This window comes from Convolutriloba macropyga, chromosome 6 (assembly GCF_964194025.1).
Source record: "Convolutriloba macropyga chromosome 6, txConMacr16.3, whole genome shotgun sequence".
Taxonomy (NCBI): domain Eukaryota; kingdom Metazoa; phylum Xenacoelomorpha; order Acoela; family Convolutidae; genus Convolutriloba; species Convolutriloba macropyga.
In genome coordinates, this window is record NC_134473.1 from 1679565 (window position 1) to 1739384 (window position 59820).

The 59820-nt window shown below is 36.1% G+C and overlaps 1 protein-coding gene across 1 annotated transcript; it reads right to left on the reverse strand.

Annotated features, from left to right (window-relative positions):
• Positions 1-19468: 19468 nt before the first annotated feature.
• LOC142340686 (uncharacterized) lies at positions 19469-58193 on the reverse strand. The gene is made up of 4 exons (XM_075391379.1): positions 58055-58193; positions 55149-55219; positions 23323-23478; positions 19469-19890 (listed from the first exon to the last, which is right to left on the reverse strand). The coding sequence occupies exons 1-4, from the start codon at positions 58060-58062 to the stop codon at positions 19583-19585; spliced, it is 543 nt and encodes a 180-aa protein (XP_075247494.1). The 5' UTR covers positions 58063-58193; the 3' UTR covers positions 19469-19582.
• Positions 58194-59820: the final 1627 nt, after the last annotated feature.

Here is a 59820-nt window from a genome sequence, read left to right on the forward strand (position 1 = left end):
CGCTCGAAGATCATTGTGCGCTCGAAGTGGCGCTCGAAGCCGCCTCTGATCAGACGAGTTCCAGACCGAAGTGACCCCTGATCAGACAAGTTCCAGACCATTGTCCAGACGAGTTCCAGACCATTGTCCTGACAAAAATGCGCTCGAAATATTGTCCCAGACTAAAGTGCGCTCGAAATCACCTCTGACCAGAGAATGATTTTGAACATGAACAAATCTCTCAATATGGCTATAATATATTCATTTAATCTATCATTTTATCAATCTTATATTCAACCAACAAAAAAGCCAATCCTGAAAGAATTGTTAATGAAAGTAAATCGAAAAAAAATGATCAAAAAATTTACTGAGTATGCCATTTTGTTTATGCTTTTAACTGAAAAAATGAACTTAGACAGCTCTGCATAAAAACGTCTTTTTCTAATTTGATTCAAAATCTTTTCTTGAGGGGACCGGCATTTGTTATCAGCTGGACCCCTTGGTTCTGATCAAACCCATCAGATTTTCAGATGAATTTCCGATCAGAATGCTGTTTTATTGTTGTCTCTTACCCGAGACAACAAAAGTCAGTAAGAAAACAAAAAAAAACTTGAAATAAGTTTTGCTCGAATTGGTCTCTGGTCAGACTAGTGTGCGCTCGAATCGGCCTCTGATCAGACTAGTGTGCGCTTGAAACTGCCTCTGATCAGACCGTCCCAGACCAAAGTGGCCTCTGATCAGGCAAGTTCCAGACTATTGTCCAGACAAAAGTGCGCTCGAAGCCTTTTCCAGACCATGTAATTCGGGCGCACCGGGAACATGTGCGCGCTCAAAACTCGTCTGATCAGGGGTCACTTTGGTCTGGCCACCTCGACCTGGGAATTCCTAAGACTGTTGGAATTTGTACTGGTGAAGAAATTAAATTTATTACTTTTTCCCAGTCTTATTTATTGAAAAAAAATTTTAGACTGGTGTGAAATGGATTTTTTGCAACTGAAGAGCATTCAAATCACATTTTTGTTGCTTGAAATTGTTTCACATGAGAATTAGGGGGATCAAAAAACTGAAAAATTTCATTTTTTCAATCCTTTTTTAGGGAAAACTTGAGTCCCAAAATGAACTGAAACTGAGTTTGTGCAAAAGGTTGGACTTTTTTGACGTTGGACGCCTCTACCCGGGAACTTGTCAATGAATTCGAGCGCACTTTTTTGAATAATAAAGCGCCGTTAGACTGGAGTAAAAGTCATTTATTGCGTACTTCGATAGCACTGAAATTTTTCAGCGCTATAAAAACTTTGAGCATCCCTCGAGACGAAATTTGAATTTAGATCATAAGCAACTTGAAAGGAAATCTGTGGTTGAGTCTGATCCGAGACATTTCAACCGTACTTCAATCGCAAAAAAGGTTAAGCTTGCTAGAATCTGATCAGAGGTATTTTCGGTATGTAAAGGTATGATCGTGAGATCATTTCATACCTAGATGGCGTTATATGTAGAGTCGAATATAGATTTCATCTCGTTGTTCTTTTTAAAATTCTTTTACAGATTTTCAGTATGATTGACTAAAATTTGTATCTTCTTTTCACAACTGTTCTCGCAAAAAAGAAGGTCTGTGTTAAAGACAAAAAAACTTTCCTATTAGGTTATTTTTATAAAACAATGGTTAAACCAATTTGGGTGCTAATTCGGTTGGGTGCAAATATCTGAGGCAAATTCATGCCCACTTGAATATTATCAGAATCAATTTCGGGTAAATCTATTCTCATCTCTAGTTTTTCTGAGCATTACTCTTGTGCAGAAAAATTTAACGCCCAACGCTGGTCGCAGCTAGATTCGAGCGCGCTGTGTACGCTCCTCATTTTTTTGTAAGAGGCATTTTTTTTGTCTGGATCGGCCTGATCAGAGGCTCTTTTTGATTGGTGGCATTCTGATGAAAGTATTTTTTTTTTACTACGATCTCATGCTTGGTTACGCTGTGAGTAGTAATACATATAGCGCAATTAGGATAGTATGGACATCTCAAGTTCTGCCTGTTATGTTAGCTTTTGTTTTCATAAATGTTGCTTTCTTTTCCAATTTAGTAACAATTAGTTACAGGTTTATCTTGAGTATTTTTTGGTATATTACAACCGAAATTCGGGGCGTTTAATACAAGTAATCTTCTATTGTTTTCACAGGAACTGAATACAGCAGAATTCAAATTAAAAACTAATAATATTAAGTAATATTGCCCTTTTAAACTGTTCAGAATTGTTTCAGGCAAGGGATTTTTTATTTCTGAGTTTTTCCTCTCGTCAGGGTGAAAGTGGCATGATCCGGATATGATCAAAATAAAATTACAGGATTGAAATATCATGATTCAGCACTGATTTACTATGGTACACAACTCCGGGAAATCTCTACACAACAGTCCTAAAGACAAATAATCACAAAAAGCTTGGATCTGTATTTTTTTGACTTCAAGAATGCAGAAAATATCTTTTGTTGTTAGTTTTCAATGGAATCGTATTAGATGGTCCAAGTTGGAAATTACTGTTAGAGTACTCAATGTTTATCACTTTATTACAATTTTGTTTAATACAAACGATGTTCTGAATCAATTTTGCTTCAAATTTTAATATGGCTGTCAATAGCTTTTACGACGAACGCTAGAGCTTAAAAATTGGCGACGTAACGTTGGAAAATCTGAATTGTCCACTTTTTTCACTCTTTTTTGACGTTGGACGCCTCTACCCGGGAACTTGTCAATGAATTCGAGCGCACTTTTTTGAATACTAAAGCGCCGTTAGACTGGAATAAAAGTTATTTATTGCGTACTTCGATAGCACTGAAATTTTTCAGCGCTAAAAAAAACTTTGAGCATCCTTCGAGACGAAATTTGAGCTTAGATCATAAGCAACTTGAAAGGGAATCTGTGAGTGGCTGCCACTGATACCAGAACTGAATTCGTTTATGATTGATGAATAATGCAGAGGTAAGTTTACCCGGATATGACCAGAGGTCAATTCGAATACAATTCGAGAGCAAAAAAAATTCTCAGGATAATTAAAATCTAGTCACAGTTGTACTCATGCGTAAAATTTCGAGATCGATTGAGTCTGATCCGAGACATTTCAACCGTACTTCGGTTGGGTGCAAATATCGGAGGCAAATTAATGCCCACTTGAATATCATCAGGATCAAATTCGGGTAAATCTGAGTCTGCGTTGCATTTGATCATTACTAGGATGACAAGGGCACTTTTTTCTCATCTACAGTTTTTCTGAGCATTACTCTTGTGCAGAAAAATTTAACATCCAACGCTGGTCGCAGCTAGATTCGAGCGCGCTGTGTACTCTCCTCATTTTTTTTGTAAGAGGCGTTTTTTGTCTGGATCGGCCTGATCAGAGGCTCTTTTTGATTGGTGGCATTCTGATGAAAGCCTTTTTTTTACTCTGATCTCATGCTTGGTTACGCTGTGAGTAGTAATACATATAGCGCAATTAGGATGGTATGGACATCTCAAATTCTGCCTGTTAAGTTAGCTTTTGTTTTCATAAATGTTGCTTTCTTTTCCAATTTAGTAACAATTAGTTAAGGGTTTATCTTGAGTATTTTTTGGTATATTACAACCGAAATTCGGGGCATTTAATACAAGTAATCTTCTATTGTTTTCACAGGAACTGAATACAGCAAAATTCAAATTAAAAACTAATAATATTAAGTAATATTGCCCTTTTAAACTGTTCAGAATTGTTTCAGGCAAGGGATTTTTTATTTCTGAGTTTTTCCTTTTGTCAGGGTGAAAGTGGCATGATCCGGATATGATCAAAATAAAATTACAGGATTGAAATATCATGATTCAGCACTGATTTATTATGGTACAGAACTCCGGGAAATCTCTACACCACAGTCCTAAAGACAAGTAATCACAAAAAGCTTGGATCTGTATTTTTTCGACTTCAAGAATGCAGAAAATATCTTTTGTTGTTAGTTTTCAATGGAATCGTATTAGATGGTCAAAGTTGGAAATTACTGTTAGAGTACTCAATTTTTATCACTTTTTATTACAATCTTGTTTAATACAAACGATGTTCTGAATCAATTTTGCTTCAAATTTTAATATAGCTGTCGATAGCTTCTACGACGAACGCTAGCGTGAAAAATCTCATTTCACGTTTCACCTTTTGCCACGTTTGCTGTATCAAATAACTAAAAACAGTTAAACTAGAAAGGATTTAAATAAAGTTTAATTGGTGAATAATTGCAGAAGTTTACACTTCGATTCCATTTGCAGATAGGAAGCCATTAAGCAGTTTTTTTTATTACCCTAATCGTCGTTCAAAAATACAATAAGTCCAGGTTTCTGGTCAAAAGTACTTACGAACAAAATTAGGCGAAAAAAGTAACTGAGTGCTCAAAATCGTAATTGTGGCTTCATTGTGAATGATCATAAAAAAATTAAAACGTTTTTGCAAGATATAATTATTTCATCGATATTTTGAACAGCTAATTTTTACTGTTTAATATGATTGCGGAGAAAACAAATTGATTATAAAAGATTAATCATTCACTTCGACATACCGCGATAAAAAATAACTTTAAATTTGCTCTTTCCTAAATTGGCTAAGTTATATAGTTCTGGTTTTATATGGCTTGAATAAAAGAAACAAATTATCGGTTATCTTCATCTAAGATTTCATATTCGTTCAAATTTTTGTACAAACCGGGCATGACTGTGTTTGAGCAGCTAGCAGCATCAGTTTTACTTGTTTCAAACTTCTGGACAAATGTATGTTCTATTTTGTCTTTTATTCCCACTCAGCTTAACTTCATTCTTCGCGCCTTGAAAAAATTTTTAAAAAAATTGTTTTATAAAACAGGACAGAAGAAGTCTTGAAATTTGATGAACACTCCCTTGAATACTGGGACATCGCCGACTTTTTGTATGATATAACGGAAAAATTGTAAAGAACTAATTTTTACGATTTTTTGGGGTCTGAACTGAAAATATCGCCGATTGTTTTGAAATTTGGAATTAATTATATCGACAATTTTTTTGTATAAAATCCACAGTCTTAGGGCTTTGCATTAAATTGTTTGTGGAGCTGAACATTGAAAATTGTTGCTTCAAGAGATATTTTTTTCAATATGCTTTAAATTTCCACGTGGCTTTCATTTAATATAGAATCAGAATTAGCGACAAGAATGTGTCAATTTTCTTACACAAGAATTCTAAAAAGGCCAACTTTGTTTTGCTTTGCAAAAATGCCTAGTGATTTATGATCTGCTATCCAGTTCGAAGCGTCAAGTCTTGGTCAGTACTGATTCAATGAATTGTCATGCCATGGATCAGTAGGTTATTGAAGCCCTCTTAATGTCAATGTTAGAATTGAACCAATTCTTTTATTTTGGCAAGATTTTGCCAAGACTTGAAAGTTTTAGGTCAACTCGTGGCCAAAACTTGTCAAGATTGCATATGCCTTTAGTCTTGAAATAAGGACAAAAGACGTTATCAACATTAATTTGTCAAGTGATGACGTGTTTTTCATTGGAGAAGGACTGATGGAGGCTAAACTCGTTCCGAGATTATTAAAAAGTTGTGAATTAATTGTCAATTTTTAGACTAAATTCAAATTGTTTGGCATTTTTGTTTTAATTCCCTGCGCGCTTTTTAATTTAACTCTTTTTTGACCATTGTAAACCTCATTAAAAGATGTTTTGAATGTTCTCTGAGATGTTTTGAACGTTCTCATTTTGAATTTTGGCTATTTTTGTGCTTCCGCTATTTTCCTTCAGATAGATATATTCTCTACCAAATTAAATGAATACTTACCAGTTTGTGATAAATGAAACGCCCAGAGGAAAAAACGGGAGATTGGGGGATGATAAAATTAATTTTACGTTATTTTGCTTTGCATGGAGAAGAGGACATCTTTAATAACTGAAAAGAATCAATGGCGAGCAACCAAAGGATTGGACCCGACAACAGACTCCGCCGACTGCCAAAAAACAGACCGATCACAATTGTCGACTAACCAAAATTGGTATATATCGGGAAAATTGATTTTCAATGAGTGAATCGATAACATAATTATTTTTTCAAATAAAACTCGTTTCTTACGTCTGGGGAATTCTATCTTTTAACTATGGCATAAAAAAGACTCCAGAGTTGAAATTAAAAAATGGGAAAAAATAAAGAGAGCAGAAATTACTGATCAAAATTAATGAAATTTTCAGTTTTTTCAATTAAAAAACTTTGTGTGCGACAATAATTAGACATCTTAAAAAGGGGAACAAAAACTGCTTTCGATAACTGGGATCTATTTTTCATTTCCCTCCGTTCTGACGAACAATAAAGTTGTGGCTGATTTCCTGCCTTCTTCAAATAGTTCTTCAAACAAACTTTCTTCAAATAAAAATTGGGATTATATTTCGCAAGAAAATTTCCTTTTTAGTTTAGGTCCAGCAACGTTCTCTAACTTTATAATTTAGGTCCAGTAACGCTAACCATTAACAAAAAACAACTGAATTTGTTGCCGCTACTTTTTTTCTTAATTGCTGGTTTTGCTGTAACGTTCAATGAGAACCATGAGAATTCAAATTGTTTTGATGGCTCTTATAATCCCAGCTGCGCCTACTGAAGAAATGGTCGATATCCAAGACTCAAGAACACCATCTATCAGAATTCTCTAACCAGATTTTATCTGGCATACGATCAAACCCATCAAAACAAAATTTGATTTGCAGCGCAGGCCTGAATTGTACGTCTCTACAGTACCCCCGGGATTCGATGAAAGGAGTTCAGAGAAGATAGTGGAGTCGAAAAACCGGAACCGGTTTTCTATCAGAGGGAAGAAAAATTTTAAATCGCGAGCTCGGTACAATTGGGGATAGAAGATTTGATCGATAAAAATGATGAAACAGCATTGCATAAAAAAATTTAAAATTTACACCTCAAAATTTGGGAATTAATTTAACCATCCCTCACACCTCCCGGATGCAATCTGGCTACTGAAAAAAATTCATTACCTTTTTTCCCAGCATTCCGGCAAAATAATGCTCTATATGAATACATATTGTAGTTTATAGTTACTATCACTTTTGGCAAGCAATCGGACCATTGTGCATTAAACATTTGACGAGATATGAGAAAATTTTAGCCAACATTATAAATTTGAATTCAATCTTGTCAGTGTTATTTTTCAATGAAACTTTCAATTCGAGTATAGATTCAATATTAGCGCTAAAAGCAGTTCCTTTAAAAGAGGGCAGACAAGATAGACCATTGCCCCCCCCCCCCCCCCCTCAAACAATCAATTTTCTTTCAAACATCCACTCGAGCTCCAACCTCTGAATTCTGCAGTCAAATTTAAAGGGGTCTGGCAGGCTTAAAAACAAAAAAAAATAGCCAGATAAGAGGTGGAACTGAGAGCACTTAAGTCCGATGAGACAGCGCCTGCGCTTTTGCAATCAGAAATTGAAATCGTTCTTTTGCCTCAGTGTTTATTGATCATCGTCATATTCCTGTGCCTGTGTTGTTTTTTTTGCTAGATAAAAACTGAGAAGTTAGAAGATGTATGTTGTCTTAGGATGAATATGGGCATGATACTGCCCCCCCTAGGTTACCGCTCTAGTCAATATTGCCATGTGCAAACCTGCACTCATATGCACTCCATTTCTCCTATATTTTACTTGATATATAATTCCACACTAACTTTGCTCAAAAAAGTTTGTTTGAAGTTTTAATCAAATTGTGGTGTCGTTTTTGGGCGTATTTTCTATAAAAGCATTCCTCTTCAAATTTATGGCACTGCTTTTTTTTCCTTTAAGGTTAGACCCTTTACATTTTTAAAAAAAGCGTAACTTTTTCAATCAACTTTGATTCTTCATACTCAAACTAACTCAGATCAAAACCTTGGGAAAAAACTTTTCTCATGAAAATATATTTTAATTTAGGTTTTAAACATGTAACCTTCTTGCCCTAATGAAGTTAGTTGTTTACTCTAATACTCATACCATCACAACACGCAATTGCTGGAGATATCAATGTTTTTTTTATCTATTTTGTCCCCCCCCGCCCACCACCCAGTGTTCTCTATGCCCCCTCTCATAAATTATTTGTTATTAGATAGAATTTTGTATGTATAAAGTAAGCCCGTGTTGGTGTGAAAGTTATTCTACTGCTGCTATAACACTGCTGGGGCGGGGCACCAATAGATCCATTTCTTTCAAAACAGAACATCTTTCTCAAAAGATATGACAAATCGTAATCGTTTGCAACTTGTCGTTTCGTTTGAATGAAAATTGTTCTCCGGGTCTTTTTATCAACTTGGTTCGAGGTTTTTGGGTAAATTTTTCCAATAAATGCGGTGAATGCGGTGAATTCTTGTAAGAAATGCGGTGATTGCGGTGAATGCGGTGAAAATAAATATTCAACCGCATTTCACCTCATTTCTTACAAAAATTCACCGCATCGACTTTTGTGGCAAATTAATGTAAGAAATGCGGTGAAAGCGGTGAATGCGGTGGAAAAAAAATAATTCACCACATTTCACCGCATTTCTTACAAAATTTCACCGCGAAATTCACCGCATTTTTTGTACAAAAATTCACCGCATATGATTTTCCAAAGTTTACTCAATCTGATTTAAAGTCACAAGAAAATTTAACGATGTAAGTGACAGTTGGAGCAGTGGACTCAGCAGCTGAATGCATGCAGGAGGTCAGAGGTTCGAACTCGTGTGGAGAAGAATCTATTTTGTAAGAATACTGAGAACGCGGTGAAAATAAATAATTCACCGCGATTCACCGAATTCACCTCAAAAAAGATGTAAGAAATAAGCGGTGAAAATTTTTTTTCAACGCATTTCACCGCATTTCTTACCAAAATTCACCGCCAAACCTCGACCCGGGAACCAATTTGCTTGTTTTAATTTATTATGTTTTCATTTCATATGCTCAGAGCCTCACTTTACATAATCACAAGAGCAGAACCTGAAGAAATGTTGCTCTAACTGGAATCATTTGCAGAGAAATTCCACATTTGTTAATCCAGATAATACCGATACGAACATATGAATAAGAAAATTAAGATTATCATTATTTATACCTTGTTGGAAATGGCCAGGTTTCCACAAAATGCATTTTTAGCTCTTAAAGCTCTAAAAATTTCAAGAGAAAATTGTATTACAAATCTTTTCGGGCACAGGAGAGACGGAACAATAAGTACTCCAAAGTTTGCGACTGAAAAAAGGATGCTATAATAAATATCAGGAATTGTTTTTACAAAAAAAACAGATGATATAGTAAGCATCATAACATTCTTAGGCCAAAGAAGTGATAGTATTATAAATATCGTCAATCTTTCGGCCAACGAAGAGATGACATAATCAAAAAAAGATGAAAAGACAGTTTATTCTGAAATTTTTTTAGGTATTTCAAAAATCAGGTAATTTCTAGCCAGTGAAATAAAGGCCGTAGAGTTTTTCAGAACCCTCTCATAAATTATATATTAATAGACAAAATGTTTCTATGTATAATGGTAACCCATTCATAGGTTGGTTTGAAAGTTATTTGCCTACTGCTGGGGTTCCAGTAGATCCAATTTTGCTAGAACAGAACTTTTTCAACGTTATTCCAAAACTTTTGCAATACGTCTTTTCATATGAATTGGAATTGTTTCTTCATGTTTTTAGTCTATGATTTGTTTTATTTCATCATGTTTTCACTTCATGTACTCAGAGACTCTCTCTAATGAATTACCAGAGCAGAACATGAAAAAAAATATTGATTTAACTGTAATCATTCTGGGAGGAATTGCACGTTTGTTCGCCAACTCCAGATAAAACAGATTGAGGCAATCGGTACGAACATATGGATAATAAACGCTAGATTGCCATCGTTTATACCTCGCTGGAAATGTCCAGGTTGCCAAAAATGCATTTTTTTGTTCAAAATGTTAATTATAAGCGTTTCGAAGGAAAATGTATTACAAAATTTTTGGGCCACAGAAGAGAAAAAATATAATTGAAAAAAGATGCTATTATAAATGTCACAAAATGTTTAGTAAAAAACAGATGATATAATAAGCATCATAAACTTTTTTGTCTAAAGAAGTGATGACATGGCCAGAATAGATGAGAAGGCAGTTATTTTTGAAAAAAATTAGATATTGGAAAAACCAGGTAATATTCTAACCATTGAAATACAGGCTTTCTCAAAGAGTTTTCATAGCGATTTTCTTGATTCATTGGGAAATATCTGATTTTCTTCATTAACACATTTTCCAATTAATGGAATTGAGTTTTGACTCTGTGTCCGATCGTTTTTCCAACAGGCAGGTTTTCATGCCATGCAAATTCCCGGGTCGAGGTGTCACAGCTGAAAATCGCTAAAAGATGTAAGATTTGCGGTGAATTTGAGTAAAAGTGTAAGATTTGCGTTCAATGCGATGAATGCGGTGAAAAAAACTTTTAAGCGGTGAAATTTTTTTTTTCAGCGCTTAAGCGGTGAAAGAAAATTTTTCACCGCTACGAGCAGGATGCGGTGAAAAAAAATTTTTCACCACTAAAATCGCAAATCTTACAAATATTCACCGCGCTAATTTCAACGCTTATGTTATATTCACAGGAAATATCATTGCAGTAAGTGACCGATGGCGCAGTGGATTACGAAGTTGGTGACACGCATGAGGTAGAGGTTCGAACCCTTGTACGGCAGTTTCTTTTTTGTAAGAATTCCGGTGAATGCGGTGAAAAAAAATTTTTCACCGCAAAATTCATAGCAATTCTTACAAAAATTCACCGCTTTCAGCGCATTGAACGCTAAAAGATGCGGGCGCTCTGCGGTGAAAAAAGTTTTTTTTCACCGCTATTCACCGCTAAACTTACATTATTTTTTTGTCAAAACCTCGACCCGGGTTGCTGCGATCAAAAATGAACGAAAACGATTTTAAAAATTTCAACATTGATTGTTTTGAATGGATAATTGAGAAAAATCTTATTGTAGAAAACTAATGAAAAAAAATTCTCAGAGAGAAAGTTTCAATAAATTCACGTTGGTCAAGTGAAGTGTGAATGTCATAAAACTTCCTATAATTTCACAGAGTTTCCGAAAATGTTTCCCGAGATTCGTTCTGTAGCTGTTTGAAATTAGGTTTCTGAATTTGTAAGGCCTGAACGCTTTCGTCATATGGTCTTCTCAATCCCGATTTCAAGGGTGCGACATGTAGAAATACTCAATCACTGCTTCTTTTAAGATTTTAAGATGCGTGTTAAGGCCAGTCGATGGCTCACATGCAGGCATACTTGAAACACCTGTGTTTCCAATATGAGTGTATAAAAAATAGCTATTACTCGCCTCGTCGCTAGCAAGTATGTAGCCGTTAAACTCGTTTAATGATGACTCTTTTATTAGGTAAAAGTTTTCTTTGGGATGTTGTCCAGATTTTCCGAGGAAACTAAATCGATCCTAAAATCGATCCTTTTTATCCAGGGATTGTGACGTCCGGGTGTTTTTGAATAATAAGTATGACTCTGCATTCTTTTGGCCTGTGGACATTTGCGTTTGTAGCCTTTGTGATGATTTCATACATGAATTGTTAATATGTCTTTTGTGGTCACATGCAGCCTGTGTCTATCTCGTCCAGGAATATTGTTTCTGACGATGTTTTGTCTGTGACTCACTTTCTGGCCTTTAATTGTCCATTTTCGAGGTCTCGTTTGACTGGTCTTGTTTTTCGATTTTTGAGGTTGCGCTTTTTTGTCTCAGCCTGTTTTGTCCGCAGAAGAATGTGCTCAAATTTTTTCATGTTTCTTGTCATTCTTCTGACTTGAACATAAATAAAAATTCCATTTTACGTAAGTACATACCTATATATGCGATGGAGCCTTTTATATTGACCAGAATCTTTGAAAAAATGAAAACTCCGTTCGCCTCTAGTCTAATCTTATTCTGAGAAATAATTCAGGATGTGCATCTCAGCTTCCCGTTTTTATTAAAATTTTTTTGACCAATGACCCGTTGGGTTTTTATCCCCAGACACATGTCACCAAAGAGAGCATGCTGGTATTTTTTTGTTTTCTTACGTTTGCTGAACAAAGATAGAAAAGAAAAAACCTACATACAATTGACTTCCCTACACATTTATTCGACAGTTTTCGGACTAGGGTGCTGTGCTAAATGGTCTCCCCATGTTTGAAGCCAAGTCAATTTCAGTGCGACTGTAATTCCAGTATTGATTCAGAGCTATGTTAATGTCAATGTTTGCACTCTCAGCTTGCTGAGCTTAATATTATGTACATTTTGTGAAGAGAAAACATTTGAATGGGAGTTTTTTTTCATTTTTCTTATTTTAGCACGTTCAAGGTATTTTGCAATCAATCAGAATAGCCCGTTTTTTCCGTTTGTAGTCCCCAGTACATTACGCAAACCACAGTTACAGAACACGTGCCAACAGATAGCAACTTATTATGTAAAAATATTGCGCGTGAGTTTGGAGGGCGAAACTAATATGCACTCACTAAACTGGGTTGGGGGGATCCGAAATGTCAAACGGAAGATTTATTATAAGATTTTATCCATTTTTTCCAATGTCAAACGCCATTAAAAGTTCTTTATCCCTTACCATCAACGATCTTTCTTTTAATTACAAATGTTGTTCGGTATTAGACTCAATTCATCGTGTTTGACATTTTTGTCAATTCTTCTTGATCACTTTTCTTTTTCTGCTAGTTCGTGCAAATTAAATTAATTCCTTTTTTATCAGTTTCGACCCTCACCTGAGTCTCAGAGCTTCTCAGCGCTGAACTAAAGATTTAGACAGTAAAAATTTCATTCAGTTCTGAAACAATATATCTCCACAGTATTTTAAGTTTCTTTATGTGCAGTTTTTCTTCAATAAAACTATATTGAAGTCATAGAGTTTGCCAAGGCTAAATTTATCCTGTATAGTCTGAAAAGTACTCTACTCCAAAAAGAAGTCTGACCAGAATAAAGTCTTACTTTTGTAGCTTTTAACTGGTAATTACTATAGTAGTATACACACTTTTTATGCTTAAGCTGGTTTGTAGGCAATTAGCTCAAAGCCCATTTAGCTCAGTGATTATGACTTGCTACGCAAAGTAAATGTCACAAGCGGAAGTTCGAATCGCCCACAAAGCAAATCTTGTTGGCGGGAGTTAAGCTGAACATATTATTTTTCATGAAGTAAATTTTGCTCAAAAATCAGACAGGCCATGGTAAATAGTGACTCTGATCAGTTTTTCTTTAGACTTAATTGAGAGTTGTTTTCTTTAGACTTAATTAGACGGATTTTCTACAGAACCAAAATATGTATATTTACTAACTGTGGGGGGGGGGGGCGTTGGGAGGCATGAGGAGCAGCGGGAGGCGATTCGGAGCATTGGGAGGCAGGGGGTGGGGCAATGGGAGGCATGGGTGAGGGGGTATTTGGAAGTGTGGGGGTTTGAGCAAATTGCCTTGTTTTTGCTTTTCAGATAGGTTATCTTAAAATAGTAAATAGAATTATTTAGTGGCAATCACCACATTGACAATTAAGAGGTTCAGCTGACTGCCAAAATTGGAGATTTTCAACTCACAACCCGGGCGTAAACAACGGTTGGGCGAAACAAAAACAATTTGGCCAATCATATTTGTCGGATGATTACATATTATTTTGGTACAATTTGAGAAAATTAAATTTCAACCGAAGAAGCGTTTATTTAGTTAGTCTTACTTAAGGCACGTTTCTTTCTTACGCCAGGAGAACTACAATAATTTATTTTTTAATACTGGAAACTCCAGAGTTGAGATGAAAAAGCTGAAAAAATTGAAGAAAATAAAAACGATGATAATAAAAATGAAAACAAAAGATCCAACATCTATGAGCTTTCGTATGCGAAAATATTGCAACCATATTAAATAAAAACTGCGCGAATATGTGCTTGGTAATATTTTTTTAAAATTCTCTTCTATACGTCGGATGAATAAAGCTCCCTCTGTTGATTTCCAGCCTTCAGTATAACATTTAGCAGTTTGTAGCAATACAGAGATCAGATTGAAAAAAAAACAGAATATTTTGGTTAGTTTGAGTTTGCTTATTTAGAATCCGACCAAAAAAAATGATTTATTTTTTCGGTTGCTTAAGTTTCTGATTTCTAACTTTGCCGAGCTCCATTGAAACCATGAAATTCTCACTTATTTTGATGGTTTTTACAATTCAGGTTGGGTCTACTGAAGAAATTGCGTTCGTTGATGAGTCATTGTGTCCATCCCGCTGAAAAAAAAACGCTTAAATCCCTCAATCCCACTGGGAAATTTTCTGAAACCTAGTTAATCCCGCTTAGAAAACTGACTAAATCCCGTCAATCCCAATAGGAAATTTTCAGATTCCGTAAATTGTGAAAAATGTCTAAACCCTCCCAGGTTAGCCACCTTAGACGAAACATTGAAAACTTACTTATACTTATACGCTGCCGCAGAAAACTCACAAAACTTTTTACGGCACCATATAATTATAAAAATAATAATAACAATAATAATAATAATAATAATAATAATAATAATAATAATAATAATAATAATAATAATAATAATAATAATAATAATAATAATAATAATAATAATAATAATAAAAAGAATAATGAATTTCACCAAACTTGGTTTCGCCGAGCTTAGTAAGTCCCTGACGGGGCTTGAATTTGATTTCCCTCAAACACTGTCCATCCATATGGGTATGATTTGTAATTAAAATTCTTCTTAGCTAAATCAAATAGATATTCTTTGACTTCTCGTTTGAATTTAGGAGGACTTGAATATGGGTTATAGTTGGGAAAATCACGCGCCAGTGAGATCGAATTGTTGAAGTTTGTAACTCGGTAGAAAAAATTAGATCAGCAACGCTGGCGATTACATTCGTTTGAGAATAAAAATAATTTCTCTTTGATCGTGTTTTCGGATGACCATTCCTTATTTGCCAAAATTGCTCTGCATCAAATGGAAGTTTTCTGGTCAAATTTCTGTTTAAAACTACGAGATCGAAAAAGACATATTGATATGTGTTTGGAAGTAAATTTACCGATCGAAGACAATCATTGTATTCTTTGTCAGTAAAATGACTGTTTGATTGTATCCATTTTAAACTTTTTCTCTGAAGCCTTTCCATTTGCCTGACGATAGTTTTACTGGCATACCAAACATTTGATCCATAAAACGAGATCGATATCATGTAAGTTTTGACTAGGTTGCACTTGACTGACAATTTTGTTTCACTTGGAATTGTTCTCTTTAGATAAGCAAGCTTCTGATTTGCTTTTTGTAGAACAAAACTTAAGTGATGATCCCATGATAAATTTTCTGGAACATATATGCCCAAGTCTTTGAAGTGTGTTTCCTGTGAGATGGCTTCATTGCTGGGAAGACGCAAAATTTGCTTGTTTTGATTTTTAGGTAATGAAAATTGCACGTTTTTAAACTTATCGAAATTGAAATTGAATGGATTCTCCTTGCTCCAAACAATAGTTTTTCCAATATCTTTTTCCAGCTGTATTTTATTGTCTACAGTGGTGACAATTTTTGTGTCATCCGCGTATAAATAGCACTCATTGACAATTATTTCGGGTAGGTAATTTATATAAACGGAAAAAAGAAACAGTGTAAAAATTGACCCTTGAGGCCCACCGCTGGTGATTGGTCGAAAGTCCGATTTTCCGCAAGATATTACAACTCTCTGCTGTCGATCAGTTAAATATGACGCGAAAAACCTAAGGAAAGCACTGTCAAATCCCATTCGACATAATTTTAAAAGTTTGATATTTTAATTGATGGTATTAAAGGCCTTTGCTATTTCTAGATACACTGTCATTGGCATTTTGTTTGCTTCAAGTAACTCATGCAACCTATTACAGTAGAGAAGTAATTGAGTGATGCTTGAATGATTTTTTCTAAAACCATGTTGCTCTACGCAAAGCTTTTGTTGCAGAAAGATCGAGAACTGTTTATACACCATACGCTCAAATAGCAGTGACAAGGAGCTAAGCATGGCAATCGGTCGGTAGTTCTTGATATCTAATTTGCTACCGCTTTTGAAATGGGGTCGTATAGGCATTTTTTTCCACAAACTGGGAAACTCACATTTGCTAACACAGCAACTGATGATAAACAAAAGTTGATTCGAATTGTACGGTAAACTAGACTTCAAAAACTTTGGGCTGATTCCATCAAAAGAGTTAGCACCACTACGTATGTATTTGATTTCCTCACTCAGAGCCACTTTGCTAAACTGAATGTCATCAAGAAATATTTCTGGACTTTGATTAAGTGGAATAACAACTTCAGAATCGTCTTGAACAAAAACAGAAGCAAAATAATTGTTAAAACATTCTGCAATGCTCTTGTACCCAAAAACTTCTTTTTCCATGTACACCATTTTCTCAGGCAGATTCCCCAAATTTCCCAGTGGGGAATTTTAGTTTACCCAGAAATCTCAATGGGAAAATTGCGTTCCCCACTTTTCTCATCGGGAAAAATCGAGAACTTGCCTATACGTACCTAAATTTTCATATCCCAAAAATTTCCGACTTGAATTTTCCGTTGGGAAATGTTAGAAAAAAAGAGGGAAGAAAATGGGAACTTGCCAAAATTTTCGAGAAAAGTTGCAACGGGTAGAGTGTTGACCCATGTTGTTCCCCATCGATTTATTAGTAGACACACTTGAAGCTATACCTGTACACTCAACGCTTGACATTGCAGGGTCAAGAAATCCTCAAGGATAGTGGAATGGGAGGTGGATTGGAGCGCAATCATCAATTCTATTAGGTGGAAGCTCTAATCCACCCAATAGAATTGATGATTGCGCTCCAATCCACCTCCCATTCCACTATCCTTGAGGTAATGCTAGCGCAGTACAATCGGATCATAGACAACTTTGAGCAGAAGTGGTTCTGATCTTAGATGATTTCGGGTCTAATTGAGTTTAACCATCAAGAGCAAAAAATCTGAATGTCGGGATCCGCAACTTGTTCTGACCAGAAAACAAAATGGGCGCTCATGGGTCAGATCCGAACTGATTCGGTGTAATATCTAAATTAATGTCAGATCTTCAGTTAATCTCAATATCTACTATTGAGGTTCTCGTATATTGGGCGTTGTCGGCGGCATTCTACTTCCTGGGTCGGCGATCCTTATATTCGGTGATCGTTTGTCGGCGTATAAAACCAGGTCAAGGTTTTTGAGTGATTTTTTGTAACAAATGCGATGAAATGCTGTGAATTTTTTTAAAGAACTTGCGAACTTGCAAGATCTTTGCTTGGTTGTCGGAAAACAAGATCTTGGCTTAATTTTTAGGTTAAACCATATCATGGCAAGACGTACAAATTATTTGGCACCCAAATACAAGATACAACAGGAAATCATAAGAATTATAAAGAATTGTCAAGAATTTTCAAGATTAATCAAGTATATTGGAAAAACTGCTCCCGTTTGTTTGTTTTCAAATGGGCCGCTTTTTTCGAGTATCCTGAAAATTTTGAGGTGATGCTCTTTATATACAGTACAAACCTTATACAAGACCACCGCCGTGAAGACCTCCACTAAGGCCCCATAAAAACATGGAGCAAAAAAACTGGTGACATGACACATAAAGGAGTAAACTAAAAAGAAAAAAACATCACACAGTAGATTGGTTAATGGTTGAGAAACCAGGATATTGACAAAGTTTAAATAAATCAAGAAAACGCTGTGTTTTAAGGCGTAGACACACTCGATGTAGTTAGTGTTAACAAACCCTTGCCCAAAAAAACGCAAACAATAACTGAAAAGGTACATTTTTAAAACTTTTACATTGAGAAGTATTTTGATCGAGCCTCTATGTTAGCAATATCTAGCAGTATAACAAAAAACTTGTAGCAATTTTTAAAAATTTCTTTCTCGCTCAAGTTATCAAACCTTGTAACTTCAAACTTGTCTCAAACTTGTCTTTGACCTTTCTCTGTTTTTTTGCCCTGATATGAATGTGCCACACATATACAGTTTGATTATGTGAAAGATTTGATAAGAAAATTTTCTTTTTAGAAAAAACTTATGATACATATTAAAAACGCCCCTTTGATTCTGGATAGCGTATTTTTCCAGTTTTTTCAGTACAACATAGTTACAAAACGATCAAGCAACTGAACATTTTCTTTTTGGCAAAATATCCAACCCAAATCGGGAACTTCGGAAAAGTCTGCAAATGATGTGGCCACAAAAAAAAAACAAATTTCATTGCCTAATTTTGTTTCTGTTCGGTAAAATTCAATGTGGGCACACAAAGGACTCTGGTCCGGCAAAACTTTAGTTGAAGAATTTGTACCCTCTTGTTTAGATTTGAAGGTTGGGTAAAATTTTGGCCTTTCAGTTTGTCGAGAAAAATACGAAGCTAGTAAAAACTATCCGAAATGCGGCATTGAACTGGGACAGCTGCGATTGGCCGCTAAACGGGATTTCCGGGCTTCAGCATGTAAAACCGCGAGCCAGAAAATCATGGAAAAAGTTTAAGTATTATAATGATGTCTGGCTTGAAAATGATTGTAGACCACTTTGAGTGTTATTTGCGCATATACAATAAATTTTTTGCCTATATGATGTTTGACAAAAAAGTGTTGTGGCATAATTTGTTTTTTTTTAATCCGAAGTTTTATGATGGAATTGGGCTAAAATTAAATGTCATCATGCACCAACAGCCAGTATATATGGTTTTCTAGGATACAATGATGGATTTTCTTGGATAAAATGCAGGAACACCGGATGTCTTCTGAAATAAGAATTGGTACGTTTTCATGGAAATTTATTCTTTGTGTTCCTGGCAACCATGAAAATCCAATCGTGGAGTTCTTGGAAATCCTGCGGGAACAATTTCCATGGCCTGCATGGAACTATGTGTAGTTTTTGGATGTGTTTGCCAAGAAAGTTCATCCCGGGATTGAACCATGGAGGACCGTTTCTGAAATTTCTATGATGCAGTGATGGGATTCACTGTGAGCTCAACAGGGTACTGAAATGAAGACATCAATCTTGAAAAGTGAATTAACGGAAGTCACCAAACACAAGTCACTTATTTAGAGTCAGAAGTTTTACAATTAGCAAAATTTGTTAATTTATCTTTTTTTTTGTAATAGCTTCAAAACTGCAACTTTATTATCAGTAATAATCAATAATCCATAAAATCATTGTAGATATAGTGTTTTGAAATTCATCGATCGATTTCTAAGAACAGGATTAGATTCTTCCGGAAAACGTTTGAGCGGAGCTAGTTCCTCATTTCAACGGTATCATCTTATTATCACTCTCCGTGATTTCAACAAAAGGACAAATTTGTTGTTGGGCAAACAGATTGCGGGTACATCCCAAATAGCTGGACCCCTCTCCCTCGAGGAGTTACAGACCCTCAACCCCTCATTATGGTGCAGGTATATTTACACAACTTTTTTTGGTAATTTTGCGTGCATTCATATTTTGGATGGCGTTTTTTACCATTATTGGAGGGAGGGGCGTCTATATGACCACTATACAAGCTTGGGGGAGGAGTGTGATGATATAAGGGGAAAGACACGTCACTTCAGTATAACTTTAACTGTAATCCTAATCAGTTATAGTAATAATAGGAGGATTCGGTTGGATAACCCGAATAATAACGGGGCTGAACATAAGAACCCTCAGTCTTCAAATTTGACCTCTCATCACCCTTGGCTTCTCCAGCACCGGGTGTCTTTTTCTGTGACTTTTTGGGCCGGAAGTTGATGGCCACGATTGCCAGAGCGAGACTCGCGATGCTTAGAAGTGATGCAGTTATCAAAAGAGCAAACAAGATTCTGAACATGAGCAGAATATCGACTGTGAATATTTCTTGTAACATTGCAGCCAAGACTATCGCAGCTGTCAGTCCGAGCAATGCTAAAACATGGAAAATTATAAACGGTTACAATAATAAATATATTCTTATACCCAGGTTGACCACCTTAGACGAAACTTTGAAAACTTACTAAGACTTATAAGCTGCCGTAGAAAACTTACAAAACTTTGTACGGCACCGTATAAGGCCGTAATAAGTTTTCTACGGCACCGTAGCCAATTGATGTAATTACTGATTTTTAAATTCTAAATCCCTAAAATCGACTTTAAATCTATCGCTTATCTAATACAACTCACTTTTTCATCACTTTATGGCACTGGGTATAACTTTTTAAATCTCTGAAAAATTACAAAACTTAGTACGGTGCCGTATAAGGCCGTATCAAGTTTTGTAATTTTTCTAAGGTAAAGTTTTCGACCTTAAATTTGCTCTGCAGGTAGGCCTGATGGTCAAAAAATTTATCTCAAATCAGTTCGAAATAGCAAAACCCTGTTACGTCTCTTCCAAGGCCGTTTTTCAACTTGACTGGAGCCTTTTCCGACAATTTTCCAGCTATTATTTGACCTTAAAAACCTTATTAATCTTGGTACGGCCGTAGTACGGCACCTTATTAATCTTGGTACGGCCTTAGTACGGTACCTTAGAAATCTTAGTACGGCCTTACTACGGCCCGTAGAAAACTTAACAAGATCTTAGTACGGTTTTGATCAAAGACTTATACGGTGCCGTACTACGGCCTTACCAAGTTTTCCAAGTTCGGGCAACCTGGGTAGTAAATTAAACTATGAATGGATAATTCCCCCCCTCTCTCTTCTTCCCTATTGCTATAGCGACTACAAGACCCGCCTGCTATGATGCATGAGACCAAATTAAGATTTTCGTGTCATATGTAAACTTTGTTGCACACTACTGACATTCCTGTATGTATAAGGTAGTCAAGCAGAAAACTTTGTTATATCGAAGAATTTTCTGCCAAATTTTGTCATTAATGAATACAGAACGATTTTTTGTCCTTCACATCAGGTCAACGCCAATCTCATCAGTATGCCAGTTTTGTTTTACTACTTAATTTGAAATTACGTGTGTAGCCGCATTACCAAATAACCAAAAAACTAAAAAAAAGTTAAATTTCTTTCTATGGAATAATCATGTTAATTTACACGATTTTTAGGCAACTTTTCTCGCATATGTTTTTTGAGTGTAATTGCCGTAAAAAGTTAGCCGTTGTTTATAGTGTATTTGCCGTGTGTGTATAATGGGGGGGGGGTTCGTTATTTATTATCTTTGAGTCATATCACAACGGTGAAAGTGGAACGTGTTCTTAGATCAATTGGGGATCTTAGAGAATATTGCGCGATCAAGCTAATAAATTTTTTTTGTCCTGTGAAACAAAAACTATTCTTAGTATGAATTTGGATTTTGCTATCAATTTTCTCGCATTTGTGATCAATTCAAGCAGAATTATTTGAAACCGAGCTATTAAAACCGGAAAGTAATATTTTATGGTGTCTGCGTTTGCAATGCAGTGAAAATCACCCCTGGAGGTTGGTGGCAGAGCAAATCAGCGGTGAATCAGTCTAAGGACATTATGTTTATGGATGGCCTATATTCTGTTGACGACACTGTGTAAACTGGTCAGTCTTGATTTTTGAGTTAAAATTTAGTCATGAAAAATAATAACAACAAGTTTTGTTTTATTTGTGATTCGAACCTCCGCGTGATTAGTTAAAATATTTAAATTGCTTAGCAAGTCTTAACCACAAAGCTAGATGTATATCGCTATTGTATGTAATGACATTATGGTGCTGAAACTTATCTTTATCGCAAGAGTAATTTTCAGATAAAACAGTTTAAATTTTGCTTGGGCGAACTATATGACCTAAATATAATCATTATGAGGGATATGTGAAAATATTGAATTTTAATATACTCTGGAGATGCAGTGTTTCAGAATTGACTTAAGCTTTTAATCTTGAAATGTGCTGTTTCAACGCTTAATTTCCCTCAGACTCGGGTGATACTCGTAATTCGCAAAGTGATGAAAGGATGTAAAAGGATGGGTGAGAAATCCGCAAACCTAAATGCAAGGAATGAGCTGTTAAGAGCAAAAAAATTCTCTCAGTGAAAAAAAAACATTCAAGAAATTCAGCCATTTCACACGCAACTTTCAATTCTTTCAAAATTATGCGCTTGCACCCACCAACACTGAAACCCGTGTCGAGCGACGCTACATACAAAAACATACAAGTCTACCATCCTTTACAAAAAATACCAAGAGAAAAATCAAGACTCTAAAATATGCAAGTCCAAAACTCATAAGATCTGAAAATTTGAGCAATTGAAAGTGGAGTCACAGGTTTACGCAGTCTGTCTATCTACTTTCCTAGGTGCTATACAAATGGTGAAATATTAATCAGTTTGAAACGTTTCTTATTTCTTGTAGATGTGTGTGTGTGTGTGTGTGTGTGTGTGTGTGTGTGTGTTTGTGTGTGTGTGTGTGTGTGTGTGTGTGTGTGTGTGTGTGTGTGTGTGTGTGTGTGTGTGTGGATGCAGGCAATTACATGTTTAAGAATTGCCCTGAATGTGAAAAAGTTATCCACGCTTTCCCTTTTTGTTTCAATCTTCCGAGATCCAGGCGTTTGTGCTCTTAGTTTGCTCGCTCTAATTATACAACTATTTATTTTGTGTCCTCTAACAACCCGGCAATATAGATTGGCCTGACTTTAATGCCCACACTAAATCAGAAATGGCCTTTTGTAAACGTGAAAAAATCGTCGGCATGGTTGGTTTCAGTTAGACACAAACAACCAGAGCCCTTGAAGCGAGTTGTCGGTATGTTTGGTTTCCTAGATTCGTTATGTTTGGTTTAATGGTAGATGGTCGTCGGTATGTCCAGTCTCTTGAAATCGGTACTTCTGGTTTCTTGGATTCGTTGTTATGGCTTTGAACTCGATAAACCGTTCGGAGGTGTGCTTAATAATAATGATAAACGTATGTGAGTATAATTTAATGAACTGAATTCCCATCAATGTTTAATAAGTATGTTAAAAGTTTAACTGGAAAAGCAAACAAAAAATTGGATTTGTTCAATTAGTTTTATAAATGAGCTAAAGAAGAAAATCTATCAATGTTAACTATTTCTTAGAAGCGAATGTCTCCAAGAGTTACGCTGGAGACACTTGTATGGAAAAATTTGTATGTGAAAAAAACTCCAAGTTCTTACCTTTAAAACCGGATTGGTACGATCCAAACCCAACATAATGAACAAAACCGAACATACCGATGATTTCTTAGGTAGAAAATGAACACACCGAACTTTTCATGTGTCTTTTTGTTCAGTGTTCTGAACTAGGGCAGTAAATCACTATTATTTTTACAGAGTATCGTGCTATATCAAAGATCAATATAATCTTTTAAAATGAGACTTTAAAAAACTTTTGGGGCTGAAAAAATTGTATTATTTGTTGAATTACTCTGAAATGAGACACAGACAATTAGGCCAATCATATAACACAAATTGCTCTCTCTACACACTCTGCAACAGAGAGCGACACCAAACAGAATAGTTGAAGTGATGCACCAGAGCATAGCCAGAACGTGCAGGGCACAAACTGCATTGTACCAGCCAGCTAAAACAAATTTCAGAATAAATTTTGATGGTACGCAAAAAGATGACAGATAAAAATAAAAAACATGAATATAGTTTGAATTTCATCAATCATGTACTGTTCATAAACATAAAAAAGCTCAAAATCCAGAATAAAGAAATATGTGAGCCTGGATTATGTGTACCCTAGAAATATGTGAAAATGAAATTGGCACGCCAAACAGGCACAGAAAATTTTGTAAATGTTTCAAATGTATCCTCTATGAAAATAAAACTCCAGGTTGAGGCGTGCGCTCGAGATTGTCCTAATCAGACCATTTCGCAAGCTCACCGGACAATTTTGCTAAATTACTGGGCAAATTCGAGCGCATGAGCTTACTTGAGTCTGATCATTAACTCTCCAGTGAAAAACACCACGTCTTGAATTAACAAATCAGTACTGATTACGTCTTATCTCAAGAGTTAAGACTTTTGAAGACATGTCAATTCTTGCTCAAGACTTGACTCAAGACTTGCCAAGACTTGAGACTTGATTTAGAAAGTCTAAAAATGATATGATCAGACCTCTGTTACCTTACTGTTCCAAGACATGAACTGGATCAGTACTGATTAAAACTTGGTGTGCAGTCCGGGCAGAGGCGTAAGTAGTATCGTATATATACAGGAAGATCGGGGGGGGGAGAGATCCTTTAGAGATCCGTTCGGCAGAGGGGGATCACTGATCCCTTAGGGGAGATCCTTCGAGATCCTTTCGGCAGAGGGGGATCACTAACACCTTAGGGGAGATCTTTTATGTTAAGAAAGTGGTAATTGCGCTACATGTATTTGTCTGGTGGCTTATTGTTGGTATATATACTTCGCGAGTGTGAGGGAAGATCCTTCATGTTAGCGGTATTTTCGCTACATGTATTTGTGTGAATATACTTTGGTTGGGAGTGGTCAATCCTATGAGGTACGATTAGGATTCATTTTGCCAGAATAATATTTGTTGAAAAGGATGGCCAAAACGATAGCAACCATTGATCTAAAAAATATTCATGAAATTTACCTGGAGATAAAGAACAATTATCCAAAATACGGTGAAATTATTCTGTATTTTCTAGCTGCTTGCCAATACCTTGACCCTGATATTGATTTCGAGGCAACATTGAAGCTGAGACCGTATGGAGGTCTAATTGGAATTGATAATTCGTCGCTGGACAACTACTTCAAATCGTCCAAAATACTTCGACTTCATGCAATACTCCACGATGCATCAGGTTTTATAGCAGAGTACAGTCGTAAAGGCCCTGGATATTCCTATGTGTTACCTTGTCCAATTACGAACGAGTATTTGGGTCACATCACGGGATTGGATTTTTGTTTGTTTGTGAAGACGATCAAAAACAATTTGTTCACTTTGTTGGAATGCTAAAACAAGAAATAGTGATATTGGATTTTGAAGGTTTTCGTTACAATAAAACTGGTTTTATAATAAAAGAGTTATCGCTTTGTTCAAATAATTATTCGGACACAATTCTTTGTCTTCCGCCAGTTTCCTACAACTCACTTTCCGCTAGTGACAGGAGATCTCATAAGTGGGTTACTAAATTTTTACATGGTTTGTCTTGGAACAGCGGTACTTATCCCTATTGGTTTCTATCACAAATTTTTCTCGCCATTAAACTTCGGTTTCCGTTAGATAAATTTTATACCAAAGGGAAAGAGAAAACAGAATCACTCCAAACTCTCTTGCAGAAAGAGGTAATAGATTTGGAAACTCTTCTATGTCCAAAAGTTGAAGATATTAAATCGCCAATTGATAATATTACTTGTGCTCTCCACCCTTTCTACCTACCGGAAAAACAAAAGAGGAAACATTGTGCTAAAAGGAAAGCACAGCAGTATTTCTATTGGATCTCTCTGCCATCCAATGAGCCGTCGAGTGGAGAAGGCAGCTCCGTCAGTTCTTCAAGTGAATTTATCTCCAAGTTTGACAGTATGCAGTTACATAACGAATGATAATCAGTTCACATTGACTTTTTTAAAAGAAGAGAAAATAGAATCACGGGGAAAGAATATTCTGCGAAAACAACAGATTCTTTGCATCACTAAAGAAATTGAGACGCTGAAGAAATATCTTTCATTACTTGAATATTTTCAAATGTATCATGTCGTTACAACAGAAAATGAGAAAACTGATACTAACCCCTTTACCTACGCCCAAGTGGCCAGCACCAGTTCAAGTACCTCTGGACGATGACAATCTCCCTGATGAAATTAAAATGTTGGTCAGTGAAGGCAACGTAGAGTCTATTTTCTTCTATGGAAGTGGTTACGGAATGCAGGCAAACTATAAAGTGACTTACAAAAAAGACGACAAAGACTCTAGATATACTACTTATGAATTCTTTTGGATTGAAAGAGAGACTAACAAAAATGCAATTTAAAATAAAAAACAGAGTTTTTATTCATTTTTGCAAATAACTTATTTTCAAATGAGTGTTAAAGAAGACCAGATAGACTCCGCTAATGTAGGGGGTTTGAATGCTTTAGTTTTTGATGAGGAAAATCATGAGAGGCGTTCGTGGAAGTTTTTTATTTCTCGGCTACCACGTTCCGAAGTCGTCTATTTTACTCAAATTTTGATAATACTTTTTCTTATTGTAGTGTCTTTAACCAAGCTTGTGTTTTCCCAACTTGATTGTGAGGAATAAAAATTTGGTCTTCATTGCTTTCGTGCACAGTTGGCTACGCTCTTCCAAATCCAAAGCTATGAACAAAATAATATCCACTAGCGGTAGGCTTTTTATGGCTGTTTGTGGTCCGTCGTGTTCTGGAAAAACAGAACTTATATTCCAAATGTTATTGAGAAACACTTTCTATCCAACCTTTAGTTCTATTTACTTTTTCTATCAACACGAGCAGCCAAAGTTCAGCACAATAGAGCGTAAAGTGAACATTTTTTTCACTAAGTTTTCTGGATTCGAATTCATTTCTCAGCTGGAAAATTGTCTGCTTGTGTTTGACGATTCGTGTGAAGAATTTTTCAATGACAAAGAATTTTCAAAACTTGCAACTGCGGGACGCCATAGAAATATTAGTGTGATTTATGTTAAGCATAACTTATTTCAACAGAGTAAATGGTCGCGAACGATTGATCTGAACACAACCCATATCATTTTGTTCAAATCACCTAGAGACATACAGCAGATCACCTATGTCGGAAAACAGTTGAACAATACAAATTTTTTGAAGGAAAGCTATGAACTTGCAACAAAACAACCTTTTGGACACTTACTCATTGACTTAGATCCAAAAACATCAGATTCCTTGCGTTATTAATCAAATATTGTACAACCAGGTCCAACAATTTTTTATCTACCGTCCTCCAAAGCGGTTATCACTACTTTGACAGATGAGAGAGAAAGGGTTATGTATGCTAAAGCAAATGCTCGAGCTGCCCGCGAGCAATTTCAGAAAGTTCCTCAAACAAGCACCAAATAGCTTTATAAACTTTCTCTGTGAGTGTTTGCTCAATGTGATTAATGGCAACGTTCCAGTGAACAGGCAGTTACTTAAAAATCAGGAGAAATCATTTCAACAAATATTATCAAAGAAAACAAGTTTGGAGAAAAAGCGAAACGTTTTAGCCAAAAAACCAGAACTCATTCGAGCGTTGGGATTGTCGTGCTATATCTACTTGAAGGCAGAATAATGCATGCAAAAGAGTTTGTTTTGATCCCTAAAAGAATGTTCATTTCAAAAAACCCAACCAAGGAAGAAAAATTTGATAATCCAATGTATCAGCAAAAAGCAACTCAGTTAGCACTCCTACAGAGGACTAATCCCAAATTTGAACGAAATAATGAGAAAAAAGTACAAGATGCGGACACTGACACTGATTGGTCGATCAAGAGAACAAAGAGTAGCGGTGACGTGACAAGTGATGCAGACGATGTAAGAAGCGAATCGTTTTTTAGCGATGACAGTGAAATAGAGCCAATAGTGAAAAAAAGGAGGGATTCAGCATTCGACTCAATAATGCTAGAACTGAAACTAGTGGATGAAAACAAAACAAAAAGAGCTGCAATTATCCTAAATAAAATTTTCAATTCAAATAATGTTTCTATTAGTGAAGAGACCAACATTCTGCACATTAACGATGAGCCTCAAGGAGTAGATGTAACAAGCTTTTTGTACAATTTACAACAACCCACAAAAAAAATTGACTTGTCAAAGTATACCAAAATCTTCAGTGAACTTGATATATCAGCTGACTTGGTTTATAATACTCACGCAAAAGAGTTGTAGATCAGTTTTACAGTGAAGATGAAAAGGAAACTGCATCCAAACAACTAATGCAAAAAACAAAAAAAGAGCAGGAAGGAAGACGATCTGAACCAACGAAGAAACGTGCAAAGCCAAGAGTCGATGAAAGTAAAGAGAAGACAGCGGAAGAGGCGCGTAGAAAAGACTGGGATATCTATTGACGATGTGCGAAAACTTGACAAGCTCTATTTAAACGGTCCTGCGTCATTTGGAAGCGCAAAGAAATTGCAAAATTTGAGTAATTTATCAATGAAGAAAATTAAAATGTATCTGGAAACGAAACCATCTTTTAACAAATACTGATCACGTCGCCTCAGGTTTCCAAGGCTTAAAGTTGTTGTTAACGACATAAATGAGATCTGGTCCGTAGATCTAGCATATGTTGATAAACTTCCAAAATACAACGGTGGTGTAAAATATCTTGTGGCTGTTGACTGTTTGTCAAGATATCTCAGGGTTGAGCCACTGAAAACAACATATGCCACAGAGACAGCACAGGTCTTCAAAAAGATGATCAAGCATAAACAACCTGAGAAAGTTTGGGTTGATGATGGTACAGAGTTCCTAGGTGCCTTCAAAGCCCTATGCACTGAACGCGGAATTCATTTATACAGTACATTCAGTGAGAAAAAGTCTTCTTTTGCGGAAAGAAATATACGCTCTTTGAAAAAAATAATCTACAGGTATTTAGAAGAAAAGTGGACTTATTCATATCTAGACAAATTGGATGCGTTTGTTAAAACAATCAATTCTAGAGTAAATTGAACGATAAAGCTCGCTCCGAACAAAGTCACGAAGAAAGACGTTCCAAGGCTTGTGTCCTTGACTGCAAATACAACAAATTCTTAAAAACCCAAATTCTATATTGGTGATTTTGTGCGCATAGTGAAAAAAGAGCAGACTTTCGGGAAGGGCTACAAACAGTCATTTACTGACGAGATATTTGAAATCGCATCTATCCCGACATTGCATCCTCCCACGTATTCTGTTATTGATGCGGATAAAGAAGTTATCCAGGGTAAATTCTATCAACCCGAACTTCAACTAGTACGAGAGTCTCCACTAAAAAATGGGAAGTAAACGATTCGAAGACGAGTTCACGGTACATGTTATTTCTAGCGCTTCGATGGAGATCTTTGATCAAAACACACTAGCTTCGTTCAGAAATTTTTTCAACGATGAAATTCAACTATATGGCGACTGGAGGGTAGCTCTAAGCGAAATTATTTTTCCGACCAAAATTCAGCATGTGGTGAATGGAGATTTGATAGCATATAGTCTTAAGGGTTACGCGGAGTCACAAAGAATCTCATCTGATGCCAATGTCTTTTCTCGACCTTACAGTGGAGAAAAATTCTCTTCCATGACTGGAGACTTTGAAACTGTTGCTCAACTTTTATTTACTATCAAGCGAACAGTTGGACTACCTTATTTTTCGTTTCGTGAAATCAAGAGTACTGGAAAATACGAAATACTTTTTGGTAAAAATGAGGGAATCACTTTTCCTAGTGAAGAAATACCCAGTATTGTGGGTTTTACAGGAATTCCAGATAAACATGGTGTACATATTGGGTACAAAATGAATACAGCAACATCAAATAAATTAATGAAGAGCGATGAGACAAAAGCTTTTTATGGAGAATTCCCTGCTGATCTGTGCGCGGGAAAGCACTTAATATTCATATACACAAACATTATCGAGTATCAATATGTTGGCGATGCTAAGGCACCTTTATTACGTGTCATTGATTCAAAACAACGTCTGAAAAAGGGTAGCGTGTGTGAACTTGAACCAACACATAGAATAGTTTTTTTTCAAATTTGGACTATTAAAAACTACTTTCAAATACGATTCAATCAATTTCCATAGAGTTACGTACCGAAACAGGTCAATTAGTCCCGTTTTCAGGAACCGGTAAAGTAATATTGACGTTACAGTTCAAAAAATTTGGTGATTAAAACAATGGAATCGTACTATACCAATCAAGCATCTTCGTTGACTTATTTTTCTGGACACTATAGACAAAGAGGAAGTGGCTTTAGAGCTTTAGCAAGTGGCATAGGTTGAATCGCCTTACCGCGTGCACGAAAATTCATTCTACCCACAGCAAAACGTGTCGGAAAAGAACTTCTATTACAAAGTGTGCCAGAGTTAGTGGATGTTGTCAGCAAAAAAAAATCCGCAAAGCAGGCGTTGAAAAACACTATTTCGAACACAGTTAAAAAACAAACAGGAGGCTCATTAGCACTGCGAATGAGACGACAAAACCGAATGAATCGGAGACGGTCTAAACGATCTGGCTCAAAAGCTAGAAAAAGTACTAATGTGAGAAAGACAGTCATTTCAAAAAATAAACAGCCAAAAAGAAGTCGGTCGGATTTCTCCGCTAGAGTTAAAGATGATCGGTAATATGTTACCAACAGAGGCAACACATAGTTACCTGGATTTGTTTGAAAAACCAGCGCTTCTTGTAACTTTTGATGGTAGTTTTTGTCAAAGAGTAGGGCCAGTGTACAGCCCTAACGGACCCATGCTCGAATTTGAGGTGGCTGGAGACAGAAATAATTTTATTGACCTACAAAAAGTTTTCCTGGAAATCAAAAGCAAGATAGTTCAAGGTTCTGAAGCCGATTTGAAATATGACGCTGGAGCTGCAGCAGACGTCATCAAAACAGACGCCCCTTACTTCTGCAATAATGTTTTACATTCGCTCTTTTCAGACTGTACAGTATCTGCCAACGGATTAAAAATTTCAAATGCAAATGGAAATTAGGCTCGCAAAAGTTTCATTGAAACTGAATTTTCTCATAACAAAGATGCTAAAGCAACTTGGTTGGCATGTCAAGGTTATTCCTACGAAGAGAACCCCGGAGCAATTCTGGCAGCTGAAGTTAACAGACGAAAAACTTTGGTTAGACAGTCTGCCGAATGTACTTTTTATGGAAAAGTAGCTGTAGATTTTTTTACTTGCGATCGACATCTTTTGAGTGGTGTGACGCTGCGAATTTCTTTTCGACGATCAATAGATGATTTTGTTACAATTTCCGACGATGCTACAAAATCCTACAAAGTAAAAATTATAGAAACTAATTTGTATGTAAGAAAAATGACGTTGAACGATGACGTGGTTTCTGCAATTGAAAAAACTTTACTATCAAGTCCAGCGTCCTATCCGTATTTGGAGACCATAACTAAAACGTTTCTTGCTTCTACTGGCTTGCAAAGCTGGAAACAAGAAGATGTTATCAGCAGGGAGCCAATTCGACGTCTAGCTATATGCCTTAACACAAATGAAGCGTTTTTAGGAAGCAAACAACTCAATCCTTTCCACTTTCGTCAATTCAATCTGGAGCAGATTTGTATTTACCGAAATGGACTTCCTGTTGCTGACAGTCCAATAAATACAACTGATGACAAACGCTTATATTTCAACACAATGTCAGACTTAGCCTATATTGACAATGGTCATGGAATTAAATTGTCTGAGTACCCGAGCCATTTTATTATGGTGTTTGATCTCACAAGCACTCAGCAGGCGTCGCATGATTTTATTCACCCTGAACTCACCAATTGTTCAATTTCAATAGAACTCAAGTTTTCAGTTGCCTTGCCAAGTAATATAGGAATTTTCATTATTGGTGAGAAAGCGAGCACTATTTTCATCGATTTGTCTCGGAAAGTTTCTAAAAATCATATTCTGACAAACTAATGGATGAAGACGAAATAAACAGCCTGATATAAGCATGTAAACTTCTAAAGTACAAATTTTGTGGTGTCTTTGCTGCTGATAATTTTCCCTTGAAATTGTCACAGAACAGATTCATTATTGTGAATGTATCCAGCTCTGATTCTATTGGAACACATTGGAACTTTTGTGTAGGAAGAATGGCAATTACATTTTCGCTGATCCGCTTGGACAGAAATTAACACCATACAAATGTTTGTACAACAGACGGGCCTCTGCTGCTCTTGATATTCAAAACGTGTATGAATTGCTTAGAAATCAGCCTATACAGACACAAAACTCTATATTGTGTGACTTATTTTGTATTTATGTTGCTCATTACATTTATAACAACACAGAAATTGTAAAAATGAGTGATGTTGATTTGATTCGATTTGCGCTTCATATGATGCTCTAACTAACTCTACTAAAAATCTGCTTAGTTGAATAAAGTTTTTTTTTTCAAAATTTTATTTTCTCTTCATACACTATGCGTACAAACAAAACATCAGTATCAACAAGCAAATTACCATATCCGCTCAAAAAAATGTCCATTATTTGGCAGACAGCACCTGAGTGTGGCCCAGACAAGATATTTTGAAATCTCTTTAGAGATTCACTTGCAAAGCTATCAGTTTGAGTTTGTTGGTTATTGGACTTTGTAATACAATTTTGCAATGACTTTTGATGGAGTTGAAACTGTACGCTGCTTCCTTGCTGTAGTCGTCGTCGATTGTCTTCATTCAACGTCACGTTGTTGTTGTTGTTGACTTTTTGATTAGCAGCTACGTTAGAGAAGTTTGGCAACAGTTTCTGAATTGAGTGCGAATCTATGCTCAAATTTTTGTTGTGTTCAACCGCCAAAACAAGCTTTTTCTCCATTCAGCTCTAGGGTATTTGAATTGGCAAACAAAATCTTAAATGTTGTGTAGAGACAAGGCACTGTATAGCTTTTTTAATTTTTGATTTGTCTGAAGACTTTGTCACGTCTGACGTATCCACCAAAACATGGTAATGATTAGTTTTCAAAGTGCAAAAGGGGTTTTCAAAATGAACACACACAGCATAATTTTTTACACCATTCAACTCCGGTTTTCCATCGCAAACTGAAAATTTGAACGCCTTCTGAAATTGTTTGAAGAAACCCGGCGATCGTTCAAACATTGCTTCAACCATTTTGATTAATCTGTGGAAGCAGCCGAGGATGAGGACGCTGATTCGTATCCAGAATCTTTTTCTGCTAGTTTAGGTTTTTTAGCCACCGGTTTTTTAGTAACCGAAGTATCTTTTTTCCCTTCTGACTCTGGACCGAGTTTCGTATCCTGCCACTTTTTTTCATAAGTTTGTCAAATTCCTCTGTTGTAAGGGATATTCTCTGTTCAAATTCGTATTCATTGTCTTTTCTCTTAAAAAGTTTCAAAAAGACATACGTCCCGGTGTTTTCAAAGGTTTTGAGAGTAGCTCTTATCAACCTCTTTTCTGTTTAGGATATATCGAAATAGCAATCACCGTACTCTTTGTCTTTGCTTGCAGTGAAAGGCATTTGTACCAAATTAGCTTGGAAGTTTTTGTTGTAGAACGTAGTCAACTGTTAGCGAACGTAGTCAACTGTTAAATTATTCAAATGTTAACTATTCATTCCAAAACGGTACTGATGAGGGTGTTTCAAGTGATTTACATATATCACATGTCTTCAGAGGCCCATGTATTTCCCATATAATTTATATATCGCGGAGTTATATTTAGATCAACAAGAGGTGTTTCTTGGCATTGCCTTGATAACCCACACACATACACAAATACACACTGGTAATAGTCCCTAACAGCATGAGTTTCAAAGAAACTAACTGATAAGAGGGGAATAATACGTGTTAGGTGTGATAATTCCCTCGTAACAAGGAACCAGAGTGGTTTCAATTACAAGCAACGTGCTCCCCACCTCAGGCGCGCGGCATGCGTGATTTATACGTGTGTGGTCTACTTATCCAACTTGGTCCAAATTAATGAAAAACACCTGGCGTTCAACTAAAATTTTGTAAATACATGTGCAGTTTTAAGGCGTGTGCCTAATTCTGTTATAAACAAAGTAGTAAAGCACATATGTTTTCAATCAAAATTCCGCAGATAAGAGAACTGCCACTGGACTCACATTGTTAACTCGCATAAACTAAATGGGGGTAAATTCCCCGCTACATTTTATTTCATTTCGGTTCCGAAACAGCAACTCTTTAACTTTGTTGAAAGTCCACTGTCTGAGTAGAAGTCAAATTTTGTGAACAAGTATCCTTGCGCTTCAATACCTTCACAACTTTTTCTTGTTCAATTATCAAAAAAATTCAATTTGCTTATCTTCTCTTCAAAGCACTCCAAAATTCTTTAAAACATTATAATCTCTTCAAAATTCTTCAAACGCAGAATATGTCTTTCCATATCCTATGCGACCAAAACAATGTCGAGCGAACAATTGTGTAGCAAACCTTTTACGAAAACTTTGTTGTTTTTATCCAACAAAAAAGGACAAACGAGAAAGAGGAGAACTGGACAACGCTTGAACACTTTATGATACCTAAAATCTTCATTAACTTCATTGCAACCTTGCCGGACAAAAAGGAGAGTGAAGATTGCGGTGGAACCTTTATCACTTCAGGCGGGTCCGTTCCACCTTTGTCGTTAACACATCCTCTTTACCCGTATGACATTGTGACGCTGCCAAAAGAAACTCGAACTATTCTATACAAATACGATTGTGACTGCGTGCCCTTTTTCGAAAACCAGTTGGGAGTAGTTCGGGCCTGCAATGACCTAGCCGATTTGTGGGGCCTTCCACATTCTCCCGAGTCACCACCACCAACACCAGGATGTGTTTCAACGCCAACTTCTGATCCTAGTGCCACTGTGACTCAGGAGAGCTCACCGTCTCTGTTTTCACCCGTTACAGAGGAGAAACTTGCATGGAATTTTGGCTCACTACCAACTGCAAGTCAATTGATGCAGAATTTGTCTGCGACCGACTTCAGAACACAGTCTGGCTCGACGACACCAACAACAATTTTAGAGACCGGTGCAAGCTTGGTTGCAACAACAACAACAACAACACCCGACAACTCCGAGACGCCAAAAGTCACTCTCGCGCCAAGAAAAAGGAGGTCCATTGGACCTTGTGAAAAACTCTTTGATTAGAATTTCTGAAAGGAAACCTAAACTTTCAGTTTGATTGTGTGAAGAATTGCTTATTGGAGTAATCAAAAATTGTGTTTTATAAAAATGTTGAGTCAATTTCTTTGATTTATTTGTTTCGATTTTGTAAAGGAGATTAAATATTTTTTGTGTATAAAATAAAAATTTAGTATTATTAGTTTGGTTTTTGAAAATAGAAAAAAAATTCGAAGGACTAAAGACAAACTGAAATTTTTTTTTCGAAAACCTGTAAAAGTGACTAAATTCGCCAAATGAAGAAACATGTATAAACATGGTTTTATAGAGCACAATATCGTCTACAAAATAGGACTTGAACAACTCTATTGAGAGGTGGAGTCTTTGCCCATTTTCAAACCATTTTTCAAACAAATTGCTCGAAAAATTGAAAAATTTTTGAAGAAAAACGAAAAAAAACAATGAAAACGAAAAAGTTGGATAATTTTGTAAGGAGACATTTTGCTGAGCGCAAAATGTTCTACAATAGAACTCTTAACAAAAATTTTGGAGGAGCACGTTTTTATGGGTCACAGAGAACAAAATCTATGTTCAGTCAAATATTTTTGTCTTTAACTTATCACCCTACAAGTGGAAGACTGATGAGGAAACTACTGAGAAGTATCTCATATGATGTAAAACAACACGCTCTAAATTTTTGGTCCCCATAAACTTTTTCATATCTGTAACAGAAAAAAAGTTATTTGTAAAAAAGCAAAAATTTTGTGAAAACTAAAAATTTTGAAAAAATTTTTTTCTTACAAATAACTTGAAAACATGCAATTTTTCAATGTTTCAATGTTATCTCTATGTTTTTTACTACAATTTGAAGGTGTTACTTTAGAAATTCCTCATAAGAAGTTTTAGAGAAAAAACACTTTTTTTTCTGAAAAAAAGGTCAATTTTTCCGAAAAATCGAAAAATATTGATGATGTGGTTGTTTTGCTGAAAAATACTCAGAATGAGTTTTTCTTACGACTTTGTAACAGAAATAAAAGGTTATGATGATCATAGCCAAAAAACCCCGGGAACACGGTTTTCGCAAACACCTGTTTTCAGTTAAAAACATGTGGCTGCCAGATGTTTTGAAAAATCGTGTTCCCGAGGTTTCTTCACAATTCTGTAAAAACCGGTCTTCATAAAATCTCACGCTGTGAAACTTTGATCATAATAATGATGAAGCTAGCTGCTCACCAAGTATGACTTCCATTAAAAATTGCGAAAAAAAAACAAAAAAAAATCAAGTTTTTTTCCAACTTTTAAAAACATTTTTTCTTAGTTTTTTTAAAATCTTTCAACCCTCAACTGATTCTGCTACAACCTCCAGTAATCGTTGATGGGACTTGTTATACTAGAATCTATTTTCAAAAAAATTTTTTTTAAGGTCTTTGGTTAAAAAAACTGCGATAATCAATTTTTTTATGCCTAAAAAGAGATATTCAGTTGCACTAGAACACCAATAAAGCCATTTAACCATATAAGGCTCGCTAAAACACGTCATTGCATAGTCATTACGCATATATTGCATAGAACATACGCATAAGTCTCCGACTATTACGGCAAAACATTGGTATTTGCAGTTTAATTCAACTTTGCATAAGACATGATTGTAGCCCTCTTTGGCCAGAATACCAATCATATATGCAAATGGATTTGCATAAAACATGATCTACGCCCTCACTGGCGAATGATGGAATTTGCATAAAGCAGGACTAAATTTGCATAAAATGATAGACGCCCTCTTACGGAATAAAAAAATGTTGTTTCTAAAGCTTCATCCATCTCCTAATTTAATTAATGGGACTGTGAACATTGGGCAATGATATTATTCACTCTTGTGTAATCCTTTAGTTAACTGATTGGAAAGAAACTTTGTCCCTAGAAATTTCGTTTTGAACATGTTTTCAAAATCAACCAATCAGAACGTTGGTTATTTTTAGAGAGTTGAAGGTTTGGTTTAGCTCGAACTCAAAACCATTTTATCTTCAAATTAAATTCAACAATGAGATTCTCGTGCAAATTTTGTAACGCCAAATTCACATTTCGCACCAACCGCAATCGTCACCAAAGGAACTTGCATCCAGATGAAGTTGGAGTGCCAGTGTACCGCTGTTAACACTGTGATTTCACTACAAGAGATCTACGAACTCTCGAACGACATTTCGGAAACCGACATAATCCGTTAGTACAATGTTGTCTCTACTGCTACATTGGCTTTGATTCTGCTGATCGCTTTGCCACACACATAAGAGATCAACATGGACTGCCCTCGAGAACTAGTGGAACAAGCAGAAGACCAACAGAATCCGCCTTTCAAGGAGCACTTCAAGTTTTCACTATTGATGGAACGGAGGACGACCAAGATCTCATGGAGTTCATGCTGAACAATAGAGACATCATAACGGACCTTATAAACAGCGAAGTTTCGACTGCAGCCAAAAAAATTCAGTTTGTTGCGTCTCTGGATCTGTACAAAGAAAGAAACGAAAATGACAACGAAGAACAAGCTATCGAAATCTTTGCTAGCTCTGAAATGACTACAGTGTACTTGGATGGACTCTCAAACGAAGATTTTTTCAAGATGTTGAGTAAGATGTTGAATATTCTCTTCATCTTTTCGTCACAAGGCAGTGGATGGATTCTACGCAAAGTAAACAGACTGGAAATCAAGATAGCCGCCTTTGCCCCCGTGCATGCATCGTCATATATAGCTCTACCTGGTTTCCTGAGCGAATGCCGTTCATTGCTCAACATACGAAACCATTTTGATCACAACTGCTTCGTGTATTGTTTTTTTGCCGCGTATCACATCAAAAATCGAATCAATTTACTGACAGAAGGTCGATCGGGAACTGAAAAGACCAATCCAGATACGTACAAGAATGCGGAACGACAGCCGGTTGGAGACTATCAGATGCCCATGCCCATAAACAGGATCCCATACTTTGAGGACGCCAACGACGTTCGCGTCAATGTTTTCGGGTAAGTGTTTCTTTAATAATATCAATAAAATTCAAATAATTCCGCTCAACGAATCAAAATGTTAAAACTGTATTGGCCTTCATGAATCTGTTTTGTTTACAGAATCGAGGGAACACGTTTGGTGATGATCTACGTTTCCAAAAAGTCAAACAAATCCTTCACAATGGACCTTCTTCTCCTCCACGATGAGAATGCCCATCACTACGTTCTCATCTTGAATCTGGAACGATTTGTCGCATACTTCAAAGGTATAGCGCACCGTGCAGCGCAGCGTATTTGTCGAAATTGTTTTCATTTGTGTACAAACAGAGAAACTTATCAAAACCATGTTAAAACATGCAGTGAACATGCAGCAGCAGAAATTGTTATGCCAAAAGAAAGCAACACTTCCCTACAGTTCAGAAACTGGAAAGCACGCTGGTTTCTTCCTATCGTTCTATACTTTGACACAGAATCTTATCTTGTTCCAATCGCTACAGCACAACCCTCACCCTCTACTTCCTACACAGTTGCAATTGGAAAACATGAACCTTGTGGTTATGCAATAGCAGCCATAGAACACGGTAAAGCAATTCCTGTCTACTTTGAACTCAAAAGAGGTGACAACTGTATGAACGAATTTGTAAAATCTTTGCACGTACTGGCGCGGGACATCTACAACCGAAAACGAGCTTCCTACGGACCCTACCGAGGACCTGTTTCAGCGCGTGAAATTAACACAAGATGTTGGATCTGTGAAAACGAAATAAACGATGAGGCTGAGCTTGTTCTTGACCATTGTCACTACGATGGTCATTTTCTAGGGTGGGGGCATCAACTCTGTAACACTCGTCACAGAACATCTAACTTTACGCCAATGATTGGTCATAATATCAAAAAGTATGATATTCATCATATATGTCTTGCACTAGCAGAGTGTGAGCCAGAAACGAAGTTTGAAGTTATACCTTCTACGGACGAAAACTATATATCACTCTCTGTTGGAGTGTTCATAAAAAATTTTGAGTCGGAGGCCGGACAACAAGTACCCATCTTCGAATACATAAGGTTAATTGACTCGTTTAACTTCATGCCCCAATCACTCGAGTCCTTGGTAGCTGATCTGCCTGACAATCGCTTTGACATTCTACGCTCTAAGTATGAATCTTACTCCAATAGCGATTTTCAACTTCTCTGCCAAAAAAGTTTTTACTGTTATTCCTACATCACATCAGAACAAGTGTTTGAAGAAAAAGTGTTGCCTCCATTATCGGAATGGAAAAATACATTGCATGGCGGTGAAGTCACTATCAGCGAAACCGACTACAATCAAGCTCAAACAGTGTTTTCAATATTTGGTTGTCAAAACATCGGCGACTACCACGACCTTTATCTAACCAGTGACACTTTGCTCTTGGCGTGCGTCTTTGAGGCTTTCAGAGATATCTGCTATGACACGTACGGTTTAGATTGCGCACAGTACTATGGAGCATCAAATTTATCAGGAGATGCGTTCCTCAAGGTGTGCAAACCCGACCTGCATTTGCTAACCGAGAGAGAACAACTTGAACTTGTAGAGAACATGATGCGCGGAGGAGTGTCTTCAATCTATGAGCAACGACTCTTTCAAGCAAACAACTGCCATCTGCCGAACTATGATGCTTCTAAGCCGTCTACATATGCGTTGATGCTAGACGCAAATAACCTCTACAGCGGCGCAATGCAGAACGTTCATTTGCCCTTGAAGGATTTTGCGCTAGATGCACATATCACGCTCGAGGAAGTACTCAAAATTTCGTCAACGGCACAGCATGGATACATAATTGAAGTTGATATTGATTATCCACCCGAATTTCATGAAGCTCATCAAGATTACCCTCTGGCGCCATCCAAATTGAAAATCAAACATTCTTGGCTGAGCGGTTACCAGAAAAATTTGAAAGTACAGATGCACTTACCTGAAAAGTCATCTGGGCCAAAACTCGTCCAAACGCTCTTGCCTAAAAACCGCTACACGCTACATTATCGGCTTGCCCAATTCTACAATTCAATGGGCTCAAAATTATAATACTTCATCGGGCATTAAAGTTTGAGCAAGCGAACTGGATGCGACCCTACATGGAGCTAAATACCAGTCTCCGGATTGCTGCCAGTACTGCTTTTGCAAAGAGTTCTATAAGGGCATGAATAATTCAGCGTTCGGAAAAACGTGCGAGTCGAAAAGGAACCGTGATCAAGTCGTTATTGTTCGAAATGCCTAAAGTGTGCTACAAAGAACGCAAAACTTTCATTTTAAATCGTTCAAAATCTTTGGAGAGAGCATGGCTGCGATGAAAACTGCAAAAAAACGGATTTATTGGAACAAACCCACTATTGTAGGGGCATGTGTACGTGATCTGGCCAAATTACACATGTTCCAATTCCATTATACAGTGATGAAGCCAAATTTTGATTGCAAAGTTCTCTACTCGGATACTGATTCACTGCTATATCGAATCAATACAATAGACGTTTATCAAGATATACGCCAAAAAATTCAAATTTTGCAACATTTCGACTTCTCTAATTATCCACCACAGCACCCGCTCTTTTCCAAAGTGAACGAATATGTCGTCCTGAAGTTTAAGGACGAGTTTGCCAGCGTGCCTATTCAAGAATTTTGTGCTCTCAAGACGAAACTCTACTCAGTAATTGCAATTGGTAGGTTAGTTTTCATCACACTCACACGTATCAATATACAGCTTGTTAGTTGGGACTGTTCCTAATGTTCAATATTTTAATTTAGATGGCGGGGAAAAGAAATCAGCTAAAGGCGTCACAAAATTAGCACAACGACAACTGACGCATGACAGATTCAAAGAAACGCTCTCCTCTGGTCGTTTGATCCGCACGCAAAACCATAGAATAGCTTCTAGCAGCCACCAACTCCATACAGTAACCATTAATAAAGTGTCGCTCAACGCTTTCGACGATAAACGATACATTCTTGAAAATGGGATCGATACGCTGCCGTTTGGTCACATAAATATTGTCCACGATCGTTTCTTCGACAAAGACGACAATTTCGATAATGAATCGTTGAGTTCCTGGTCGTCTGGAGAGTTGTACGAAATTGAAAACCAGAGGGAAATTGAAACCACAGTTGAAACGAATACTGACAACGCTGAAATCCCTGACCCCGGCTTCGTAAGAACCGCCGCAATCACAGAGTTTGATATTGATTCTGATGAAATTGCCGATGAAAATGAGATAGAAGAAGAACGTCCAGTGTATAACCCATTTATTGATTATGAAGCGATAGAATCAGACTCTTAATTAACAAAACAATGCGCTATTTTGTATGCAATTTGACGCTTTTGTACGTGTTTAATTCTCTTATCTATAACAGTTTCTATAACAATTCTATTCTATATGTTGTAACGCATAAATTCAGCTTTAATTCAAATCTACTTTGCTAGGTTTTGCCACAAATAAGCAAGAAAAGTTGAAACTGGAATGGCTTTCCAATAGCGCAATACCAACAATAAGCCACCAGACAAATACATGTAGCGCAATTACCACTTTCCTATTTTAAAAGATCTCCCCTAAGGGATCAGGGATCCCCCTCTGCTGAACGGATCTCCAAAGAATCTCCCCCCCCCGATCTTCCTGTATATATACGATACTACTGGCGTATTCGAGTCTGTTTGAGTCTAATCACAGGCGGCTTCGATTGTCCTTTAGTCTAGATATAACCGATTCGAATGCTACTGGGTCTCAATATAAACGGTTCGAGCCCAACTGGGTCTGATCAGAACCGATGTCCAACGCAAGTTGGTCTGATCAGAGACCACTTCGAGCGCACTTTTCATTGTTTTTGTTTTTCTTTTTTACTGCGAGATGTTGTCTATGCCAAGAGGCAACAAGAAAGCAGCGTTATGTCAAGAGACTCATCGAAAGTAAGTTGGCTTTCATCCAATGGGAGCCAGCTGATAGCAAAAACTGGTCCCGTTCAGAGGATTAAATTAATTGTAGATCAAGATGTTTTTTGCGGCTTCTGATCATCAGAAACGATTTTGAACGCAAATTTTCTATTTCTATTGTCTACTGGGAGATGTTGGCTCTGCTGTTTATTTTTTCACCGCATTCACCTCATTTACCGCATTCACCACTAGAAACAGCATATCTTACAATATTTCCATGCTTTCACCGTGCGTTTTTTCTCTTTTAAAACATTTTTTAGCGGTGCGACGTCACCCCAGGAGTCTTCCCTTAAGCAGAAACAGATTTGAGCACAGGTAGGTCTAATCAGGGAGGGGGGGTTCGGGGCAACATTGGGGTGGGGGGGCAACAGCGCGGTGGGAGATAGGGGGACATTTTTGGGGAGGGGGGGTCAACAGTAGAGGTGTCTTCAACCTCTAAGAACCGCCCTTCGCACCATAATTATCAGTATCCAAAACAGTTTGAGCTGAAAGGCTCTAAGAGCACTTAATGCCTGCTATGCGCTACCTGTTTATTCCATTTTTGAGGTCGAAAAGTCAAAAGCGTCAGATGAAAAATTGGTCATGCGAAAAATTGCATAAAATAGACCGACAGTACTTATATAATTGCTACAAACTTAGTTTGAGAGCAATTATAAACTGATCGTCATGAATAGTTTGAAATAAACACATAACACCAGATCCCTAACGCTTTTCTTCGGTTTGGTCCCTTGAAGCGCGATGTCGGTATGTTTGGTTTCTTAGATTCCGTATGTTCGTTCTTAATGGTAGATGGTCGTCGGTATGTCCGGTCTCTTGAACTCGCTACTTCTGGCTTCTTGGATTTATTTTAATGGTTTTGAACTCAATAAACCGTTCGGAGGTTTGTTTAGAACCTCAGGAAAAAAATTTTTAAAAATGACTGATAAACATATGTAATTTCTTGTAATAAAATCTTGAATTATATCTGAGTGTGAATCAAGGAACTGAATGCTCAATATTGTTCGACAAGTATGTTAAAATTTTAACTGGAAAAGCAAACAAACAAATAAATTTGTTCAATAAGTTTTTCAAATGAGGTAAAGAAGAAAATCAATCAATGTTAACTATTTGTCGAATCAGTTGTCTCCAAGCGGTACGTTGAAGACTCTTGTATGGAAAAGCTTATATGTGAAAAAACTCCAAGTTCTTACATTAAAAACTGGACAAACTGAATATACGAAACCGAGCCCATTGAATCTAAGCGACCGAACATGTCGATGGTTCATTACGATTCACACCCAACATAATGAACAAACCAATCACACCGACAATTTCTTAGGTAGAAAGCTAAACTCAGCGAAATTTTCTTGCATCGTTTTTGTTCAGTGTTCTAAACTAGGGCAGTCACTCTCACGTATTATTTCACAGAGTATCGTGCTATATGAAATGGATCAGTACTGATTAAAACTTGGTGTGCAGTCAGGGCAGAGGCGTATTCGAGTGTGCTTGAGTCAGATCAGAGGCGGATTCGATTTTCCTTTAGTCTGAATATAACTGATTCGAATGCAACTGGTTCTGAATATAAACGGTTCGAGCGCAACTGAGTCTGGTCGGAACCGATGTCCCACGCAAATTGTTCTGATCAAAGACCACTTCGAGCGTATATTTCATTGTTTTTGTTTTTTTTTTTACTGCGAGATGTTGTCTATGCCACGAGGCAACAAGAAAGCAGCGTTATGTCAAGAGACTCATTTTAAGTAAGTTGGTTTTCATCAAATGGGAGCAAGCTGATAGCAAAAACTGGTCCCCTTCAGAGGATTGAATTAACTGTAGATCAAGATGTTTTTTGCGGCATCTGATCATCAGAAACGACTTTGAACGCAAATTTTCTATATCTGTTGTCTACTGGGAGATGTTGGCTCTGCTGTTTATAGCTCTGAATTTTTTACCGCATTCACCTCACTTACCGCATTCACCACTAAAAACAGCATATCTTACAATATTTCCATGCTTTCACCGTGCGTTTTTTCTCTTTTAAAACATTTTTTAGCGGTGCGACGTCACCCCAGGAGTCTTCCCTTAAGCAGAAACAGATTTGAGCACAGGTAGGTCTAATCAGGGAGGGGGGGGGGGGGTTCGGGGCAACAGTGGGCTGTGGGGCAACAGCGCGGTGGGGGTAAGGGGACAAACTGTATCCAAAACAGTTTGAGCTGTAACAGAGCTGAAAGGCTCTAAGAGCACTTAATGCCTGCTATGCGCTACCTGTTGATTCCGTTTTTGAGGACGAAAAGTTAAAAGCTTCAAACAAGAAATTGACCGACAGGACTTATATAATTGCTACAAACTTAGTTTGAGAGCAATTAAAAACTGATCGGCATGAATAGTTTGAAATCGACACATACAACCAGAGCCCTAATGCTTTTCTTCGGTTTGTTCCCTTGAAGCGATAGGTCGGTATGTTTGGTTTCTTAGATTCCTTATGTTCGGTCTTAATGGTAGATGGTCGTCGGTATGTCCGGTCTCTTGAAATCGCTACTTCTGGCTTCTTGGATTCATTTTTATGGTTTTGAACTCAATAAACTGTTCGGAGGTTTGTTTAGAACCTCAGGAAAAGTTCTTTAAAAATGACTGATAAACATACGCAATTTCTGGTAATAAATTCTTCAATCATATCAGAGAGTGAATTAAGGAACTGAATGCTCATTATTGTTCGACAAGTGTGTTAAAATTTTAACTGGAAAAACCAAAAACCAAATAAATTTGTTCAATTTGTTTTTTAAATGAGCTAAAGAAGAAAATCAATCAATGTTAACTATTTGTCGAATCAGTTGTCTCCAAGCGGTACGTTGAAGACTCTTGTATGGAAAAGCTTATATGTGAAAAAAGTTCTTACCTTAAAACCCGGACAAACTGAATCTACGAAATCAAGCCTATTGAATCTAAGCGACCAAACATGTCGATGGTTTATTACAATTCACGCCCAATATAAAGAACAAACTGAACATACCGACAATTTCTTAGGTAGAAAGCTGAACACAGCAAAATTTTCTTACGTCGTTTTTGTTCAGTTTTCTAAACTAGGGCAGTCAATCTCACGTATTATTTTAGATAATATATCGTGCTATATTATCAGTATCGTGCTATATTATCGTGCTATAGTATCATGCTATATAATATTTTAGTATCGTGCTATATTATCAAAAAATCTTTTTTCAATTGAGATTTAGAAAAAGTTTGCTTTTGGGGCGGAAGAAACTAAATCGTATTATTTGTTGACACAAATAATACACTCCCGGATCGAGTTGTCACGGTTATTCAGCGCAAAATTGTGTTAGTTAAGCGGTGAATGCGATGAAATTACAAAAATCAGTTGGTGAATGCGGTGAAAAAACCTTAGGGCCTGTTAGCGATGATTTTGCATAATTTCACCGCTAAATTTAGCGGTGAAATTACATAAATTCACGGCTTCGAAAATAATTTTCAAAATATGTAAGATAAACGGTGAATGCGGTGAAATTAGATAATTTTACCGCTCGATTTAGCGTTGAACTTACATAGTTTCAACGCTGAGAAAAAATTGTGAAAATTGTATGAGATCAGCAAATAATGCGGTGGAATTAGTGGGAGTATGTGAGAGATGTTAGAATTACCCTCCCACTAAAACTACCACTTAATCTTACGTCTTTTTGACAACTTTTCTAATCGGTGAATTTATGTAATTTCACCACTAGAGTAAGCGTTGAACTTACAAAAAATCACCACATTTCACCGCTAAAATGTGTAATTTCAACGTTAAATGTCGCAAATCTTACAAAAATTCACCTCTCATGTTTTACAGAAAGTAGACAAGTTGATTTAAATCCGAAACAAAAATACTAAAAGTTTATGAGAGATGGGGCTGTAGAAGAAGATGTGGATGACACGCAGGAGGTGGGAGGTTCGAACCCTTGTAAGGGCGGTGAAATTACATCTTTTAGCGGTGAGTTGTGGTGAATTTTTGTATTTTGCTATATCAAAGACCATTATATTCTTTTCAATTGAGATTTAAAAAAACTTCGCTTTTGTTGCGGAAGAAAACAAAATGTATTATTTTTTGACCTGGTCTTCCGGGTCAAGATGTCAGCGCCATTGAGCCATTGTAAGTTAAGCCGTGAAAGCAATGAAATTACATAAATCAGGCGATGAATGCGGCGAAAAAAAAAACATTTATGGCCTGGTAGCGGTGATATTGCATATTTTCACCGATAAATTTAGCGGTGAAAATACATCAATTCACCGCATAGAAAACATTGTCAAAATTGTTTGAGATCAGCAAAAAATGAGGTGAAATTAAACGGAGTAAGGGAGGAAATGTTAGATTTACCTCCCACTAAAACTACCACTTTATCTTACATCTTTCTCAAACTTTTTTCTAATCAGCGAATTTATGTATTTTGTAATGCGGTGAAATTAGATAATTTTACCGCTCGATTTAGCGTTAAACTTACCTGGTTTCAACGCTGAGAAAAAAATAGTTAAAATTGTATGAGATCAGCAAATAATGCGGTGGAATTAATGGGAGTAAGTGAGGAAATGTTAGAATTACCCTCCCACTAAAACTACCACTTAATCTTACATCTTTTTGACACTTTTTCTAATCGGTGAATTTATGTAATTTCACCACTAGAGTAAGCGTTGAACTTACAAAAAAGCACAACATTTCACCGCTAAAATGTGCAATTTCAACGTTAAATGTCGCAAATCTTACAAAAATTCACCTCTCATGTTTTACAGAAAGTAGGCAAGTTGTTTAAATCCGAAACAAAAATCCTAAAAGTTTATGAGAGATGGGGCAGTAGAAGAAGAGGTGGATGACACGCAGGAGGTGGGAGGTTCGAACTCTTGTAAGGGCGGTGAAATTACATCTCTTAGCGGTGAGTTGTGGTGAATCTTTTTTATTTTGCTATATCAAAGACCATTATATTCGTTTCAATTGAGATTTAAAAAAACTTCGCTTTTGTTGCGGAAGAAAATAAGATGTATTATTTGTTGACTTAGTCTTCCGGGTCAAGATTTCAGCGCCATTGAGCCATTGTAAGTTAAGCCGTGACGGCAATGAAATTACATAAATCAGGCGATGAATGCAGCGAAAAAAACATTTATGGCCTGGTAGCGGTGATATTGCATATTTTCACCGATAAATTTAGCGGTGAAAATACATCAATTCACCGCATAGAAAACATTGTCAAAATTGTTTGAGATCAGCAAAAAATGAGGTGAAATTAAACGGAGTAAGGGAGGAAATGTTAGATTTACCCTCCCACTAAAACTACCACTTTATCTTACATCTTTCTCAAACTTTTTTCTAATCAGCGAATTTATGTATTTTCAACACTATGGTAAGCGGATATCTTTGATAGGTTTGCGGGAATATTTCTTTGCGGGAAATTTGATGGTACGCAAAAAGAAGACAAAGAAATAAAAAAATGAACATCGTCAGAGTTTCAGTAATCATGTAGTTTTCATTATTATAGAAGCACTCAAAATCCAAAATAAAGAATTATGTGAACCTGGATTGTGTGTACCCTAGAAATATGTGAAAAAAAAATTGGCACGCCAAACTAGCACAGAAAATTTTGTATATGTTTCAAAATCTATCCTCTGTGAAAAAACTATTTCAGGCTGAGGCGTGCGCTCGAGATTGTCCTAATCAGACCATTTTGCGAGCTCACCTGAAAATTTTGCGAAATTACAGGACGAGTTCGAGCATATGAGCTTACTTGAGTCTAGATACGGGTAACGAATTTCAAGTTTTGATCAGTATCTCTCGAGTGAAAAACACGTCTTGAAAAAACAAATCGGTACTGATTACTTGTGAAGACATTCGAAGACTTGTGAAGACATTTCAAGACTCGGTCACAACTTGCCAAGAATTGAGACTTGGCTTAAAACGTGCTAAGTCAAAAAATGATATGATCAGTCCACTCTTACTTTACTGATCCAAGACAGGAACTGGATCAGTACTGAATAAAACTTGGCGCGCAGTCCGGACAGTATTCGAGTGTTTTTGAGTCTGATCACAGGCGGATTCGATTGTCCTTGAGCCTGGATATAGCCGTTTCGAATGCTTTTGTGACTGAACATAAACTGTTCGAGCGCAACTGAGTCTGGTCGGAACCGATGTCCAACGCAAGTTGGTATGATCAGAGACCTCTTCGAGCGCATTTTTCATTGTTTTTGTTTTTTAATGCGATATGTTGTCTATGCGAAGAGGCAACACGAAAGCAGCGTTATGTCAGGAGACTAATCTAAAGTGGGTTGGCTCTCATCAAAAGTGAGCAAGCTGATAGCGGAAGCCGATCCCCTTCAGAGGATTAAATTGACTGTAGATCAAGACGTCTTTTACGGCATCTGATCATCAGAAAAAATTTCGAACCCAAATTTTCTATTTCTACTGAGAGATGTTGGATCTGTTGTTTATAGTTCTTACATGGTTTTTTGAAAATTATGTAACATATTTTAGATGACTACTAAAAATCGAAAATGACCTAGTCTAGTTTGATATCAAAGAAAATTTTACCATAGCACTTCAGGTCGTTTCTGCAACAGAACTTTAACAAAAAACAAAAGCACTGGGAAAACAGAGAAAATAAGCACAATGAAACTAAAAGGGAATATCGTTTTTGCCAGCGTTCTTTGTATCGGGGCAAAAAAAACAGGATTATTTTGTTTTCTGTGTGAAGAGCGATGATAAACATTTTTTCTACGAATTTGTTGGTGAGATTCGAGAATATGTTCATACCGAATTTTAACTCAATTTGGGTAATGATATAGCCCAAAAATTTGCACGTCTCTTTCTAATAGTTATGACAACAAAACTTCCAAGCTATCTAATTGTGGTATTTCTACAAGTATGTGACATCTAGGTACAAAAAAACCCAGATGGGAGGGCGATTTTCAGTAAGAATAGTCTTACGAAGGTAGAATCGCTACGAAATTTTTTTTAGCGGTACGACTTAAACCCAGGAGTCTAAGCAGAAGAGGATTCGAACACAGTCAGAATTGATAGCATAAAGTTACACCCATGTCTAAGCAATATTGCACTCTATTTTAATACACTGTAGAAATCACAAACTGTGAACTTTATTTACGTAAGATTATTTAGAATACTTCGAGGAAGGAAGTTTGACTAATTTCTGAAATTGGTTTTTGCACTCTTCCAAGAGAGGCAAAAAAAATTCAGAAGTAAAATAAAAAAGATTATCAAATATATATTAAATAATTTTATAAAATTCATTAATCTGGACGAATTCAACATACTTCATGGCCCTCATTATTACAATTAAAGATTAGAAAACACTGCTGACGAAAGTATTGCCTCTTATTACAGAAATTATATCCGAGGCAACAAGAGTCTTTCTATTAAAGAAAGGATATTGCTTGAATTCGACATTTTGATATGCCGATACAGAATTCAGAACAATTTATGAGAGCCGAACTTTTTTGTAATTAAAAATCATATGCGAAGAAACGAGGGAAACCTCAAATTCTATGTTTAATAAATGCGCCGATGATCTGCTGGTTGCGATCTCTTTTCCTTCATACAAGAATATTAAATGACTTCAAACTGTCCATACTTGATTCCTTAGTGCTATTTATATGAATATTTGATTCCCGTATGGATAACAAGACTCTGCTTGCGTGAATTTAAAGAGATTCAATGTGTTCCTTCTAGTAAAAGCAAGGATCAAACATTTTTTCCTTCCGTTTAGGTTTTTGTTTTTTTTTATGCGTCCAAATAATTAAAAATGGCCTTAAGAAGCGATATAATGAACTTAATGCCTCTGATCAAATTAAACAGAAGTTTATGTAACCAGCTGAACTTTATTTAAATGTCATAAATGAACTTGTATGATTTTCTTGAAACTGTTTGAATGTTAACTCAAAATTAAATATTAAAAAAGTCTCGGCTCTCCAGTATTTGTTTAGTTCTTATATGGTTTTTTGGACATTAAGTATCAATTTTTGGGAGACTACTAAAAATCAAAAATGACCTATTTTGACATCAAAGAAAATTTGACGATAGCAATCCAGGACGTTTCTGCAACAGAACTTCAACGAAAAAAAAAACACTGAGAAATCCGGGAAAACAAGCGCAATGAAATGAAAAGTGAATATCGTTTCTGCCATCCTTTTTCGTATTGGGGTAAAAAAAACAGTATTGATGTGTTTTCTGGGTCTCGAGAGATAATAAACATTTTGCTACGAATTTTTTGGAGAAATTCGAGATTATGTTCTGCCAGAAATTGAACTCAATTTAGGTACTGATAAAGTCCAAAAAATTTCATCTCTGACATATAGATAAGACATATAGATACAAATAAAAGACCAGATGTGAGGGTGGATTTTCAATAAGAATAGTCTTACAAAGATAGAACGGCTTCGAAATTAAATTCACCGGTACGACTTTAGCTCAGGAGTCTAAGCAGAAGTAAATTCGAGCACATGTAGGTCTAATCAGGATTGCAGGTCGTTTCGAACGCACAGAAACTGTCCAGCGCATCTGAGTGAGCTAATCAGAGACCGATTAGAACGTGATTCGAGCGCACAAAAACTGTCAAGGGCGGTTGAGTCAGACAAGGTGCACGTTCGGTGTTGAACGATCTGATCAGAATGATTTTGAGCCCAGTTCTCATCAGCCTAGAATGCTGGAATCATGGGAGTTACGCAAAATCTTTTACAGAAAATTCGCCAAACACAAAAAGTAGCATTAGCTAAGTCCATTTCCAATTTTTACCGGTCAATTTAGAAAATCTACAACTGTTTTGTATAAAAAATAAGTCACCTGAAGAAATCCGCACATCTTTATGATCTAAACAATCCTGCAATATTTCCGGACTTGTAACAGATTTTGTGGAAAGTAACAAAAAAAAATTATAGCATAAATTTACACCCACGTTTAAGCAATATCGCACCCTATTTTAATACGCAGTAGAAATCACAAATTGCGAAATGTAAACATGTTTGAACATTTAGAACCCTTCGACGAAGGAAGTTTGAGTAATATCTGAAACTGGTCTTTGCACTCTTTCATTAGAGGCCAAAAAATTCAGAAGTGAAATAAAAAAGGTTATCAAATATATATTAAATAATTCCAAGAAATTCATTAATCTGGACAAATATAGGATACGTCATGGCCCTCATTATTACAATGAAAGATTAGAAAACACTTCTGACAAAAAAGTCTCTCTTATTACAGAAATTATATCCGAGGCAACAAGAGTCTTTCTATTAAAGAAAGGATATTGCTTGAATTCGACATTTTGATATGCCGATTCAGAACTCAGAACAATTTATGAGAACCAAATTGTTTCACAATAAAAAAAATCAGATGCGAAGAAACGAGGGAAATCTTAAATTCTATGTTTAATAAATGCGCCGATGATCTGCTGGTTGCGATCTCTTTTCCTTCATACAAGAATATTAAATGACTTCAAACTGTCCATACTTGATTCCTTAGTGCTATTTATATGAATATTTGATTCCCGTATGGATAACAAGACTCTGCTTGCGTGAATTTAAAGAGATTCAATGTGTTCCTTCTAGTAAAAGCAAGGAGCTTACATCGTTCCCCTTCCGTTTAGGTTTTCGTTTTTTTCGTTTTGCATCTTGGAAATGATTCCTTAGATTTTTTCTGTGTTCCGCCAAAACTCCTGGGAAGTGCATTATTATTTTCAAATGTTGGCGCTGAATAAAAAATACCAGCTATGCGACTTAGGTTTTGATGATATCCTTGCAAATACTCGCTTATATGTTTTAATTAAAAAAATGTATAGAACTTTAAAATCAATATTATACTAGGTCTTCAATCCGAAGTTACTGTTTAAGCCCTTCCAAAAAATCAAAAATGGCCTTAACAAGCGATATAGTGAACTTAAAAGCCTCTAACCAAAATAAACAGAAGTTTATGTCACCAGTCAAATTTTTTAGGTGCCATAATTGAACTTTTATGATTTTCGTGAAATTGTTTGAATATTAACTCAAAATTAAATATTAAACAAGTCTCGGCTTTCAAGTTTTTGTATATTTCTTATGTGTTTTTTTTTTGGAAATTATGTATCAATTTTCGGATGATTACTAAAAATTGAAAATGACCTGGCTTGATTTCAAAGAAAATTGTACAATAGCAATCCATGTCGTTTCTGCAGCAGAACTTCAATGAAAAAACATAGCCGGAAGAATTCCGGAAGCGATTCGAAGCGTCAGGACTTCACTAACAAAACCGTAACTGCAACGGAAGCCACTACCTTTTTGTATTAAACCATTAACTCACTACCTCACCAGGTCTGCTCTAAAAATTGGTGAAACTTAAACCACTGTCAACAAAAGAAACAAAATGCAGCAAAACTTTTTATTATTGAAAACGTTTGGTAACCTTAAAAAAATCCAACATAATTAGGGTGGTCAAAAATCTGATAGTATGAAAAAGCTGAAAAGGTTATCAATAGCCGTCAAATAATTCAAGATTCTAATCTGAATAAGATCGCGAAAGCAAAAGGCAGATAATAATCTTAGAAACTAAGTTTAATCTTTTCAAAAAAGAAAGCTGAAATTTATGAATCAGAAAACACTTATAATTACACTTCAAATCACTGCGATTAAGACAACAAATAACAAACACCTCAACGGCAGAAAATCGTTTTAATTAATACCAAGGCCGGAAGAAGGCTGTAGTAATTAGTCATAAGTAAAAATTTTGGAAAAAGCTTGCTATCAAACTCTCAGTCCTACCTTATGTTGAATGAAATCAATTGCAAACCAAAGAAATGACCAAAATCTAAGAAAAAACTGAAATCATTGATTTTATACAACTGAAAAAATCAAATCACCGAAAATATATGTAGATGCCAGGACAAACTTAGACAGATACTAACTAGAATGTAAATATGGGCACAGTGTAAGGAACACCGTGACAAAAAGACATTCTTGATTTTTGAAAGTTGAAAATCAATTTAAAAAATTCAAGAAAAACTAATACATTTTATTGTTCAGCATTCAAGACATAGAAAAGATAACTAGTCATCCAATACAATAATCTGTCCTCCTGAAGAGAACACAAAATAAGGAAAAGCAGAATTCATAAATACGAAATATTAAAACATTTTGCAAAAAAATGGTCAAAGAACTTTTAAAATAAGACTTCCTTTATGAAAAAGTTTTAACTGTTTATTCAAAACCTAACGCCAAAAAATGATTAAGTTTTTATTGAAACGAAATTAAAGTCCCTGTTAAACAAAAAAAATATTTCTAGCAAATACAACCAAAATACAAACGAAAAACTGACGAAAATCGGGAAAAAAACTACCAAAATTTGATTAGCATATGTACAATTTTATGAAACAAAATTACATCGAGGTAGAAAGAAGCGTTGAGTATAGGAATTATCAAAGAGAAGTTGCCATAGTATCAGATTTTTTTTACAGAAATACGGTTGAAAGATCCAAAAATGAAGAAATTAATATTAAAAAAGCCAAAAACTTTCTGAAAAGTCAAGTATTATGTGTCAATTTTCAACTTGAAACGCATTTTCAAGCTCTGCAAAACACTGTGGTATCAATTTCCGAGGTTGACATTTCAATATAGTATCGAATAAAATTTATTTCTACAAGAAACCAAATGAAAAGCAAAAAAAGTGGGTCACTTAGACGAAAAAAACGTCTAAAAAGGGTTATCTATTTGTGCAATTCAATCAAAAACTACATTTCAAAGTCAAAAAGTCATTCACCAAACGCAGCGCATGATCAAAAAACTTCTCTCGCTTAGAGAAAATTTGTTCACCAAGACAGCTTTTCTCACTTTCGCTTTTATGTCAAAAAGCCGCGTGAACAAATCTACTTCCAAAAACCAATACTCCACTTCGAGTCGGAAAAAAACACTGAGAAAACCGAGAAAACAATCACAATGAAATGAAAAGTGAAGATCGATTTTGCCATCCTTCATTGTATCCGGGTAAAAAAACAGGATTAATGTGTTTTCTGGTTGTCGTGCTCTAATAAAAATTTTGCTACGAATTTGTTGGTGAAATTTGAGATTATATTCACCCAGAATTTGAACTCAATTTAGGTTATGATAAAGTACAGAATTTTGCACCTTTCTTTCCAATAATTATGACAACAACAAAACTTCTAAGCTATCTAAATGTGGTATTCCAAAGATGTGACAAAGATGTGACATATAGGTACAAAAAAGAGAGACCCAGATGGGAGGGGGATTTTCAAAAAGAATAGTGTCACGAAGTAGAACCGCTTCGAAGCTGTTAGCTTGTGTAATAAGATTCTGCACAACTCTCCGATCAATTTTTAAAAATCCATACTACAGGGAAACAAAAATCAATGCAATGAGACATATTTGATTATCGCTTGCGCAAAAATCGTAGATATTTTGAACTATCGTTACTGTTCCCACATCTTTCTGAAAAAAAAATTGATGAATTTTATGCTAGCCCTATTTTTTTTCTTCAGAACTTTTTTTGACTTTTTGAGGGAGTCCCAGGCTGGCATATGTGATATCAACTTGAAGCTCTCTGCTTCTAAAAGTTAAACAACAGGAAAAATTTAGGAAATTAATATTTACAGAGAAAAAAGTTCGCCGCCGTTTTCTACCAACAATTTCAGACATTTTGGAAAAATTTTTATCAAATTTAGATGGAGTTTTCGTCAATATTCAATCATCTACGATAGCTTTCGGTGTTCCAAGGGTATCATTGAAAAACAAGTATCTTATCTTTGCGTCGATGTCTCCAAGATGTACAGAAATAAAAAAAGTCGTTTTTAAGAGAAACATTATATGACATTTTCGGCCACTTTTAGAAATTTGTATAATTTCTAAGTGTAACTCTATATCCCGTTCCTCGCCTGTGCTAAATTAAATTTTCATCAAATGTTCAGTTTGTTTTAAATCTCGTTTCAGATAAACAGCAAGAAAATACTTTGAGATCTGTTGATAAATGGGTAATTGTAAAAAAAATCTCGAATAAATTAATATATAAATTTTTTCAGGACAAAGACAAAGAGTAATTATAAAAGTTTTAGTGAAAGCATGCACTTTTTCCGCATGCAAAAATGACAGAACGCCAATCAGCCTTGACTGCGTCTGCATTTTTAAAATTTTCGATTTCATTCAGATTTGAAAAATTAAATTAATTTACATTTTTTAATTATTGATAATCCGTTCTCATATTTTTGTGCGGAAGATATACCTGTCATGTTAACGCCTCAAACATTGGCGTCAGTCGTAACTTGTATGAAAGATACAACGGTATTGGTCAAGCAAAACTAAGCCAGATGAAGTTAAATTTGCATGAATTTTGCAAGAGCTTTTCCAAATTCTTATTTTTAGCCAAAAATTGCAAGTCATTTCATTGAATATAGCTCTGCTTTGCCAACTTGCACCTCAAATGACTTGCAATTTCCTGAATCGCGGTGATCGTTTCTCAAATTTTTCTCCAAATTAACATTAGGAGCTTATTAATATGAAAAAGAAGAGAATAGTAAAGACGCAGAGTCTGCCAAAATGAGACTTACGGTAAGATTCCAAATGCTCGTAGGGACCAAAGCATCTCTTCTCATAGTAGTGGTATGTCACAACTTCTGTACTGAAAGACAAAATCATTGAATTTTTTGAAATCACTAATCTGATTTCTGTCGAGCCTTGTTTCAATTAAAGATAACCTTTCTGCGGATATTTTCTTCTCTAAAAATAGCCTCTGAATTAGAAAATCTAGGACATTTGAGCAAACAACCGCAGAAAACAGCAAACAACAACAAATTAAAAAGTGTGATTGGAAAATACTGAGCACGTTACAGCCAGGATCGAGGTGTCACCGCCATTCAACGCAAAATTATGTAAGATAAGCATTGAATGCGGTGAAATTCATAAATCAGGCTGTGAATGCGGTGACAAAATCTTTATCGCTTGGTAGTGGTGAAGTTACAAAATTTCACAGCCGAATTTAGCAATGAAATTACATAATTTCACTGTTTTGCAAAAAGTGTCCAAATTATGAGATATAAGCGGTGAATGCGAGGGAAATATTTTAACTCGATGTGTCAAAAGATGTATGATCGCGGTGAATTTTTTTAAGTTCACCGCTTACTCCCGGGTCGAGGTTTTTGGGTAAATTTTTGTAAAAAATTTTTGGTGAATTCGGTGAATTTTGGTAAGAAATGCGATAAGGGCGATGAATGCGGTGTTAATAAATACTTCACCGCTTTTCAACGCACTTCTTAAGAATTTCACCTTGTCAACTTTTGTGGCAAATTATTGTCAGAAATGAGGAGAAAGCGGTTAATAAGTTGAAAGAAAATATAATTCACCGCAATTCAGCGCGTTTAATACAAAAATTCATCGAGAAATTCAAGGCAATTCTTACAAAAATTCACCGCATTTGCTTTCCAACGTTTACTTAATCTGATTTAATTTCACAAAAAATAGCAAAGAAGTAAATGACGGTTGGTGCAGTGAAATAAGCAGTTACAAGTATGCAGGAGGTCCGAGGTTCGAACCCGGGTACGGATTCTCATTTTTTGTAAGAATACTGAGAACGCGTTAAAAATGAATATTTCACCGCGATTCAGCGCATTCACCGCAAGAAGATAAAAGAAAACACGCGGTGCGACTTATTTTTTTGACGGCATTTCAGTGCATTTCTTACAAAAATTCATCGCCAAACCTCGACCCGGGTCTAGGTGTGAAATTGCATAATTTCACCGCATTTCACCGCAAATTTATGTACAAAATTTTTCGTCGCTTATCTTACTTAATTTTCCGATTTTTCCTCGACCCGGGAGCCTTGAGAACTACAATTTTTTTATGATTTTTGTTGACCATAGATGATCATATATCATTTCTTGGTACCAGGGTCGAGAAAAAATTGGAAAAATAAGTACGATAAGCGGTGAAAAAATGGTGTTTTAACGCAACTTTTGTACATAATTTTGCTTTGAAATATTGTGAATGCTGTGAATTTATGTAATTCCGCTAGAGTAGGCGATGAACTTACAAAAAAGCACCACATTTCACCCCTTACTACAAGTTAGCGTCCTCGCATGGATTCAAACCTCCTGCATGTCAGCCACTTCTTCTTCCGCTGCGCCACTTCTCACGTAAAACTGGCATATTTGTTTTGAATTTCAATCAAATTCACTCTACTTTTTGTACGATATACGCTCTAAACTAGTGTAAGATTAGCGGTGAATTTACAAGTTTTAGCGTGAATTGCAGTGAAATGTGGTGATTTTTTGTAAGTGAACCGCTTACTCTAATGGTGAAATTACATAAATTCACCACTGAAAATAATTTTCAAAATATGTAAAAATATTTGTGTATAAATTTTTCGTGCGTTTTTTAATACAAATATCTTAACCTCGTTTAACAAAAGACAATTCAAAGCGTTTTCTAAGCGGTGTACTTATGTTATTTCACCACTAGGTTAAGCGTTGAATTTGTGTAATTTCATCGCATTCACTGCTGATCTCACACAATTTTAACACTTTTTTTCTAAGCGGTCAGTTTGTAATTCCACCACTAAGTTAAGCGGTGAATTTATGTAAGTTCACTACTAATTTAAGCGTTGAATTTGTAATTTCATCGCATTCACCCGTTATCTTACATTATTTGGACACTGTTTTTTAAATCGGCGAATTTATGTAATTTCACCGCTAAATTCAGCGGTGAAAATATTTAATTTCACCGCTACCAGGCGATAAAGATTTTTTTCACCGCATTCACCGCCTGATTTATGTAAATTTACGGTATTCACCGCTTATTTTACAAATTTTCCGCATTCACCGCTGATCTTGCATAATTTTGCGTTGAATGGCGTTGACACCTCGACCCGGCTATTCATAGATATATCGCCCAAAAAATAGAGTTTGACATCAAATGCATCAGTTGTTTGATGACTAAGAAGTGATTGCGCGAAAACTCATCTCTCCGCCAGCAGTAATGTGGTTGTTATAAGCAAATCTATCACTTCTTTAGGTGAATTCTTTTTTGTTTTACAAAATAGAATTTTTTTTTAAAAAAATAGAGTTTGAAACTTTTTAAAAACTATAGTTTGACATCGAATGCATCAGTTGTTTGATGACTAAGAAATGGAAACACGAAGTTTCATCTCTCTGCAGCAGTTATGAGGTTGTTATACGCAAATCTATAACTTCATCAATTCAATTCAAATTTGTTATACAAAATAGAGTCGCTTTTTAGGCTCTCTCTCGTGTATAAATAACAATTTAATTAGAAACGCTTGGAAAACCTTGACGCTTGAGAGAACCATAACGCTAAAATTTGATTTTAAGAGCTCTGAATATCTAATCAAATGATTAGGTACGGTTAAAAACAAAAATTGCATAATATATGTGACTTGATGAAGTCAGCTTTTTACAGCTAGGACATCAGAAATTGGTACGTAGATCTTTAAAACACTCACGTGCACATTCTAAAATACCGAAAGTCAAAATTCCAGAAGTTGCTACTTAGCCAGAAGTTGAACTTTGCTGAGTTTCGTCATTTTAAAACATGCGCGTTTCGTATTTTAAGCATGGTTAAGTGACTCTGCAGAAGTCACTTCGAAATTCTGACTTATTATCTCAAAAAGCTTCGCGGTTCTCGATAAACGCCAGAAGTCCTCAGTGACTTCAAGCAAAGTCATTGAACCAGTACTTCGTACCTTGTGGTGGAAGACATTGCATAACATTATTCTATCAACTTACTGAACTTTTCTGCCTCAACCTGTTAACTTCTGAAAGTTTTCTTTAAGTTCGGCAACCTGCGCCGTGGCTGTAACTGAGGATTTAAATTTCAACTATCTTTTTATAGGGGAAAATTTTTTGATGCCCGACATGCCTCTTCCTTGCGTTTTTATAAACATTTATTTGAAAACATTTTTATGTGATTTGATGCAAAAAAAACAGTGAAATTAGCGAAAAATCATTTAGAGTAAGACCTACGGCAAGAAAAGTTTTTGATAACCCCACAGCCATTTGAGTACATATTGCCGGCATCCCCCAAGCGGATTTTGCGCTATATCACGTGATCAGTGAACTAGTCCAGACCTCTATTTATGAAAAGACCCAATTAGTCAAATATATGTTCGAGCATCAATTTTCTCATGGGTCGAGCAAATGTCATTTTTATAGGAATATAAGGTCGAGCATGGTCGTTTCAGTGGTTAAGCAAATGTGTTATTATTGGACCCTTTGCGTCAAGCAAGTTCTTTTCATATGCCTCTGGTCAAACATGGTGTTTCCATGGGTCAAAAAAAATTAGTTTTTATAAATCTGCCTGTTGCATTCTGATGCCGAAATGGAGTCAAGTTGAGCAGCATTAGGTTATCGCAATTAGTGCAATTGGACTGTTTTGCCAAATTTTTTTGATTAAATGATACTAGGTAGCCTAATTGTCTTGATCTCCTTCCCATTAAACATTGTGAAATTGTGATGTTATTCGGTTGTTTTCCGTCCAAAACTATGAATTATCACTTTTTTAAACAAAGCAGTGCAGATTTTTTGACAAACAAATGGTTCTTCACAACTGCAAGAGATGTGGGATCATACTTGCTGACTACTTAATGATCAAAAGATAGCAAAATTGCATTTAATTCATTTAAGATTAAGAAAAGCAGATTCATGAAAGAGCTTTTCTCGATCAAAGATTTTCAGGGCTCAAGTTAATGACTTTTAATGGGAAATTTTGCGCCAAGCATGGTCTTTTCGTCGGCATTTAAGGTCGCACGGTGAATTCATTGGTTGAGCAGAAGTCGTTATTATAAAACAATTTTTTGCATTCTGAAACGGACATGGGGCCAGGCTGAGCAATATTCCAACACTGCAGACCAACTTGAAACACTCATGAATTTTTTAAGCTATAGCACTTATTGCAGCTGGACTGTTTTGCCATAAAATTTTGGTTGAAAGAAACTAGATAAATTTTTTGTTTCGATCTTCATCCGATCAGATATGATGAATTTTTGATGTTACTCGGTATTTTTGGGTTCCAAATAATGAAACAACATATTTTTTTTAAAAAAAGGTAACTGGCAGATATTTGGTTCTTTTGAATCGCAAGAGATATAGGCTCATACTTGCTGACTAATTTATAAGCAAAAGAGAGCAAAACAGCACAAAAATGAGATGAAGAAATACAGATTCATGATATATATTTACACTCTCTCCCACTCTTTTATATCTATATATC

What these genes read in the sequence shown, in the direction of transcription:
- LOC142340686 (XM_075391379.1), bottom strand. An exon ending in CGAGCATTTGGAATCTTACC is followed by an intron (nt 23,479 to 55,148) that starts GTAAGTCTCATT and finishes AATTTGTTTTAG; the next exon opens with CTGGCTGGTACAATGCAGTT. An exon ending in TGTCTGTGTCTCATTTCAGA is followed by an intron (nt 19,891 to 23,322) that starts GTAATTCAACAA and finishes TCCATGTTTTAG; the next exon opens with CATTGCTCGGACTGACAGCT.